Source organism: Bombina bombina, chromosome 1 (assembly GCF_027579735.1).
Source record: "Bombina bombina isolate aBomBom1 chromosome 1, aBomBom1.pri, whole genome shotgun sequence".
In the NCBI taxonomy this organism is placed as follows: Eukaryota; Metazoa; Chordata; class Amphibia; order Anura; family Bombinatoridae; genus Bombina; species Bombina bombina.
The window spans coordinates 30,974,340-31,046,428 of NC_069499.1; the positions used below are offsets into that span (position 1 = coordinate 30,974,340).

A 72,089-nucleotide genomic window follows, 5' to 3' on the forward strand; every position below is an offset into this window, starting at 1 on the left:
TGTAGTAAGACAGATAAAGCAGAGATCTGTCCCTTTAGAGAACTTGCAGATAATCCTTTCTCCAAACCTTCTTGTAGAAAGGAGAGAATCTTAGGAATTTTTATCTTACTCCATGGGAATCCTTTGGATTCACACCAACAGATATATCTTTTCCATATTTTATGGTAAATCTTTCTAGTTACCGGTTTTCTGGCCTGAACCAGAGTATCTATCACAGAATCTGAAAACCCACGCTTTGATAGAATCAATCGTTCAATCTCCAAGCCGTCAGTTGGAGGGAGACCAGATTTGGATGTTCGAATGGACCTTGAACAAGAAGGTCCTGTCTCAAAGGTAGCTTCCATGGTGGAGCCGATGACATATTCACCAGATCTGCATACCAAGTCCTGCGTGGCCACGCAGGAGCTATCAAGATCACCGAGGCCCTCTCCTGATTGATCCTGGCTACCAGCCTGGGAATGAGAGGAAACGGTGGGAATACGTAAGCTAGGTTGAAAGTCCAAGGTGCTACTAGTGCATCTACTAGAGTCGCCTTGGGATCCCTGGATCTGGACCCGTAGCAAGGAACCTTGAAGTTCTGACGAGACGCCATCAGATCCATGTCTGGAATGCCCCATAATTGAGTTATTTGGGCAAAGATTTCCGGATGGAGTTCCCACTCCCCCGGATGAAATGTCTGACGACTCAGAAAAACAGAATTTATGTTTACCTGATAAATTACTTTCTCCAACGGTGTGTCCGGTCCATGGCGTCATCCTTACTTGTGGGATATTCTCTTCCCCAACAGGAAATGGCAAAGAGCCCAGCAAAGCTGGTCACATGATCCCTCCTAGGCTCTGCCTTCCCCAGTCATTCGACCGACGTAAAGGAGGAATATTTGCATAGGAGAAATCATATGATACCGTGGTGACTGTAGTTAGAGAAAATAAATCATCAGACCTGATTAAAAAACCAGGGCGGGCCGTGGACCGGACACACCGTTGGAGAAAGTAATTTATCAGGTAAACATAAATTCTGTTTTCTCCAACATAGGTGTGTCCGGTCCACGGCGTCATCCTTACTTGTGGGAACCAATACCAAAGCTTTAGGACACGGATGATGGGAGGGAGCAAATCAGGTCACCTAGATGGAAGGCACCACGGCTTGCAAAACCTTTCTCCCAAAAATAGCCTCAGAAGAAGCAAAAGTATCAAATTTGTCAAATTTGGTAAAAGTGTGCAGTGAAGACCAAGTCGCTGCCTTACATATCTGGTCAACAGAAGCCTCGTTCTTGAAGGCCCATGTGGAAGCCACAGCCCTAGTGGAGTGAGCTGTGATTCTTTCAGGAGGCTGCCGTCCGGCAGTCTCATAAGCCAGTCTGATGATGCTTTTAAGCCAAAAAGAGAGAGAGGTAGAAGTTGCTTTTTGACCTCTCCTTTTACCAGAATAAACAACAAACAAGGAAGATGTTTGTCTGAAATCCTTTGTAGCCTCTAAATAGAACTTTAGAGCCCGAACTACATCCAAATTGTGCAACAAACGTTCCTTCTTTGAAACTGGATTCGGACACAAAGAAGGCACAACTATCTGCTGGTTAATATTTTTGTTAGAAACAACTTTCGGAAGAAAACCAGGTTTAGTACGCAAAACCACCTTATCTGCATGGAACACCAGATAAGGAGGAGAACACTGCAGAGCAGATAACTCTGAAACTCTTCTAGCAGAAGAAATTGCAACCAAAAACAAAACTTTCCAAGATAATAACTTAATATCTACGGAATGTAAGGGTTCAAACGGAACCCCTTGAAGAACTGAAAGAACTAAATTGAGACTCCAAGGAGGAGTCAAAGGTTTGTAAACAGGCTTGATTCTAACCAGAGCCTGAACAAAAGCCTGAACATCTGGCACAGCCGCCAGCTTCTTGTGAAGTAAAACAGATAAAGCAGAAATCTGTCCCTTCAAAGAACTTGCAGATAATCCTTTCTCCAAACCCTCTTGTAGAAAGGATAGAATCTTAGGAATTTTTACCCTGTTCCATGGGAATCCTTTCGATTCGCACCAACAGATATATTTTTTCCATACTTTATGGTAAATTTTTCTAGTTACAGGCTTTCTAGCCTGAATAAGAGTATCAATGACAGAATCTGAGAACCCACGCTTTGATAAAATCAAGCGTTCAATCTCCAAGCAGTCAGTTGGAGTGATGCCAGATTCGGATGTTCGAACGGACCTTGAACAAGAAGGTCCCGTCTCAAAGGTAGCTTCCATGGTGGAGCCGATGACATATTCACCAGGTCTGCATACCAAGTTCTGCGTGGCCACGCAGTAGCTATCAAGATCACCGAAGCCCTCTCTTGATTGATCCTGGCTACCAGCCTGGGAATGAGAGGAAACGGTGGGAACACATAAGCTAGGTTGAAGGTCCAGGGCGCTACTAGTTCATCTACTAGAGTCGCCTTGGGATCCCTGGATCTGGACCCGTAGCAAGGAACCTTGAAGTTCTGACGAGACGCCATCAGATCCATGTCTGGAATGCCCCATAATTGAGTTATTTGGGCAAAGATTTCCGGATGGAGTTCCCACTCCCCCGGATGAAATGTCTGACGACTCAGAAAATCCGCTTCCCAATTTTCCACTCCTGGGATGTGGATTGCAGACAAGTGGCAGGAGTGAAGCTCCGCCCATTGAATTACTTTGGTCACTTCTTCCATCGCCAGGGAACTCCTTGTTCCCCCCTGATGGTTGATATATGCAACAGTCGTCATGTTGTCTGATTGAAACCTTATGAATTTGTCCTTTGCTAGTTGAGGCAGAGCCTTGAGAGCATTGAATATCGCTCTCAGTTCCAGAATGTTTATCGGGAGAAGAGATTCTTCCCGAGACCATAGACCCTGAGCCTTCAGGTAATTCCAGACCGCGCCCCAGCCCACCAGGCTGGCGTCGGTCGTTACAATGACCCACTCTGGTCTTCTGAAGCTCATCCCTTGGGACAGGTTGTCCAGGGTGAGCCACCAACCGAGTGAATCTCTGGTCCTCTGATCTACTTGGATCGTCGGGGACAAATCTGTATAATCCCCATTCCACTGTCTGAGCATGCACAGTTGTAATGGTCTTAGATGAATTCGCGCAAAAGGAACTATGTCCATTGCCGCAACCATCAAACCTATTACTTCCATGCACTGCGCTATGGAAGGAAGAAGAACAGAATGAAGTACTTGACAAGAGCTTAGAAGTTTTGATTTTCTGGCTTCTGTCAGAAAAATCTTCATTTCCAAGGAGTCTATTATTGTTCCCAAGAAGGGAACTCTTGTTGACGGAAATAGAGAACTTTTTTCTACGTTCACTTTCCACCCGTGAGATCTGAGAAAGGCTAGGACAATGTCCGTATGAGCCTTTGCTTGTGGTAGAGACGACGCTTGAATCAATATGTCGTCCAAGTAGGGTACTACTGCAATGCCCCTTGGCCTTAGCACCGCTAGAAGGGACCCTAGTACCTTTGTGAAAATTCTTGGAGCAGTGGCTAGTCCGAATAGAAGTGCCACAAACTGGTAATGCTTGTCCAGAAAGGCGAATCTTAGGAACCGATGATGTTCCTTGTGGATAGGAATATGTAGATACGCATCCTTTAAATCCACCGTGGTCATGAATTGACCTTCCTGGATGGTAGGAAGAATTGTCCGAATGGTTTCCATCTTGAACGATGGGACCTTGAGAAATTTGTTTAGGATCTTGAGATCCAAAATTGGCCTGAATGTTCCCTCTTTTTTGGGAACTATGAACAGATTGGAGTAAAACCCCATCCCTTGTTCTCCTAATGGAACAGGATGAATCACTCCCATTTTTGACAGGTCTTCTACACAATGTAAGAATGCCTGTCTTTTTATTTGGTCTGAAGACAATTGAGACCTGTGGAACCTTCCCCTTGGGGGTAGTTCCTTGAATTCCAGGAGATAACCTTGAGAAACTATTTCTAGCGCCCAAGGATCCTGAACATCTCTTGCCCAAGCCTGAGCGAAGAGAGAGAGTCTGCCCCCCACCAGATCCGGTCCCGGATCGGGGGCCAGCATCTCATGCTGTCTTGGTAGCGGTAGCGGGCTTCTTTGCCTGCTTACCTTTGTTCCAGCCTTACATCGGTCTCCAGGCTGGCTTGGTTTGAGAAGAATTACCCTCTTGCTTAGAGGATGTAGAATTTGAGGCCGGTCCGTTTCTGCGAAAGGGACGAAAATTTGTTTTATTTTTAGCCTTAAAAGACCTATCCTGAGGAAGGGCGTGGCCCTTTCCCCCAGTGATGTCTGAAATAATCTCTTTCAAGTCAGGGCCAAACAACGTTTTCCCCTTGAAAGGGATGTTAAGCAATCTGTTCTTGGAGGACACATCCGCTGACCAAGACTTCAGCCAAAGCGCTCTGCGCGCCACAATAGCAAAACCTGAATTTTTCGCCGCTAATCTAGCTAACTGCAAAGTGGCGTCTAAGGTAAAAGAGTTAGCCAACTTAAGTGCTTGAACTCTGTCCATAACCTCCTCATAAGAAGATGCTTGATTGAGCGACTTTTCTAGTTCCTCGAACCAGAAACACGCTGCTGTAGTGACAGGAACAATGCATGAAATTGGTTGTAGAAGGTAACCTTGCTGAACAAACATCTTTTTAAGCAAACCCTCTAATTTTTTATCCATAGGATCTTTGAAAGCACAACTATCTTCTATAGGGATAGTGGTGCGTTTGTTTAGAGTAGAAACCGCCCCCTCGACCTTGGGGACTGTCTGCCATAAGTCCTTCCTGGGGTCGACCATAGGAAATAATTTCTTAAATATAGGGGGAGGGACAAAAGGTATGCCGGGCCTTTCCCATTCTTTATTTACAATGTCCGCCACCCGCTTGGGTATAGGAAAAGCTTCGGGGGGCACCGGGACCTCTAGGAACCTGTCCATCTTACATAATTTCTCTGGAATGACCAAATTGTCACAATCATCCAGAGTAGATAACACCTCCTTAAGCAGAGCGCAGAGATGTTCCAATTTAAATTTAAATGTAATAACGTCAGGTTCAGCTTGTTGAGAAATTTTTCCTGAATCTGAAATTTCTCCCTCAGACAAAACCTCCCTAGCCCCTTCAGACTGGTGTAAGGGCATGTCAGAACCATTATCATCAGCGTCCTCATGCTCTTCAGTATCTAAAACAGAGCAGTCGCGCTTTCGCTGATAAGTGGGCATTTTGGCTAAAATGTTTTTAATAGAATTATCCATTACAGCCGTTAATTGTTGCATAGTAAGGAGGATTGGCGCACTAGATGCACTAGGGGCCTCCTGAGTGGGCAAGACTGGTGTAGACATAGAAGGAGATGATGCAGTACCATGCTTACTCCCTTCACTTAAGGAATCATTTTGGGCAACATTATTATCAGTGGCATCATTGTCCCTACTTTGTTTGTCACATTCATCACATATATTTAAATGGATAGGAACCTTGGCTTCCGAACATACAGAACATAGTCTATCTGATAGTTCAGACATGTTAATAGGCATAAACTTGATAACAAGGCACAAAAAACGTTTTAAAATAAATCCGTTACTGTCTCTTTAAATTTTAAACTGAACACACTTTTTTACTGAATATACGCAAAAGTATGAAGGAAATGTTCAAAATTCACCAAAATTTCACCACAGTGTCATAAAGCCTTAAAAGTATTGCACACCAAATTTGAAAGCTTTAACTCTTAAAATAACGGAACCGGAGCCGTTTTTACATTTAACCCCTATACAGTCCCTGGTATCTGCTTTGCTGAGACCCAACCAAGCCCAGAGGGGAATACGATACCAAATGACGCCTTCAATAAGCTTTTTCAGTGGATCTGAGCTCATCACACATGCATCTGCATGCCTTGCTTCTCAAAAACAACTGCGCATTAGTGGCGCGAAAATGAGGCTCTGCCTATGACTAGAAAAGGCCCCCAGTGAAAAAGGTGTCCAATACAGTGCCTGCCGTTTTTTTAACAAAATTGCCAAGATTAAAATAACTCTCCAAAGTGATAAACCATTAAATATGCTTATATAGTAATCGTTTTGGCCCAGAAAAATGTCTACCAGTCTTTAAAGCCCTTGTGAAGCCCTTTTATTCTTATATTGAAAATTAAGAAAATGGCTTACCGGATCCCATAGGGAAAATGACAGCTTCCAGCATTACCAAGTCTTGTTAGAAATGTGTCATACCTCAAGCAGCCAAAGTCTGCTCACTGTTTCCCCCAACTGAAGTTAATTCCTCTCAACAGTCCTGTGTGGAAACAGCCATCGATTTTAGTAACGGTTGCTAAAATCATTTTCCTCTTACAAACAGAAATCTTCATCTCTTTTCTGTTTCAGAGTAAATAGTACATACCAGCACTATTTTAAAATAACAAACTCTTGATAGAAGAATAAAAACTACATTTAAACACCAAAAAACTCTGAGCCATCTCCACGGAGATGTTGCCTGTGCAACGGCAAAGAGAATGACTGGGGAAGGCGGAGCCTAGGAGGGATCATGTGACCAGCTTTGCTGGGCTCTTTGCCATTTCCTGTTGGGGAAGAGAATATCCCACAAGTAAGGATGACGCCGTGGACCGGACACACCTATGTTGGAGAAATCCGCTTCCCAATTTTCCACTCCTGGGATGTGGATCGCAGACAAGTGGCAGGAGTGATCCTCCGCCCATTGAATTATTTTGGTCACTTCTTTCATCACCAGGGAACTCTTTGTTCCCCCTTGATGATTGATATAAGCAACAGTCGTCATGTTGTCTGATTGGAACCTTATGAATTTGGCCTTTGCTAGTTGAGGCCAAGCTCTGAGAGCATTGAATATCGCTCTCAGTTCCAGAATGTTTATCGGGAGAAGAGACTCTTCCCGAGACCATAGACCCTGAGCTTTCAGGGATTCCCAGACCGCACCCCAGCCCACTAGGCTGGCGTCGGTCGTGACAATGACCCACTCTGGCCTGCGGAAGCTCATTCCCTGGGACAGATGGTCCAGGGTCAGCCACCAACGGAGTGAATCTCTGGTCTTTTGATCTACTTGAATCATTGGAGACAAGTCTGTATAATCCCCATTCCACTGTTTGAGCATGCACAGTTGTAATGGTCTTAGATGAATTCGTGCAAAAGGAACTATGTCCATGTTGCAACCATCAATCCTATTACTTCCATGCACTGCGCTATGGAAAGACGAGGAACAGAATGAAGCACTTGACAAGAGCTTAGAAGTTTTGATTTTCTGACCTCTGTCAGAAAAATCCTCATTTCTAAGGAATCTATTATTGTTCCCAAGAAGGGAACTCTTGTTGACGGGGACAGAGAACTCTTTTCTTTGTTCACCTTCCATCCGTGAGATGTGAGAAAGGCTAGAACGATGTCCGTATGAGCCTTTGCTTTTGACAGGGACGACGCTTGTATTAGAATGTCGTCCAAGTAAGGTACTACTGCAATGCCCCTTGGTCTTAGAACTGCTAGAAGGGACCCTAGCACCTTTGTGAAAATCCTTGGAGCAGTGGCTAATCCGAATGGAAGAGCCACAAACTGGTAATGTTAGTCCAGAAAAGCGAACCTTAGGAACTGATGATGTTCTTTGTGGATAGGAATATGTAGGTACGCATCCTTTAGATCCACGGTAGTCATAAATTGACTTTCCTGGATGGTGGGTAGAATCATTCGAATAGTTTCCATTTTGAACGATGGTACCCTGAGAAATTTGTTTAGGATCTTCAAATCCAAAATTGGTCTGAACGTTCCCTCTTTTTTGGGAACTACGAACAGATTGGAATAAAATCCCATTCCTTGTTCCTTTATTGGAACTGGGTGTATCACTCCCATCTTTAACAGGTCTTCTACACAATGTAAGAATGCCTGTCTCTTTATTTGGTTTGAGGATAAGTGAGACTTGTGGAACCTTCCCCTTGGGGGTAGTTCCTTGAATTCCAGGAGATAACCTTGAGAAACTATTTCTAGCGCCCAAGGATCCTGAACATCTCTTGCCCAAGCCTGAGCAAAGAGAGAGAGTCTGCCCCCCACCAGATCCGGTCCCGGATCGGGGGCTACTCCTTCATGCTGTTTTGTTAGCAGTGGCAGGCTTCTTGGCCTGCTTACCCTTGTTCCAGCCTTGCATTGGTTTCCAGGCTGGTTTGGGTTGTGAGGCATTACCCTCTTGCTTAGAGGATGCAGAATTAGAGGCTGGTCCATTTCTGCGAAAGGGACGAAAATTAGGCTTATTTTTAGCCTTAAAAGACCTATCCTGTGGAAGAGCGTGGCCCTTTCCCCCAGTGATGTCTGAAATAATCTCTTTCAAATCAGGTCCAAATAAAGTTTTACCTTTGAAAGGAATGTTAAGCAATTTTGTCTTGGATGACACATCCGCTGACCAAGACTTTAGCCAAAGCGCTCTGCGCGCCACGATAGCAAACCCTGAATTTTTCGCCGCTAATTTTGCTAATTGCAAAGCGGCATCTAAAATAAAAGAGTTAGCCAATTTAAGTGCGTGAACTCTGTCCATAACCTCCTCATATGGAGTTTCTCTACTGAGCGACTTTTCTAGCTCCTCGAACCAGAACCACGCTGCCGTAGTGACAGGAACAATGCATGAAATTGGTTGTAGAAGGTAGCCTTGCTGTACAAAAATCTTTTTAAGCAAACCTTCCAATTTTTTATCCATAGGATCTTTGAAAGCACAACTATCTTCGATAGGAATAGTAGTGCATTTGTTTAGAGTAGAAACTGCCCCCTCGACCTTGGGGACTGTCTGCCATAAGTCCTTTCTGGGGTCGACCATAGGAAATAATTTCTTAAATATAGGGGGAGGAACAAAAGGTATGCCGGGCTTTTCCCACTCTTTATTTACTATATCCGCCACCCGCTTGGGTATAGGAAAAGCGTCGGGGGGCACCGGAACCTCTAGGAACCTGTCCATCTTGCATAATATCTCTGGAATAACCAAATTGTCACAATCATCCAGAGTAGATAACACCTCCTTAAGCAGTGCGCGGAGATGTTCTAATTTAAATTTAAATGTCACAACATCAGGTTCAGCTTGATGAGAAATTTTTCCTGAATCTGAAATTTCTCCCTCAGACAAAACCTCCCTCATGGCCCTTTCAGATTGGTGTGAGGGTATGACAGAACAATTATCATCAGCGTCCTCTTGCTCTTCAGTGTTTAAAACAGAGCAATCGCGCTTTCTCTGATAAGTAGGCATTTTGGATAAAAGATTTGCTATGGAGTTATCCATTACAGCCGTTAATTGTTGCATGGTAATAAGTATTGGCGCACTAGATGTACTAGGGGCCTCCTGCATGGGCAAAACTGGTGTAGACTCAGTAGGAGATGATGTAGTATCATGTTTACTCCCCTCATTTGAGGAATCATCTTGGGCAATATCATTATCTGTGGCAGTACTGTCCTTACTTTGTTTGGACGCTATGGCACAATTATCACATAAATTTAAATGGGGAGACACATTGGCTTTCATACATATAGAACATAGCTTATCTGAAGGTACAGACATGTTAAACAGGCTTAAAGCCTTAAAAATATTGCACACCAAATTTCAGAGCTTTAACCCTTAAAATAACGGAACCGGAGCCGTTTTTCAATTTAACCCCTATACAGTCCCAGATATAGTCTTTGCTAAGACCCAACCAAGCCCTGAGGGGAATACGATACCAAATGACGCCTTCTAAAAGCTTTTTCAGAGATTCTTAGATCCTCACACATGCATCTGCATGCCCTGCTCTCAAAAAACAACTGCGCATTAATGGCGCGAAAATGAGGCTCAGTCTATGACTAGAAAGGCCCCCTGACTGAAAAAGGTGTCCAATACAGTGCCTGCCGTTTTATAAGCGTTCCCCAAGATTATAAATGCCAATTGTTAGCCTAAATCTGAATAATATGCACAAATAAAGCAATCGATTTAGCCCATAAAAATGTCTACCAGTTTTTTAGCCCATAATAAGCCCTTTATTCTGTTTGTTTGACTAAGAAAATGGCTTACCGGTCCCCATGAGGGGAAATGACAGCCTTCCAGCATTACACAGTCTTGTTAGAAATATGGCTAGTCATACCTTAAGCAGAAAAGTCTGCTAACTGTTTCCCCCAACTGAAGTTACTTCATCTCAACAGTCCTATGTGGAAACAGCAATCGATTTTAGTTACGGTCTGCTAAAATCATCTTCCTCTTACAAACAGAAATCTTCATCCTTTTCTGTTTCAGAGTAAATAGTACATACCAGCACTATTTTAAAATAACAAACACTTGATAGAAGAATAAAAACTACATTTAAACACCAAAAAACTCTTAACCATCTCCGTGGAGATGTTGCCTGTGCAACGGCAAAGAGAATGACTGAGGTGGGCGGAGCCTAGGAGGGATCATGTGACCAGCTTTGCTGGGACTCTTTGCCATTTCCTGTTGGGGAAGAGAATATCCCACAAGTAAGGATGACGCCGTGGACCGGACACACCAATGTTGGAGAAATAGTTTTTCTCTTAATGTGTTTACAATTGCTTTTTTTACCAACTGCAGAGTAAAAAATGTATGAAAATTAGCTTTTTAAAGTTTATTTCTGTATATTAAAGCTCTGATTTTGTGTTTTGAAGCCACAGCCTTATAAAATAGGTTGAGCTTGTAGGTATAATCAGATCTCATTACTGTATCACATTGTGCACATATACCTGCTTCTTTATCTTATATCTGTAGGTATAATCAGATCTCATTACATTACCACATTGTGTACATATACATGTGTCTTTATCTTATATCTGTAGGTATAATCAGATCTCATTACTGTATCACATTGTGTACGTATACATGTGTCTGTATCTTATATCTGTAGGTATAATCAGATCTCATTACTGTATCACATTGTGTACATATACATGTGTCTGTATCTTATATCTGTAGGTATAATCAGATCTCATTACATTACCACATTGTGTACATATACATGTGTCTGTATCTTATATCTGTAGGTATAATCTGATCTCATTACTGTATCACATTGTGTACATATACATGTGTCTGTATCTTATATCTGTAGGTATAATCAGATCTCATTACTGTATCACATTGTGTACATATACATGTGTCTTTATCTTATATCTGTAGGTATAATCAGATCTCATTACTTTATCACATTGTGTACATATACCTGTGTCTTTATCTTATATCTGTAGGTATAATCAGATCTCATTACTGTATCACATTGTGTACATATACATGTGTCTGTATCTTATATCTGTAGGTATAATCAGATCTCATTACTGTATCACATTGTGTACATATACATGTGTCTTTATCTTATATCTGTAGGTATAATCAGATCTCTTTACTGTATCACATTGTGTACATATACATGTGTCTTTATCTTATATCTGTAGGTATAATCAGATCTCATTACTGTATCACATTGTGTACATATACATGTGTCTTTATCTTATATCTGTAGGTATAATCAGATCTCATTACTGTATCACACTGTGTACATATACATGTGTCTTTATCTTATATCTGTAGGTATACTCAGATCTCATTACTGTATCACATTGTGTACATATACATGTGTCTTTATCTTATATCTGTAGGTATAATAAGATCTCATTACTATATCACATTGTGTATATATACATGTGTCTTTATCTTATATCTTTAGGTATAATCAGATCTCATTACTGAATCACACTGTGTACATATAAATGTGTCTTTATCTTATATCTGTAGGTATAATCAGATCTCATTACTTTATCACACTGTGTACATATACATGTGTCTGTATCTTATATCTGTAGGTATAATCAGATCTCATTACTGTATCACATTGTGTACATATACATGTGTCTTTATCTTATATCTGTAGGTATAATCAGATCTCATTACTGTATCACATTGTGTACATATACATGTGTCTTTATCTTATATCTGTAGGCATAATCAGATCTCATTACTGTATCACACTGTATACATATACATGTGTCTTTATCTTATATCTGTAGGTATAATCAGATCTCATTACTTTATCACACTGTGTACATATACATGTGACTTTATCTTATATCTGTAGGTATAATCAGATCTCATTACTGTATCACACTGTATACATATACATGTGTCTTTATCTTATATCTGTAGGTATAATCAGATCTCATTACTTAATCACACTGTGTACAGGAATCAGATCTCATTACTGTATCACACTCTGTACATATTCATGTGTCTGTATCTTATATCTGTAGGTATAATCAGATCTCATTACTGTATCACATTGTGCACATATACCTGCTTCTTTATCTTATATCTGTCCTTAAAACAATCACCAATACTTTGAGAGAACAATCTATAGCTTGGTACGCGCGGCCACAAACTTTCAGAATAGGTGGGGATACCACATGCTAAATTAACAATTTCAAATGCCAATATAAGGGTAAAGGAGCTACTTGTAAACAATTTAATACACTCCAGCAGGTAAAGTGGATCATTGGGAACAAATTAAAGGGGAGAAATTTTTTGAGTAAACTGTCCCTTTAACAGCAAGAGCTGAGTTCATGATTCACTAACCTGGGTAGCCAAAGAAAACAGTATTATACATGAGCTATGTGCATGTAAAACTGGTGGAAGGCTTTGGTTTAATTTACAAAAGTGCTTTAATATAGGCTTTTTATTTTTTTATACAATTACATCATCCCTCTGTCCTGCTTTAGACGTCTCCCAGAAAAATGCAGCTATATGGGTATATTTAGTTCTTCTGCATTATTTATTACATAATTAGGATTGTGTCTTAGAATTTGTCTGCAGGATATTTCTAAAATAAAATTTGAACAATTTGCCAAAATCGTATTTATTTGAGTGACCAACAACTGAAACATTCCAGTAAATAACAAAAAAAATCAACACAGACAAAAAGAGGAAATGTATAAATATATACAAATTATATACAGTAAGAAGTCTGCACCAAGTGTTTTGAAAGATGTAGTTTGTTCATCACGTGATCCATCTGTTTGCTTTGTTTATGACCCGTCTGTCTGCACGTGGTGTGTCCTGCTCATTGCCCCTCTCCTATCTTGTCCTCTTCCTCTTGCTGATGGGTATCTCTGTAAGCAAGAGTTTAATGTTTCATTTCTCTTCAACAATCCCAACTCTGATTGGGACAAATGTGATCTCATAGCAGTGACAAATCACAAAATATTGTTTTCATGTTGTTTAAGGGCCATATTGACTATTGAACCTGTACTACTATCTCTTTAACCCCCGAAAAGGGCTTAAAGACACAGTCAAAGTACTGCTCGGGACATGCAGAGCACTGCTAGTCCTGAGTGGAAACCGCAGCTGATCCAATCAGCAGCTCTTAGATGTCACACAACTTAGATGTGTAACTAGCACTTCTGATTGGATAAGTAGTGGTTTCCACTCGGACCAGCAAATTTGTTGATGTGTGTGAGGCTGCATACAGTATTTAGCTAATTTAAGATATATATACAGTATATATATATATATATATATATATATATATATATATACACACAGTATATATATATATATATATATATATACATACATACATACACACACAAACAAACACATGTTCATTTGGATTCGGACGAATGTAAAAAATAATCAATATTTTATGTATTCTTTGCTTTTGTTTGAAAATGAAAAACAACCGTCTCCTTTACAAACAAACAAACAACTAATAATCGTGCAGCAAAAAAAAAACTCAGTCATGCTCTTAAAACTGTTACTCTAAAGCTGAGAAAGTTGAAATGTTCACATTTACACTATTCAGGTGGGAAAGAAATTCAGTAACTATATCCAGCAATATCATTGTCAGTTAATTAATTCCTGGGTCATCCAACAAGTACATAAGCTTCAGTTTTGTTCTTGGCCAATCCTGACCATAAAACACAAATACAATAAATAAATAAAAAGATCTATTTCATGCTTCTGCTAGCTTGTTGTAGTAGCACTAGCTACAGCTTTATTTAAAGGTTAAACTTCCATCCTCTTGCTCTTCTGCTGCTCCGTTAAAAAAAGACTTATGTTATCAAAATTCAGCCAAACCAAATGATCCAAATCTTGGATAAAACAAAATATTTTTTTATGACAATTTTTTGTTTTGTATACGCAATCTGAAGGGAAAATGCAAACAAAAAATATTAGAACCAAATTTTACAGAGCAGGTCCACGATTGTCTCAGTCAGATATGTAAATGTCCTAAATCTGACACTACAGCCTCCCTATAAAGCACTCACATTGACATTACTAGGATGAGGAGTCATTGAACATGGGAGGACCTTCAACACCAGTTAGTCCCCAGCCATTTGATTTGCATGCAAAGAAATCAGAATTCTATCCCATGGTCATTTACTGCTGTTAAACAGATCTGTATAATAAACATTTGACGGTATCTGTATAATAAACATTTGATGGTATCTGTATAATAAACATTTGATGGTATCTGTATAATAAACATTTGATGGTAACTGTATATAACATCTGATGGTATCTGTATAATAAACATCTGATGGTATCTGTATAATAAACATCTGATGGTATCTGTATAATAAACATCTGATGGTATCTGTATAATAAACATCTGATGGTATCTGTATATAACATCTGATGGTATCTGTATAATAAACATCTGATGGTATCTGTATAATAAACATTTGATGGTATCTGTATAATAAACATTTGATGGTAACTGTATAATAAACATTTGATGGTATCTGTATAATAAACATTTGATGGTATCTGTATAATAAACATCTGATGGTATCTGTATAATAAACATCTGATGGTATCTGTATAATACACATCTGATGGTATCTGTATAATAAACATCTGATGGTATCTGTATAATAAACATTTGATGGTATCTGTATATAACATCTGATGGTATCTGTATAATAAACATCTGATGGTATCTGTATAATAAACATCTGATGGTATCTGTATAATAAACATCTGATGGTATCTGTATAATAAACATCTGATGGTATCTGTATAATAAACATTTGATGGTAGTCTCTCCATTTGCTGACAATCAACCATGTTGTTTCAGTAATGAGCTGCATCAGCCACAAAATAAAGAATCCCACCCTGAAGCAGGAGCAGAAAGAACTTTACCTTCCTCACTGGAAGTGCAGTCTTCTTCAGGAATAACAGGCATACTCAGACTTCTAGACGAGGACGTTTCTTCTCTATCTATAGTTTGGAGTTCAATTGGGAATAACGTAAAAATCACATAAGACAGATATAAATAGCTGTAAGCACCAGATGTTTGTGTTGTCTTGCAAGAAATGAACATACAGGCAGAGTGAGAAAGCTTTCTAAGTAAAATAACACCTTGTTTGCTGCAAGTGTTTTCCAAAGGCTAAATGCCCCCCACCAGCTGATTTGGAGGAATGCATTTAGACTTGTTACTGGCATTTTGCTGGTAAAAGTTACATTGTTTTACAGTATATTATCTAATCTGCTCTGATGAGGCCAATCAGGGACAGATATGTAGATAGGCTTGTGTGAAGTGTGCACTTACAGTCCTCAGCTTATCACTGCTGTAGCAACAGACGGTAATTAACCCCTTGACTTAGTATGGATCCAATTTTCCAAATTCTCTTTAGAAGGAAAAACAGCACACAGTTCTGCTCCCACTAACTACAACTTGTAATTAAACTGTACTTACGAGTGAAGAAACCAACTGACTTTCCATTGCAGAGCTACTACTATGCTCCGCACATTTCAGCTAATACAAAGCCTCAAGAGCAGTTTTTGTCCCGGGAACCATGTCAAGCACACTGTAAGCCTTAAAGTGGAAGATAGATGATGCTAAACGCTGGGTGGAGTTTGTCTATTGAAAAACAATCGCAGTAAACAAGATGTTATTTTGTTTTAAACAAGTTTAGATTTGGCTGATATGTTATTTTTTAGCAACAGAACTGTCTTGTAATTACAAGGTGCTTACTGTCCCTTTAATGGACTCACTCACCCTTAGATTGTGTTGAGTGTGCCCTGCCAGTGGGCTTCTTTCTGGGCCTTTTTTTTCTTGCCCTTTTCCTATTCCCATGATCTGATCCTGATTCTGACGACTCTAAATGAACCTGCCGGTGTCTCCGAGATTTGGGGGCCTAGAGAAAGAGGGATCATTAAGAAATATTATATAGTTTTAAAATAAACATTAATAATGTATTTATTAATAGCAAACAAAAACTTTATTATTCAGATCCTAAAAACATTTGTTAAATGTCTAAATATTGATGTGTATGAGGAAACAAATTTAGCTAATCTAATCTATTTATTGCAATTAATATTTGGGAAGGTGAAATAAAAATATTAACTATAAACCAAGTCTACTCACCTATCACCACACCTGCACCATGATCAGACACAACCTAAATGCTTGGCACATTAGACCTCTTTTGTGGTGTGGAAGAAACCTTAGGGCAAGGCTTGACAAACCCAGGCACCAAGGGGGCCACTGGCACCTTAATATTAAGCCCTGGTACCAGGGGCGTAACTAGAAACCACAGGGCCCAGGTGCAAGAATCTAAGAAGCCCCCCCCCCCCTCCACCCCCCAAAAAAAAATGTGAAATTGATACATAATAATGTCAAAATTAAACTTTCATGTTTTATATAGAGCATGCAATTTTAAACAAATTTCTAATTTACATATATTATCTAAATTGATTTGTTCTCTTGGTATCCTTTATTGAAAAGGCTCAGAAGCAGCAGCAGTGCACTGCTGGAACCTATGTGCTGATTGGCGGCTGTGCATAAATGCCTCTTGTCATTGGCTCACCCAATGTGTTCATCCAGCTCACAGTAGTGCATTGCTGCTCCTTAAACAAAGGAAACAAAGAAAAAGAAGCAAATTGTATAATATAAGTATAGTTGTTTAAAATTGTATGCATCTGCACTCTCACTTCCACAGAGTCAGCAACCATTGTGCCAAATCCAAATATATATATATATATCTTTATATACACACACACACACATACTATATATATATATCTTTATATACACACACACACACACATACTATATATATCTTTATATAAATGTATGCAAAGAGGACCAAGTCGCCGCTTTGCAAATCTGATCAACTGAAGCTTCATTCTTAAAAGCCCACGAAGAGGAGACTGATCTAGTAGAATGAGCTGTAATTCTCTGAGGCGGGGCCTGACCCGACTCCAAATAAGCTTGATGAATCAAAAGTTTCAACCAAGAAGCCAAGGAAATAGCAGAAGCCTTCTGACCTTTCCTAGGACCAGAAAATAAAACAAATAGACTGGAAGTCTTCCTGAAATCTTTAGTAGCTTCTACATAATATTTCAAAGCTCTTACCACATCCAAAGAATGTAAGGATTTCTCCAAAGAATTCTTAGGATTAGGACACAAGGAAGGGACAACAATTTCCCTACTAATGTTGTTAGAATTCACAACCTTAGGTAAAAATTGAAAAGAAGTCCGCAAAACTGCCTTATCCTGATTAAAAATCAGAAAAGGAGACTCACAAGAAAGAGCAGATAGCTCAGAAACTCTTCTAGCAGAAGAGATAGCCAAAAGGAACAACACTTTCCAAGAAAGGAGTCTGTAAAGCCTTCAGAACCAAATTAAGACTCCAAGGAGGAGAAATTGATTTAATGACAGGCTTAATACGAACTAAAGTCTGTACAAAACAGTGAATATCAGGAAGTATAGAAATATTTCTGTGAAATAAAACAGAAAGAGCGGAGATTTGTCCTTTCAAGGAACTTGCAGACAAACCCTTATCCAAACCATCCTGAGGGAACTGTAAAATTCGAGGAATTCTAAAAGAATGCCAGGAGAATTTATGAGAAGAACACCATGAAATGTAAGTCTTCCAAACTCTATAATAAATCTTTCTAGAGACAGATTTACGAGCTTGTAACATAGTATTAATCACTGAGTCAGAGAAACCTCTATGACTTAGAACTAAGCGTTCAATTTCCATACATTCAAATTTAATTATTTGAGATCCTGATGGAAAAACGGACCTTGAGATAGTAGGTCCGGCCGTAACGGAAGTGGCCAAGGCGGGCAACTGGACATCCGAACCAGATCCGCATACCAAAACCTGTGTGGCCATGCTGGAGCCACCAGCAACACAAAAGACTGTTCCATGATGATTTTGGAAATCACTCTTGAAAGGAGAACTAGAGGCAGGAAGATGTAAGCAGGTTGATAACACCAAGGAAGTGTCAGAGCATACACTGCTTCCGCCTGAACATCCCTGGACCTGGACATGTATCTGGGAAGTTTCTTGTTTAGATGAGAGGCCATGAGATCTATCTCTGGAAGCCCCCACATCTGAACAATCTGAGAAAACACATCTGGATGGAGAGACCACTCCCCTGGATGTAAAGTCTGGCGGCTGAGATAATCCGCCTCCCAATTGTCTACACCTGGGATATGCACCGCAGAGATTAGACAGGAGCTAGATTCCGCCCAGGCAAGTATCCAAGATACTTCTTTCATAGCTTGGGGACTGTGAGTCCCACCCTGATGATTGACATAAGCCACAGTTGTGATATTGTCTGTCTGAAAACAAATGAACGGTTCTCTCTTTAGAAGAGGCCAGAACTGAATATTTATATAAAATATTTATTGGTAATCTCGCCTCTTGAGATTTCCAAACCCCTTGTGCTATCAGAGATCCCCAAACAGCTCCCCAACCTGAAAGACTCGCATCTGTTGTGATCACAGTCCAGGTTGGGCGAACAAAAGAAGCCCCTTGAACCAAACGATGGTGATCTATCCACCATGTTAGAGAGTGTCGTACATTGGGATTCAAGGATATTAATTGTGATATCTTTGTATAATCCCTGCACCATTGATTCAGCATACAAAGCTGTAGAGGTCTCATGTGAAAACGAGCAAAGGGGATCGCGTCCGATGCTGCAGTCATGAGACCTAAAACTTCCATGCACATAGCCACTGAAGGGAACGACTGAGACTGAAGGAGCCGGCATGCTGCGACCAATTTTAAATGTCTCTTGTCTGTTAGAGACAGAGTCATGGACACTGAATCTATCTGGAAGCCTAAAAAGGTGACCCTTGTCTGAGGAATCAAGAAACTTTTTGGTAAATTGATCCTCCAACCATGTTTCCGAAGAAACAACACTAGTTGATTCGTGTGAGATTCTGCAGTATGTAAAGACTAAGCTAGTACCAAGATATCATCCAAATAAGGAAACACCAAAATACCCTGTTCTCTGATTACATATAGTAGGGCACCCAGAACCTTTGAAAAGATTCTTGGAGCTGTTGCTAGGCCAAATGGAAGAGCAACAAATTGGTAATGCTTGTCTAGAAAAGAGAATCTCAGAAACTGAAAGTGTTCTGGATGAATCGGAATATGAAGGTATGCATCCTGCAAGTCTATTGTGGACATATAATGTCCTCGCTGAACAAAAGGCAGAATAGTCCTTATAGTCACCATCTTGAAAGTTGGTACTCTTACATAACTATTCAAAATTTTTATATCCAGAACTGGTCTGAATAAATTTTCTTTCTTTGGTACAATGAATAGGTTTGAATAAAACTCCAAACCTTGTTCCTGAGGAGGAACTGGCATGATTACCCCTGAATACTCCAGGTCTGAAACACACTTCAGAAAAGCCTGAGCTTTTACTGGATTTACAGGGATGCGTGAGAGAAAAAATCTTCTCACAGGAGGTCTTATTTTGAATCCTATTCGATACCCTTGAGAGACAATGCTCTGAATCCAATGATTTTGGACAGATTTTATCCAAAAATCCTTGAAAAACCTTAATTTGCCCCCTACCAGCTGAGCTGGCATGAGGGCCGCACCTTCATGCGGATTTAGGGGCTGACTTTGGATTCCTAAATGGCTTGGATTTATTCCAATTTGAGGAAGGCTTCCAATTGGAAGCAGATTCCTTGGCGGAAGGATTGAGTTTTTGCTCCTTATTCTGACGAAAGGAACGAAAATGATTAGAAGCCTTAGATTTACCCTTAGGTTTTTTATCCTGAGGCAAAAAAACTCCTTTTTCCCCAGTGATAGTTGAAATAATAGAATCCAACTGAGAACCAAATAAATTATTACCTTGGAAAGAAAGAGATAGTAAGCTAGATTTAGATGTCATATCAGCATTCCAGGATTTAAGCCACAAAGCTCTTCTAGCTAAAACAGCTAAAGACATGGATCTAACATCAATTTTGATAATATCAAAAATGGCATCACAAATAAAATGATTAGCATGTTGCAGTAAGCGAACAACGCTAGATATGTCAGAATCCAATTTGTGCTGCGCTAAATTCTCCAACCACAAAGTTGATGCAGCCGCAACATCAGCCAAAGAAATAGCAGGTCTGAGAAGATGACCTGAATATAAATAGGCCTTCCTTAGATAAGATTCAAGCTTCCTATCTAAAGGATCCTTAAAGGAAGTGCTATCTTCCATAGGAATAGTGGTACGTTTAGCAAGAGTAGAAATAGCCCCATCAACTTTGGGGATTTTTTCCCAAAACTCTATAGATTTTGCTGGTAAAGGATACAATTTTTTAAACCTTGAAGAAGGAATAAAAGAAGTACCTGGCTTATTCCATTCCCTAGAAATCATATCAGGAATGGGAAAAACCCCTGGGGAAACCACAGGAGGTTTAAAAACAGCATTTAAACGTTTATTAGACTGAACGTCAATAGGAATGGTTACCTCAATATCCAAAGTAATTAACACTTCTTTTAATAAAGAACGCATATACTCTATTTTAAATAAATAAGTAGATTTGTCAGTGTCAATGTCTGAGGAAGGATCTTCTGTTTCAGATAGATCCTCATCAGAAGAGGATGAATTATTATGCTGTTGGTCATTTGAAATTTCATCAGCTAAATGAGAAGTTTTAAAAGACCTTTTATGTTTATTAGAAGGTGGAAATGCAGACAAAGCCTTCATTTCTAGAAACAGAAACAAATTCTTTAAAATTTACAGGTATATCATGCACATTAGAAGTTGAAGGAACTGCAACTGGCAATGTACTATTACTGATGGAAACACTATCTGCATGTAAAAGTTTATCATGACAACTATTACAAATGACATTCGGTGGAATAATTTCTACAATTTTACAACAAATGCACTTAGCTTTGGTAGAACCGATGTCAGGCAGCAATGTTCCAGGAGAAACTTCTGAGACAGGATCAGAATGGGACATCTTGCCACAATGTAAGAGAAAAAACAACACATAAAGCAAAATTATCTATTTCCTTATATGACAGTTTCAGGAATGGGAAAAAATGCAATAGCATAGGCCTCTGAAAGCAAAAAGCAAGAGGCAAACAAACAAGGAGTATTGAAATAATGAAAAAAGTTTGGCGCCAAGTATGACGCACAACGTAACGTAAACTCTTTTTTGGCGCCAAAAATGAACGGCAATGACACACTTGCGTCACTAATGACGCCGCTGTGTGAAAGGTCTCGGCGTCAGATATGACGCCGGAAATGACGAAGTTGCGTCATAAACGTACTTTTTCACGCCAAAAAAAATTTCGCGCCAAGAATGACGCAATAAAGTTTAGCATTTGACGGACCCGCGGGCCTAATACCCACAATTGCAAGACGTAGTCAATTGAAAAAAGACTAAACCCCAGGTAAGAAATACATTTCTTAAAAATGTTTACATTCCCAAATATGAAACTGACAGTCTGCAGAAGGAAATACATGAACTTGATATGGCAAATATAAGTATAATACATATATTTAGAACTTTATATAAATGCATAAAGTGCCAAACCATAGCTGAGAGTGTCTTAAGTAATGAAAACATACTTACCAAAAGACACCCATCCACATATAGCAGATAGCCAAACCAGTACTAAAACAGTTATTAGTAGAGGTAATGGTAAATTGAGAGTATATCGTCGATCTGAAAAGGGAGGTAGGAGATGAATCTCTACGACCGATAACAGAGAACCTATGAAATAGACCCCCGTTAGGGAAATCATCGTATTCAAATAAGTGATACTCCCTTCACGTCCCTCTGACATTCGCTGTACTCTGAGAGGAATCGGGCTTCAACAATGCTGAGAAGCGCATATCAATGTAGAAATCTTAGCACAAACTTACTTCACCACCTCCATAGGAGGCAAAGTTTGTAAAACTGAATTGTGGGTGTGGTGAGGGGTGTATTTATAGGCATTTTGAGGTTTGGGAAACTTTGCCCCTCCTGGTAGGATTGTATATCCCATATGTCACTAGCTCATGGACTCTTGCCAATTACATGAAAGAAATATATATATATATATATATATATAGTATCATATCAGTCTTCTGTAACTATTCTAGAGACTAGAGCTGAAAATAATAATTTGTTGCATCCGTCTAGGTTTTTTTTTACATTGAACTCAGTCTAACCTTAGTGCTATTGACTGGGCATCCATGCAGGAGTACTAGATGGCTGCCTCCACGCTGACAATGTGAGTGACTCTCTGAATTGAAACTCTGGTTGCCCGGCATGCAACTAGATGCATCATGGTCCCAATCACAGAGGACCCCCCCCCCCCGGGTAGCTGCCCATATTTCCAGTGGCGCGCCTGAAAAGAGACCTGCCTCTCTGTAAAGCCTGTGATCACTGTACTGCGTCTCCGCCAGGCTTTTAGAATTTAAAATAAATACTAATATATTATGATGTGTACAGCGACGGGGGCGGGGCAGGCACGTCAGCAGAACAGCAGCATCAGCAGCCACCAGCTCGGCAAGTAAAATGTACTCGCAAGCAACCCACTACTTGTCTAGCTGCTGCAACTGACTGCTGAAAGTTCTTCATGTCTGCTGCTGTGCGATGCCTGTGACTTCTGGGGATGGGTCCCCCTGTGTGAACGGCACGGATGATCTTCGCGCAGTATTGTGCTATAGCCTGGCTGTGTGCGACAAGGCCTGTGCTGGAAGATCAGAGTCGCACACAGTCAGGCTATAGTGCGAGGCCGAGTGCGCTGCACCCACTGAGAGTCAGCCCTGCCCAGTGCCCACACTCGCACCCCTCATCCAGGTGGCAGCCTTACAAGGTAGAACTGGGGATCATGATGTAGCCATGTAAATGTGCCTGCAGCAGAGAAGCATCCCATGAAGAAAAGAAAAAAAAGTTGAATTTATTTTTTGTGCTGAAGCTGTTGCATCCCTGGTAGTTCCGCCCCTGCCTGGTACCCTGGATTAGAGTCCCAAGACACCCATGGATTCCGCCCACTTCCCCTGCTTGCTGCTACCAACCACACCTAAAATTTATCTTGATGAGGCTGGATCCTTTCTAGGCTATGCAGCTATGACATACAAATCCAGGTTTTTCTGGATTATATAAGGTATGTGTAGATAGATAAATAGATATAGACAGATAGATATAGATAGATGATAGATACATGTGTATATACATATTTGTCTATAAATGTACATATATATTTCTTGTTTTATATTAGGATGTTATTCTAGGGATGGCCAAAAGTTTCTGGCTCCTAAATGTATGGAATGGCACCTAGTCTTTGAACACATTTGTCAAGCCCTGCCTTAGGGTAAAAAAACTAAATTTATGCTTACCTGATAAATTTATTTCTCTTGTGGTGTATCCAGTCCACGGATCATCCATTACTTGTGGGATATTCTCCTTCCCAACAGGAAGCTGCAAGAGGATCACCCACAGCAGAGCTGTCTATATACAGGGAGTGCAGAATTTTTAGGCAAGTTGTATTTTTGAGGATTAATTTTATTATTGAACAACAACCATGTTCTCAATGAACCCAAAAAACTCATTAATATCAAAGCTGAATAGTTTTGGAAGTAGTTTTTAGTTTGTTTTTAGTTATAGCTATTTTAGGGGGATATCTGTGTGTGCAGGTGACTATTACTGTGCATAATTATTAGGCAACTTAACAAAAAACAAATATATACCCATTTCAATTATTTATTTTTACCAGTGAAACCAATATAACATCTCAACATTCACAAATATACATTTCTGACATTCAAAAACAAAACAAAAACAAATCAGTGACCAATATAGCCACCTTTCTTTGCAAGGACACTCAAAAGCCTGCCATCCATGGATTCTGTCAGTGTTTTGATCTGTTCACCATCAACATTGCGTGCAGCAGCAACCACAGCCTCCCAGACACTGTTCAGAGAGGTGTACTGTTTTCCCTCCTTGTAAATCTCACATTTGATGATGGACCACAGGTTCTCAATGGGGTTCAGATCAGGTGAACAAGGAGGCCATGTCATTAGATTTTCTTCTTTTATACCCTTTCTTGCCAGCCACGCTGTGGAGTACTTGGACGCATGTGATGGAGCATTGTCCTGCATGAAAATCATCTTTTTCTTGAAGGATGCAGACTTCTTCCTGTACCACTGCTTGAAGAAGGTGTCTTCCAGAAACTGGCAGTAGGACTGGGAGTTGAGCTTGACTCCATCCTCAACCCGAAAAGGCCCCACAAGCTCATCTTTGATGATACCAGCCCAAACCAGTACTCCACCTCCACCTTGCTGGCGTCTGAGTCGGACTGGAGCTCTCTGCCCTTTACCAATCCAGCCACGGGCCCATCCATCTTGCCCATCAAGACTCACTCTCATTTCATCAGTCCATAAAACCTTAGAAAAATCAGTCTTGAGATATTTCTTGGCCCAGTCTTGACGTTTCAGCTTGTGTGTCTTGTTCAGTGGTGGTCGTCTTTCAGCCTTTCTTACCTTGGCCATGTCTCTGAGTATTGCACACCTTGTGCTTTTGGGCACTCCAGTGATGTTGCAGCTCTGAAATATGGCCAAACTGGTGGCAAGTGGCATCTTGGCAGCTGCACGCTTGACTTTTCTCAGTTCATGGGCAGTTATTTTGCGCCTTGGTTTTTCCACACGCTTCTTGCGACCCTGTTGACTATTTTGAATGAAACGCTTGATTGTTCGATGATCACGCTTCAGAAGCTTTGCAATTTTAAGAGTGCTGTATCCCTCTGCAAGATATCTCACTATTTTTTACTTTTCTGAGCCTGTCAAGTCCTTCTTTTGACCCATTTTGCCAAAGGAAAGGAAGTTGCCTAATAATTATGCACACCTGATATAGGGTGTTGATGTCATTAGACCACACCCCTTCTCATTACAGAGATGCACATCACCTAATATGCTTAATTGGTAGTAGGCTTTCGAGCCTATACAGCTTGGAGTAAGACAACATGCATAAAGAGGATGATGTGGTCAAAATACTCATTTGCCTAATAATTCTGCACACAGTGTAGCTCCTCCTCTAACTGCCACTACCAGTCATTCGACCGAAGACAAGCAAGAGAAAGGAGAAACCATAGGGTGCAGTGGTGACTGAAGTTTAAAAATAAAACACACCTGCCTTAAAATTACATTGCGGGCCGTGGACTGGATACACCACAAGAGAAATAAATTTATCAGGTAAGCATAAATTTTGTTTTCTCTTGTAAGGTGTATCCAGTCCACGGGTCATCCATTACTTGTGGGATACCAATAGCAAAGCTATAGGACACGGATGAAGGGAGGGACAAGGCAGGTGCTTAAACGGAAGGCACCACTGCCTGCAAAACCTTTCTCCCAAAAATAGCCTCCGAAGAAGCAAAAGTATAAAATTTATAGAATTTTGAAAAAGTATGAAGCGAAGACCAAGTCGCCGCCTTACAAATCTGTTCAACAGAAGCCTCATTCTTAAAAGCCCATGTGGAAGCTACCGCTCTAGTAGAATGACCTGTAATCCTTTCAGGAGGCTGCTGGCCAGCAGTCTCATAAGCTAAGCGTATTATACTCCTTAGCCAAAAAGAAAGAGAAGTTGCCGAAGCCTTTTGGCCTCTCCTCTGTCCAGAGTAGACAACAAACAATGCAGATGTTTGACGAAAATCTTTAGTAGCTTGTAAATAAAACTTTAAAGCACGTACCACGTCAAGATTGTGTAAAAGACGTTTCTTCTTTGAAGAAGGATTAGGACACAGTGACGGTACAACAATCTCCTGATTGATATTTTTATTAGATACCACCTTAGGTAGAAAACCAGGTTTGGTACGTAACACTACCTTATCGGAATGAAAAATGAGATAAGGAGAATCACATTGTAAAGCAGATAACTCCGAAACTCTTCGAGCCGAGGAGATAGCTACTAAAAACAAAACTTTCCAAGATAAGAGCTTAATATCTATGGAATGCAAAGGTTCAAACGGAACCCCTTGAAGAACCTTAAGAACTAAATTTAAACTCCAAGGCGGAGCAACAGGTTTAAAAACAGGCTTAATTCTGACTAAAGTGAATCGGATATATAGAGGCGCTGATCTTGAATCTCGTGTATATGGACGTACACACTGAAGAAAGAAAAACTTGGCTTGTGATTTGCAGAAGTTAACAACAAATTAATGTGCAGTATACTCACTCCGAAAAATTCAGAGTTCAGCTTCTTCGAAAGGTTTTTCTGTCTCAACTTTCCCAATTTCCACACTGTATTTGTGTCTGTGGATAATGAAAATTGCACTGCAGGTAATTGAATCTTTTGCTTGATAAAAAGTGCAATATACTCACTCCGATAAATTTCGGAATCCGGCTCCTCAGAACGTATTGTGTAGTTTGAAATTACTTCCAAAAAGGCAGCAAAAATACTTGTTGTGGTAAAAAACAAATATTTATTAAAACATAATAAAATGCTCTTATTTATCTTGGCTCTACGCGTTTCAACGACAGTGTCGTCTTTTTCAAGAGCAGTAAAAACAATTGGAAGTGCTGCCTTTGGAGTGTTTACAGGTGTATTTATACAGGTAATCATTGTTCCTGTTCCGGTGGTAAACACCGGAATAGGACTCACAAAAAAACATTTTAATTTGTATTTATTCCAATCCGATTGTGTTTTGAGAATGATATTTATTTATTTTGTATTTAAGCTTTTGGCGCTTAAATTCTCAATAATTTATCAAATCGGATTGGTATAAATGAAAAAAAGCTTTTTGGCCAATCAGAGAGGAGAAAAATAAAGTTCCCTTTCAAGTCCTGGTTTTAAGTAGTTTCTTTTCAGGTCCGCCAGATGATGCGTGGTCATATGTTCTCATCAATCAGATAGAGAGCGTTGTTTTCAATGCTTAGTATGTAAAGGCCTGGCTCCGGTTTGTCCAATAAGTTCCGTGTCACATGTCTCGGATTGACCAATCTCTCTGTGAGCGACATTTTACTATGTTCCATTGATAGCCAGTGTTTTGGATTCTCTAGGGAGTATGTAATGAAAAGTGCAAGTCACTTTGAATCATATATATTACAGACATAGACAACTTCGTGATGATATTTCACAAAAATCTTGGGTTACAATTTTTTCAATTTCTTATGAATATTAATTAGTGCAACATGCACTCTAATATCGATGTTGCCATCAAATGTATAAACTTTGCCATCAAATATAAATTTTAAATATAAATTTCGCCATCAAGTATAAACTTTGCCATCAAATATAAATTTTGCCATCAAATATAAATTTATCTTCACATATAATTTCTGAACAGAATCACAGTAATATTGTATATGTAATTGGGATAAAATATTAGACTATTTGAAATATACTGAAACCTAAACAGAATAAAATGATATATTAAATATATTAAATATAAAATAAAATAAAATAAAATGAAAATAAAATAATCTTAAATTATATAAATGCTGCCACTCTAATATCTTTATTTAAACCATAATGTCCATATGTTTTTAATGTGTGTATCCACCATAGTTCTCTTCTATTGAGTTCTTTTTCTATCTCTCCCCCTCTCCAGTGTAATGAAACCTTCTCTATACCTATCCATGTTAGATGTTTTTTATCGTATAGAGGACAATTATTATAGTGTAAAGGGACACCATGATCTTCTTTTTCTTTTTCAATTTTATTAAGGTGTTCTAATATACGAGTTTTAGCAAATCTTGAAGTTTGTCCTAAATATTGAATCTGACAATTACACTGAAGTAAATATATTATATTTTTGGTTTTGCAAGTGATGAAATCTTTTATTGTGTATGATTTATTTGTTACTGAAGAAGTGAATGTCTTATGTGTCTTTTTAGTATAATTGCATGCTTTACAATGTCCACATGTATAAAATCCTGTTAAATTGGCAATTTGGATAGGTTTAGGTGGCTTCATCCCCTTGATGAGGGAAGGTGCCAATTTTTGTTTGAAGTTTGTTCCCTTCCTGAAAGTTATCAAAGGTTTATTTGGAATGATATTATTTAAGTATTCATCATTTTTTAGAACATTCCAATGTTGATTTATAATGTGTTTGATCTGTTTATGTCCACTATTGTATGTGGTAATGAATCTTGGAAAATTTGGATTATTGGTACTTTTTTTGTCAGTGTTCAGTATTAAAGAATCTCGATTCCTGTTTCCCACTTCAACTCTATCTTGTTCTAATGTGTTGCTGTCATAGCCTTTTTGCTCAAATCTTTCTTTAATTATTATAAAATTGAAAAAGAAAAAGAAGATCATGGTGTCCCTTTACACTATAATAATTGTCCTCTATACGATAAAAAACATCTAACATGGATAGGTATAGAGAAGGTTTCATTACACTGGAGAGGGGGAGAGATAGAAAAAGAACTCAATAGAAGAGAACTATGGTGGATACACACATTAAAAACATATGGACATTATGGTTTAAATAAAGATATTAGAGTGGCAGCATTTATATAATTTAAGATTATTTTATTTTCATTTTATTTTATTTTATTTTATATTTAATATATTTAATATATCATTTTATTCTGTTTAGGTTTCAGTATATTTCAAATAGTCTAATATTTTATCCCAATTACATATACAATATTACTGTGATTCTGTTCAGAAATTATATGTGAAGATAAATTTATATTTGATGGCAAAATTTATATTTGATGGCAAAGTTTATACTTGATGGCGAAATTTATATTTAAAATTTATATTTGATGGCAAAGTTTATACATTTGATGGCAACATCGATATTAGAGTGCATGTTGCACTAATTAATATTCATAAGAAATTGAAAAGGTTGTAACCCAAGATTTTTGTGAAATATCATCACGAAGTTGTCTATGTCTGTAATATATATGATTCAAAGTGACTTGCACTTTTCATTACATACTCCCTAGAGAATCCAAAACACTGGCTATCAATGGAACATAGTAAAATGTCGCTCACAGAGAGATTGGTCAATCCGAGACATGTGACACGGAACTTATTGGACAAACCGGAGCCAGGCCTTTACATACTAAGCATTGAAAACAACGCTCTCTATCTGATTGATGAGAACATATGACCACGCATCATCTGGCGGACCTGAAAAGAAACTACTTAAAACCAGGACTTGAAAGGGAACTTTATTTTTCTCCTCTCTGATTGGCCAAAAAGCTTTTTTTCATTTATACCAATCCGATTTGATAAATTATTGAGAATTTAAGCGCCAAAAGCTTAAATACAAAATAAATAAATATCATTCTCAAAACACAATCGGATTGGAATAAATACAAATTAAAATGTTTTTTTGTGAGTCCTATTCCGGTGTTTACCACCGGAACAGGAACAATGATTACCTGTATAAATACACCTGTAAACACTCCAAAGGCAGCACTTCCAATTGTTTTTACTGCTCTTGAAAAAGACGACACTGTCGTTGAAACGCGTAGAGCCAAGATAAATAAGAGCATTTTATTATGTTTTAATAAATATTTGTTTTTTACCACAAGTATTTTTGCTGCCTTTTTGGAAGTAATTTCAAACTACACAATACGTTCTGAGGAGCCGGATTCCGAAATTTATCGGAGTGAGTATATTGCACTTTTTATCAAGCAAAAGATTCAATTACCTGCAGTGCAATTTTCATTATCCACAGACACAAATACAGTGTGGAAATTGGGAAAGTTGAGACAGAAAAACCTTTCGAAGAAGCTGAACTCTGAATTTTTCGGAGTGAGTATACTGCACATTAATTTGTTGTTAACTTCTGCAAATCACAAGCCAAGTTTTTCTTTCTTCAGTGTGTACGTCCATATACACGAGATTCAAGATCAGCGCCTCTATATATCCGATTCACTTTCTACTCACAGTCCGGTTGGGAGAGACTGTTAGAGAGCAGCGGTCATTTAAGAGGGGAGTATTGTACTCTATTCTAGTCACCCTGTACATTGTGTTGTTTAACATCTGACATATTTGTATAGTTTTAGATTATTATTTTAATTCTGACTAAAGCCTGACAAAACGCCTGCACGTTTGGAACCTCAGCCAGACGTTTGTGCAAAAGAATAGACAGAGCAGAAATCTGTCCCTTTAAGGAACTTGCTGACAAACCCTTCTCCAATCCATCTTGGAGAAAAGATCCTGACCTTACTCCATGAGTAACCCTCGGATTCACACCAATGAAGATATTTACACCATATCTTATGATAGATTTTCCTGGTGATAGGCTTTTGCGCCTGTATTAAGGTATCAATGACCGACTCGGAGAAACCACGCTTTGATAAAATCAAGTGTTCAATCTCCAAGCAGTCAGCCGCAGAGAAATTAGATTTGGATGGTTGAAAGGACCCTGAAGTAGAAGGTCCTGCCTCAGAGACAGAGTCCATGGTGGAAAGGATGACATGTCCACCAGATCTGCATACGAAGTCCTGCGTGGCCATGCAGGTGCTATCAAAATCACAGATGCTCTCTCCTGCTTGACCTTGGCAATCAGACGAGGGAGCAGAGGAAACGGTGGAAACACATAAGCCAGGTTGAAGGACCAAGGCACTGCTAGAGCATCTATCAGCGCTGCCTTGGGATCCCTGGACCTGGATCCGTAACAAGGAAGCTTGGCGTTCTGGCGAGACGCCATGAGATCCAGTTCTGGTTTGCCCCAACGTTGAATCAACTGTGCAAACACCTCCGGATGGAGCTCCCACTCCCCCGGATGAAAAGTCTGTCGACTTAGAAAATCCGCCTCCCAGTTCTCTACTCCTGGGATATGGATAGCTGATAGGTGGCAAGAGTGAATCTCTGCCCAACGAATTATCTTTGAAACCTCCAACATCGCTAGGGAACTCCTTGTTCCCCCTTGATGGTTGATGTAAGCTACAGTCGTGATGTTGTCCGACTGAAATCAGATGAACCTCACTGCCGCTAGCTGAGGCCAAGCCTGAAGAGCATTGAATATCGCTCTTAGTTCCAGAATGTTTATCGGAAGGAGAGCCTCCTCCTGAGTCCATGACCCCTGAGCCTTCAGACTCTTGATCAGGCTGGCTTCTGTTGTTACTATTGTCCAATCTGACCTGCGGAAGGTCATACCTTTGGACAGATGGACTCGAGATAGCCACCAGAGAAGAGAATCCCTGGTCTCTTGATCCAGATTTAGTAGAGGGGACAAATCTGTGTAATCCCCATTCCACTGACTGAGCATGCAGAGTTGCAGCGGTCTGAGATGAAGGCGGGCAAACGGCACTATGTCCATTGCCGCTACCATTCGATACACTGAGCCACCGAAGGGCGAGAAGTAGAATAAAGAACACGGCAGGAATTTAGAAGTTTTGACAACCTGGCCTCTGTCAGGTAAATCCTCATTTCTACAGAATCTATCAGAGTTCCCAGGAAGGAAACTCTTGTGAGAGGGGATAGAGAACTCTTCTTTTCGTTCACTTTCCACCCATGAGACCTCAGGAATGCCAGAACAATGTCTGTATGGGACTTGGCAATTTGGAAATTCGACGCCTGTATCAGAATGTCGTCTAAGTAAGGGGCTACTGCTATGCCCCGCAGACTTAGGACCGCCAGAAGTGACCCCAGAACCTTCGTAAAGATTCTTGGTGCTGTAGCTAACCCAAAGGGAAGAGCCACAAACTGGTAATGCCTGTCTAGGAAGGCGAACCTGAGAAACCGATGATGATCTTTGTGTATCGGAATGTGAAGATAAGCATCCTTTAAGTCCACGGTAGTCATGTATTGACCCTCCTGGATCATAGGTAGGATGGTTCGAATAGTCTCCATCTTGAAAGATGGGACCCTGAGAAATTTGTTTAGGATCTTGAGATCTAAGATTGGTCTGAAGGTTCCCTCTTTCTTGGGAACCACAAATAGATTTGAATAGAATCCTTGCCCCTGTTCCTCCTTTGGAACTGGCTGGATCACTCCCATAACTAGGAGGTCTTAAACACAACGTAAGAATGCCTCTCTCTTTATCTGGTCTGCAGATAATTGTGAAAGGTGAAATCTTCCTTTTGGGGAAGAAGCTTTGAAGTCCAGAAGATATCCCTGGGACACAATTTCCAACGCCCAGGGATCCTGAACGTCTCTTGCCCAAGCCTGGGCGAAGAGAGAAAGTCTGCCCCCTACTAGATCCTTTACCGGATCGGGGGCCAATCATTCATGCTGTCTTAGAGGCAGCAGCAGGCTTCTTGGCCTGTTTACCTTTGTTCCAAGCCTGGTTAGGTCTCCAGACCGGCTTGGACTGGGCAAAATTTCCCTCTTGGTTTGTATTAGAGGAAGATGATGCCGCGCTCGTCTTAAAGTTTCGAAAGGCACGAAAATTAGTTTGTTTGGTCCTTAATTTGTTAGACCTATCCTGAGGAAGGGCATGATCTTTTCCTCCAGTAATATCAAAAATGATCTCCTTCAGCCCAAGCCCGAATAGGGTCTGCCCCTTGAAGGGAATATTGAGACTTTGAAGTAACGTCAGCTGACCAGGATTTAAGCCATAGCGCCCTACGCGCCTGAATAGCAAAACCTGAGTTCTTAGCCGTTAGTTTAGTTAAATGAACAACGGCGTCAGAAACAAATGAATTGGCTAGCTTAAGCGCTTTAAGCTTGTCAAGTATATCATCCAATGGAGTTTCTACCTGTAAGGCCTCTTCCAGAGACTCAAACCAGAAGGCCGCAGCAGCAGTGACTGGGGCAATGCATGCAAGAGGCTGGAGAATAAAACCTTGTTGAATGAACATTTTCTTAAGGTAACCCTCTAACTTTTTATCCATTGGATCTAGGAAAGCACAACTGTCCTCAACGGGGATAGTTGTACGCTTAGCTAGGGTAGAAACTACTCCCTCCACCTTAGGGACCATTTGCCATAAGTCCCGTGTAGGGGCATCTATTGGAAACATTTTCTTAAAAATAGGAGGGGGAGAGAATGGTACACCTGGTCTATCCCATTCCTTAGTAATAATTTCTGAAAACCTTTTAGGTATTGGAAAAACATCAGTGGAAACAGGCACTGCATAGTATTTATCCAATCTACACAATTTCTCTGGCATTATAATGGTGTCACAGTCATCCAGAGTAACTAAAACCTCCCTGAGCAACACGCGGAGGTGTTCAAGCTTAAATTTAAATGTTGACATATCAGAATCAGGTTGAAGCATCTTCCCTGAGTCAGAAAAATCACCCACAGAAAGAAGCTCTCCTGCCTCAGCTTCTGCATATTGTGAGGGGATATCAGACATAGCTACTACTAAAGAGTGCTCTGTATTTTTTCTAGCCCCAGAGCTGTCTCGCTTTCCTTGTAACCCTGGTAGTTTGGACAATACCGCTGTAAGGGTATGATCCATAACTGCCGCCATGTCTTGTAAAGTAAATGCCATGGGCGCGCTAGATGTACTTGGCGCCTCTTGAGCGGGAGTCCCTTGAGCGGGAGTCAAAGGTTCTGACACGTGGGGCGAGTTAGTCGGCATAACTTCCCCCTTGTCAGTTTCCTCTGGTGATAAATCTTTTAAAGACAGAATATGATCTTTATAACAAAGTAAAATCAGTACATTTGGTACACATTCTAAGAGGGGGTTCCACAATGGCTTCTAAACATAATGAACAAGGAGTTTCCTCTATGTCAGACATGTTTAAACAGACTAGCAATGAGACCAGCAAGCTTGGAAAACACTTTAATAAATGTAAACAAGCAAAAAATAAAAACGGTACTGTGCCTTTAAAGGGCCACTGTAAGTAAATATTTTCTATGCCTGTTACTAACTAACTACCCCAAATACGCTTTTTTATCAATAGCATTTCATTAACATATCTCTACCGTATAGCAGAAATCTTGTCTGCAAATTTAATTGTTTTCCAAACCCACTCCGTGGGTATCCTTTGCTCGGTACCAATCCAATTACAATACCTAGGTTTCAAAAATGGCGCTTTAAACACAAAGTTATTGGTTTAAGTATTTTGAACATGCAGTGCTGAAAATAGTGGGCAGGATAACGTGACATCATCGGCGAATAAAAGATATAACTTTTAGAACGTTATAAAACTTTGTTTTGGAGAAAATATAAGTCAGTAGGTTTTAATTAATGTTTATTAACTTTAATATGTTAGTTGTTTAGCTTAAAAATTATAAAAGAAAGTAATCCTTTAAGAGAAACAAATTTTGTCAGAAATTGAAAAACAGTGATAAAAAGCAGTAAATCTTACGAAATTTTTACAGTGTGTATATATAATAAGCTAACAGAGCATTGCACCCACTTGCAAATGGATGATTAACCCCTTAGTTTCAAAACCGGATCAAAAAAACGATATAAACGTTTTTCAACAGTCACAACAAACTGCCACAGCTCTGCTGTGGCCCTACCTGCCCATATAACGACTTTGAAAGGCACAAAAACCCTTTAGAGAGGTCCTAAGTGTTCAGGGGACTCCTTCAGGGAAACTGGATGTCTCAAGCTGTAAATCTAATGTGCATTTAGGCGTGAAAATAGGCCCCTCCCAACCTGTATTCACAGTGAGAGGGCCTAACAAAACTATCCCTAGGCAAAATCTAGCCAGCCATGTGGAAAAAACTGGGCCCCAATAAAGGTTTATCACCAATATGTATAAAAAAACGTTTAAACACTTCCAGCAAACGTTTTATTTTTCAGTAATGTGAGAAAGTAATAAGAATATTACCCTTTACAGCAAGCATGATACAAGTCGTTAAATCACTGTAATCAGGCTTACCTTAAATAAATCCGGTATTAACAGCATTTTCTAGCATATTCATTTCTCTAGAAAAATTTAAACTGCACATACCTCATAGCAGGAGACCCTGCACGCCATTCCCCCAGCTGAAGTTATCTCTTTCTTCAGTTATGTGTGAGAACAGCAATGGATCTTAGTTACAACCTGCTAAGATCATCAAAGACCACAGGCAGACTCTTCTTCTACTTTCTGCGTGAGGCTAAAATAGTACAACTCCGGTACCATTTGAAAATAACAAACTTTTGATTGAAGATAAACTAAATAAAAACACCACATCTCTCTAGCTACTTCCTTTCTTGTCGAGAGCTGCAAGAGAATGACTGGTAGTGGCAGTTAGAGGAGGAGCTATATAGACAGCTCTTCTGTGGGTGATCCTCTTGCAGCTTCCTGTTGGGAAGGAGAATATCCCACAAGTAATGGATGATCCGTGGACTGGATACACCTTACAAGAGAAATATGTTTCCTCATATTCTTTATGTCACACTTAAATCATATACAGCGGACATACAACAACCTATAGCTTCATTTATTTAGAATAAGATAGAACTATTTTGGAAATCACTAATTTATGCAGTCAGGTAGAAGCAATTGTTAACCTACAAGGAATGTCATACACAAAATGGCACTAAAGCAACACAACCAAGAAGTGTAACTGATAAACTTACTGATGCTAAACAATCTCTATAAACATTTATAGGTTGATACGGACTTAATTTGATTGAGGGGGGATTTACCACTGCAAAAAAATAAATAAAAATCCATTCACACAAAGTTTTTGAAAATCTCTTTTCATTTTCCAAACTCAGACCGTTAGGTCAAGAGAGTAAATATGTTCCTTAACCATCAATGCTCCCAGATATCCAGAAATGTTATAAATAGCAAACAAACCACCTCCCTGCACATGGTTAACTGGTGTCTTATTTTTGTAAAAACAAATAAAAACATTTCTACTAGGCCTTGTCATCTGGAGGCTTCTTAAGCACCTGAATGAAGAAGGCGGCCGCTCACGCCATTCAGATCTTTTTGGAGACGGATTTCTTCTTGTGAAAGTGCAACTCGCTAAGACCTGTGACAATCCAGGTCTTAGTTGCACTTTCATAAGAATAAATCCTGTTAGCCGCCACCTTCTTCTGCATTCAGGTGCTAACGAACGCCTAATTTCTATTCACAAGCTTATGAGACAAAGAGATTCCTATGGCTTCGGTATCCAGGACTGAAGAAGTCAGGGTAAGTGAACACTATTCATAACAAATGGACAGAGAAATTAATTTAAAAAGTTACCTGAAAAACTGTAGAGTAAGATTTGGATTTTATTCTAGCCAGTGCTTTTGCTCTTTCTGAACCCTAAAAAGAAAAAAAGAAATATAATAAGTCATCTGTAAAGAAACGAAGCCTTGGGTGTAATACGAAAATACAAAAGGAACAAGATTAGGATAGGAAAATGACATTTAAAAACACTTAACTAGGAAACTACAGCACAACTAAAAGCTCCCAGTGTCTAATGCCAGGAGCCTGACAGCTACCAACTGCTTGATGATGTTTAAATGACCTAAGCAAGTCGCACACACACGTGCTGCTGGTAAGTTGTATCTGGCAAGCCACACACATTGTATCTGCAACCAAACATAAACTGCAGCATTAATTAAGGGTACAATAAACTCGGAATTAAAACCTCCACAAAATGTTTAAGTAAGCATAGCTAAATGATGTATGCATGCTTTTCCTGTAATTTAACTCTGAAAACTGTAGTTTTTTTCACTGCCCTAGATAGACTGAAGCAAAGGCCTCAAAATTGTTAGCCGGCAACATTATGCATTTAAAGGCACATTAAATATTTTATAATTATATTTTACTGCTGTCCGCCAATAGATTAACACATCACATATATATTTATAATCATCATGCTCTGTCTGCTCCTCTACAATGATTAACAATGTAACCTGCTCAAAGATGTGAAATCTCCTGACACTTTGTAATTAAAAAATAAACTCAGCAAATAGTTAGAAGAAGCAACACCCACTTCTGATTCTTGAGAAGCTTGAGAAGATAATTCTTCATCATGTTTTGTCCTCGGCTTCTGAAAAGAAAAAAAATTAAAAGGTTTGTGCAGATTAGAACTCTTATATTATATATACGCAGACAGATTGGTATAGCATACCTAACTAAAATAAGAGTTTAAATACATCTTTGAGACTGCTGCCAAGAAGAACAAATAATTACACAAAACAGGGGCATTGGCGCACATCCACTTACCGATAAACAAAACATTTTAAAAGACGTACAAATCCCCAAAGCTTTCGTATTAAAATTGGGATCTGAGTCACACAATATGACCATATTCTGCTTAGCCAGTCACCAAAATACAATGTGTCCCAATGTTGACTGGTCCAAACACTACAGTACTTTGTCTTTATGGGTTAAAGCACCTCGTCAAAGAACAGGTGTACTCATGACAGTGTATTGGAGTTGTATATAAAGCCAGGGAGTCTCATTCTATAATACAGAGAGAAGCAGGAATGTTATATACACACTGCTCATGTCTGCCCCCTAGTAGCAGTGTTAGATAATGACAGCTCTTTTCAGCATATCAGACACAAACCACGAGTTGCTACTGGGGATGTTGCAAACTTTCATGTTTAGTAAAGTCTTCAGTTTGTTACGTACGTTCTTTTCTTGTTTCCACTGCTGATGTTCTGTTACAACAGCCTCGAGATTTCCAACAAATTCTTCTTTTACCAAACTGAGCGCTTTAGGAGGCTGGGACTTGTCGGCAGACATCAAGCATTTGGTCCGTTGATAATGCTCATGAATATTCAGGATTTCCTAAACATAAAAGCAAAAATCAGACAGGCGCCCAATGAGTGTAAAGGAAACGATTATCACATAGCTAACGTGTTCTACTATTGTTTTAAAACAGACAGAAATAGGTGGGGAACAAATGAACCAAACTCGTTCTCCGCTCTTTGTGGGGAGCTTTTGTGCCTCTGTGTAGGGCACAAGCCTTTGTAAATGATACCTAGAGGAATACTATTCACAATTATTATTGAGCTGTTAAACGTTTTCAAAGACAAATGTGCTTTTTGTGTTTCTATTTGTTTTTTTTTGTTTTTTTGCTTCTGTCTATAGCCCATTTGTCCAAACTAATCTCCAAGGGGTAAATTTAAAGGGACACTGAACCCAATTTTTTTCTTTCATGATTCAGATAGAGCATACAATTTTAAGCAACTTTCTAATTTACTCCTATTATCAATTTTTCTTTGTTCACTTGCTATCTTTATTTGAAAAAGAAGGCATCTAAGCTAAGGAGCCAGCAAATTGTTTGTTCAGAACCATGGACAGCACTAGTATATTGGTGCAGTCCAATCAGCAAGGACAACCCAGTTTGTTCACCAAAAATGGGCCGTCATCTAAACTTACATTCTTGCTTTTCAAATAAACATACCAAGAGAATGAAGACAATTTGATAATAGGAGTAAATTAGAAAGTTGTTTAAAATTGCATGCTCTATCTGAATCACGAAAGAAAAAATTTGGGTTCAGTGTCCCTTTAACAAGAGGCGAGCGGAAATGTTTCACTGTAGAGAATCCTGTTCGACCTCGCTAAATGCCAACAGCATACGCTGATGCATTTTCTAGTGAAATGCATGTGCAATGCCACCCCTGCTTACTGGCGGCCAATGGGCCATCATTCATCCTGATCGGATCAGGATGATTTCAGTCTGCCACCTAAAAGGTGGCGCAGAAGTTAAGGAGCAGCAGTCTTATGATCGCTGCTTCTTAACTTCCGTTTCTGGACCAGAAACGACGGGGTATCGATGCAGCATCCGCTGCTTGATAAATCTTTGTCCTTACAGTCATTTAATCTGGACCCCAAAATATTCCTCTCCTATTTGCCACACCAGCGGGGCCCATCTCAGCAGCTGGTACGTTCCTGTTGCCTATGTGTGTATTCAGTGTTTATGTTTCAATTAATTCTTTATAGAATATGCAGAACTGAAACGTTTCTCTGTAAAACTGTGTTGGTAAATAAAGGATTCGGCTTCTGCATAGACTGCTTTGTAAGTGCATTTTTATTTCAGACAAATCATTTTTAATATACAGGAGGATATCAGCTTCACTAGATTATTTCCATTTGTACAAAGCCGTGGATTTACCTCTAGCGAATCAGATGTAATCAGGTCAGCCACCCTATCCCGCACATCCTTAAACTCTTCTTTACCGATATTGTATGGAATATATCGCTGCGTTCTGAAAGTCAGCTGCACAAAACAGTAAACAAAGTGTCAAATCTATAATCAAACAACTACAAAAAAATATATAAATGTACAAACAATAGAAATGATTGTGTCTAAAGACAAAATACTTCTACAATATAAATGTGCTCGTAAAAAACTATTTGATTTGAAATACATTTATAAATAATTAATTTAGCGCTGCTAATCAGCTGTACATTTAAATCAGTGATTATTTATGAATTGATGATGTAATATTTATAGACCATCTTTAGCGGGAGATAAATGTGCAAGAGCCTGCTCTAATGTATTAAAGCACTTTATTACTGTAATATCGCTTCTCCATTTAAAGGGACAGTAAAGTGCAAATTAAACCTTCATGTTTCAGATAGGGCATGTCATTTTAAACAATTTAATCATTTACTTTTATCGTCAAATTTGCTTTGTTCTTTTTAGGGCTGCAACAACTAATCGGTAAGTTTGATCATAAAAATAGTTGTCAACAAATCTCATTATCAATTTGGTGGTTATCGATTAGTTGGTCAGTTGCACAGCACCAGCTGCTTTAATCTGATGATCTACAGCAACTAAGATTGTGGAAAAAAATTGAATGTATTTATTTTTTTAATCTTTTTTCTATCCGATTAATTGGACAATAATCATCTGATTAATCGGATAGAAAATAAATAAATAAATAAAAATGTTTGCACAATACCATGTGCAGGAGTTCATCGGATTGAAGCAGCTGGTGCTGTGCAATTAACCAACTAATCGCTGACCACCTAATTGATAATGAGATTCTTTGACAACTATTTTTATGATCAACCTTACGGATTAGTTGTTGCAGCCCTGGTTCTTTTTGTATTCTTAGTTGAAAGCTAAACCTAGGTAGATTCATATGCTAATTTCTAAGCCCTTGTAGGCCGCCTCTTATCTGAATGCATTTGACAGTTTTTTCACAGCCAGAGGGCATTAGTTTGTGTGTTTCATATTAAATAACATTGTGCTCACGCATGTGGAGTTATTTAAGAGTCCGCACAGATTGACTAAAATGCAATTCTGTCAAAAGATCCGAGATAAGGTGGCAGCAGAAGCTTAGATACAACGTAATTACAGAGGTAAAAAGTATATTTCTATAACAGTGTTGGTTATGGAATACTGGGTAATGATAAATAAAGGGATTATCTTTTAAAAAAAATAATATTTTTGGTGTATACTATCCCTTTAACTATGTGTTTAACCCCTGTAAAGTGGTTAAAACATGGTTACATTAAGCTCCAATGCAGCAATGCACTCCGGGACCTAGTTAAACACATCTGTTAAGAAAATGACTAGAGACATATGTGTGTAACCCCAAATAAGCAGCTAGCTCGCTCCCGAGTTTACTTAGTTATGCTTTTCAAAAAAGGATACCAAAAGAACAAAGAAAATGGCATAATAGATGTAAATTGAAAAGTCTCTTAAAATTGTATGCTCTGTCTGAATCATGAAACTAGAGTATTAGAGTATTATTAGTATTAGAGTATTATTAGTATTAGAGCATTATTAGTATTAGACTATTATTAGTATTAGAGCATTTTTAGTATAAGAGTATTATTAGTATTGGAGCATTATTAGTATTAGAGTATTATTAGTATAAGAGTATTATTAGTATTAGAGCATTTTTAGTATAAGAGTATTATTAGTATTGGAGCATTATTAGTATTGGAGCATTATTAGTATTAGAGCATTTTTAGTATAAGAGTATTATTAGTATTGGAGCATTATTAGTATTAGAGTATTATTAGTATAAGAGTATTATTAGTATTAGAGCATTATTAGTATTAGAGTATTATTAGTATAAGAGTATTATTAGTATTAGAGCATTTTTAGTATAAGAGTATTATTAGTATTGGAGCATTATTAGTATAAGAGTATTATTAGAATTAAAGCATTATTAGTATTAGTGCATTATTAGTATTAGAGTATTATAAGTATAAGAGTATTATTAGTATAAGAGTATTATTAGTATTGAAGCATTATTAGTATTAGAGTATTATTAGTATTAGAGTATTATTAGTATAAGAGTATTATTAGTATAAGAGTATTATTAGAATTGGAGCATTATTAGTATTAGAGTATTATTAGTATTAGTGCATTATTAGTATTAGAGTATTATTAGTATTAGAGTATTATTAGTATAAGAGTATTATTAGTATAAGAGTATTATTAGTATTAGAGCATTATTAGTATTAGAGTATTATTAGTATAAGACTATTATTAGTATTAGAGCATTATTAGTATTAGAGCATTATTAGTATTAGAGCATTATTAGTATAAGAGTATTATTAGTATTAGTGCATTATTAGTATTAGAGTATTATTAGTATTAGAGTATTATTAGTATAAGAGTATTATTAGTATAAGAGTATTATTAGTATTGGAGCATTATTAGTATTAGAGTATTATTAGTATTAGAGTATTATTAGTATAAGAGTATTATTAGTATAAGAGTATTATTAGAATTGGAGTATTATTAGTATAAGAGTATTATTAGTATTAGAGCATTATTAGTATTAGAGTATTATTAGTATAAGAGTATTATTAGTATTAGAGCATTTTTAGTATAAGAGTATTATTAGTATTGGAGCATTATTAGTATTAGAGTATTATTAGTATAAGAGTATTATTAGTATAAGAGTATTATTAGTATAAGAGTATTATTAGAACTGGAGCATTATTAGTATTAGAGTATTATTAGTATTAGTGCATTATTAGTATTAGAGTATTATTAGTATTAGTGCATTATTAGTATAAGAGTATTATTAGAATTAAAGCATTATTAGTATTAGTGCATTATTAGTATTAGAGTATTATTAGTATAAGAGTATTATTAGTATAAGAGTATTATTAGTATTGGAGCATTATTAGTATTAGAGTATTATTAGTATTAGAGTATTAGTAGTATAAGAGTATTATTAGTATGAGTATTATTAGAATTGGAGCATTATTAGTATTAGTGCATTATTAGTATTAGAGTATTATTAGTATTAGAGTATTATTAGTATAAGAGTATTATTAGTATTAGAGCATTATTAGTATTAGAGCATTATTAGTATTAGAGTATTATTAGTATAAGACTATTATTAGTATTAGAGCATTATTAGTATTAGAGCATTATTAGTATTAGAGTATTATTAGTATTAGAGCATTATTAGTATAAGAGTATTATTAGTATTAGAGCATTATTAGTATTAGAGCATTATTAGTATAAGAGTATTATTAGTATTAGATCATTATTAGTATTAGAGTATTATTAGTATTAGAGTATTAGAGCATTATTAGTATTAGAGCATTATTAGTATTAGAGTATTATTAGTATTAGAGCATTATTAGTATAAGAGTATTATTAGTATTAGAGCATTATTAGTATTAGAGCATTATTAGTATTAGAGTATTATTAGTATAAGAGTATTATTAGTATTAGAGCATTATTAGTATTAGAGCATTATTAGTATTAGAGTATTATTAGTATTAGAGCATTATTACTATAAGAGTATTATTAGTATTAGAGCATTATTAGTATTAGAGCATTATTAGTATAAGAGTATTATTAGTATTAGAGCATTATTAGTATTAGAGCATTATTAGTATTAGAGTATTATTAGTATTAGAGCATTATTAGTATAAGAGTATTATTAGTATTAGAGCATTATTAGTATTAGAGCATTATTAGTATTAGAGTATTATTAGTATAAGAGTATTATTAGTATAAGAGTATTATTAGTATTGAAGCATTATTAGTATTAGAGTATTATTAGTATTAGAGTATTATTAGTATAAGAGTATTATTAGTATTAGATCATTATTAGTATTAGAGTATTATTAGTATTAGAGTATTAGAGCATTATTAGTATTAGAGCATTATTAGTATTAGAGCATTATTAGTATTAGAGTATTATTAGTATTAGAGCATTATTAGTATAAGAGTATTATTAGTATTAGAGCATTATTAGTATTAGAGCATTATTAGTATTAGAGTATTATTAGTATAAGAGTATTATTAGTATTAGAGCATTATTAGTATTAGAGCATTATTAGTATTAGAGTATTATTAGTATTAGAGCATTATTACTATAAGAGTATTATTAGTATTGAAGCATTATTAGTATTAGAGCATTATTAGTATTAGAGCATTATTAGTATTAGAGCATTATTAGTATTAGAGTATTATTAGTATAAGAGTATTATTAGTATTAGAGCATTTTTAGTATAAGAGTATTATTAGTATTGGAGCATTATTAGTATAAGAGTATTATTAGAATTAAAGCATTATTAGTATTAGTGCATTATTAGTATTAGAGTATTATTAGTATAAGAGTATTATTAGTATAAGAGTATTATTAGTATTGAAGCATTATTAGTATTAGAGTATTATTAGTATTAGAGTATTATTAGTATAAGAGTATTATTAGTATAAGAGTATTATTAGAATTGGAGCATTATTAGTATTAGAGTATTATTAGTATTAGTGCATTATTAGTATTAGAGTATTATTAGTATTAGAGTATTATTAGTATAAGAGTATTATTAGTATAAGAGTATTATTAGTATTAGAGCATTATTAGTATTAGAGTATTATTAGTATAAGACTATTATTAGTATTAGAGCATTATTAGTATTAGAGCATTATTAGTATTAGAGCATTATTAGTATAAGAGTATTATTAGTATTAGTGCATTATTAGTATTAGAGTATTATTAGTATTAGAGTATTATTAGTATAAGAGTATTATTAGTATAAGAGTATTATTAGTATTGGAGCATTATTAGTATTAGAGTATTATTAGTATTAGAGTATTATTAGTATAAGAGTATTATTAGTATAAGAGTATTATTAGAATTGGAGTATTATTAGTATAAGAGTATTATTAGTATTAGAGCATTATTAGTATTAGAGTATTATTAGTATAAGAGTATTATTAGTATTAGAGCATTTTTAGTATAAGAGTATTATTAGTATTGGAGCATTATTAGTATAAGAGTATTATTAGTATAAGAGTATTATTAGTATAAGAGTATTATTAGAACTGGAGCATTATTAGTATTAGAGTATTATTAGTATTAGTGCATTATTAGTATTAGAGTATTATTAGTATTAGTGCATTATTAGTATAAGAGTATTATTAGAATTAAAGCATTATTAGTATTAGTGCATTATTAGTATTAGAGTATTATTAGTATAAGATTATTATTAGTATAAGAGTATTATTAGTATTGGAGCATTATTAGTATTAGAGTATTATTAGTATTAGAGTATTAGTAGTATAAGAGTATTATTAGTATGAGTATTATTAGAATTGGAGCATTATTAGTATTAGTGCATTATTAGTATTAGAGTATTATTAGTATAAGAGTATTATTAGTATAAGAGTATTATTAGTATTAGAGCATTATTAGTATTAGAGCATTATTAGTATTAGAGTATTATTAGTATAAGACTATTATTAGTATTAGAGCATTATTAGTATTAGAGCATTATTAGTATTAGAGTATTATTAGTATTAGAGCATTATTAGTATAAGAGTATTATTAGTATTAGAGCATTATTAGTATTAGAGCATTATTAGTATAAGAGTATTATTAGTATTAGATCATTATTAGTATTAGAGTATTATTAGTATTAGAGTATTAGAGCATTATTAGTATTAGAGCATTATTAGTATTAGAGTATTATTAGTATTAGAGCATTATTAGTATAAGAGTATTATTAGTATTAGAGCATTATTAGTATTAGAGCATTATTAGTATTAGAGTATTATTAGTATAAGAGTATTATTAGTATTAGAGCATTATTAGTATTAGAGCATTATTAGTATTAGAGTATTATTAGTATTAGAGCATTATTACTATAAGAGTATTATTAGTATTGAAGCATTATTAGTATTAGAGCATTATTAGTATTAGAGCATTATTAGTATTAGAGCATTATTAGTATAAGAGTATTATTAGTATTAGAGCATTATTAGTATTAGAGCATTATTAGTATTAGAGTATTATTAGTATTAGAGCATTATTAGTATAAGAGTATTATTAGTATTAGATCATTATTAGTATTAGAGCATTATTAGTATTAGAGTATTATTAGTATTAGAGCATTATTAGTATAAGAGTATTATTAGTATTGAAGCATTATTAGTATTGAAGCATTATTAGTATTAGAGCATTATTAGTATTAGAGCATTATTAGTATTAGAGCATTATTAGTATTAGAGTATTATGTTTTGAAATAAATGTCCTTCTTTCACTAAGAATTTAATGCCTTGAAAACAATTAGACGTAATGGAAGTGGCACTTATGGAACCACCTCCTTTCTATAGCCAGTGGAGTATATGTAAGTTTCCCTGTTTCTGATTTGCTCACAAGCGCATCGTCATCTGGAGTGGCACGTGAACACAGGACGGTGTATTTAACTCCTTTAGCAAATGTGAGAAATTAGATTAAACATTTAAACAGATAAATCACCAGAGGAGAGTCTGGCTTCTTTAAGAGGTAAGTAAAGCACATAAATAGTATTACAGAGGTAACACTAGACAGGGCTAGAGTCTAATAATACTTCTATATTACTTTCAGGGTAAGACGTAATATAAACGCACGTGCACAGGCATTGCGGTGAAGTGGAAAGCCCGGCACAGGCGCATCTGGCGGAATATATATGCTGCATCAAAATGCTGAGCGCTGAGTAGATCCCGATGAAATGCTTCTACTTCAGTCCAATCCTTTAATGCAATTCGTATCTGTGAGATGCAGACATAGAGGTTACAACAATACATGGAAATACTCACTACCATTATATATAATTCTGTGACATAGCAGCTGGTCGTAGACCTTCAGATAACTGTAGGGAGAGTCTGGGGAAGCCCAGTAAGAGTATTGCTCATTGTTGTAGCGGCACAGCTGAGCAGTAACGCAGTACACAACAGATGCCTTATTGTGTGATCAAAATTCACATTGTTTTTTAGTCCAGAGACATAGCCTGCCAATAAGGGACATATATAAATGTGCTCAGGCACATATGATGCAATTACTGCTATATAGAGCAAGACATTTTAAATAACCTTCTAGTTTACTTCCATTATCTAATTAGTTTTGTTCTCTTTGTACCTAGGTAGGCTCAGAAGCTGCTGGTTGGTGCTTGCACTCATATGCCTCTTGCTATTGGCTTTCAGCTAGCTTCTCAGTAGCGAGGAGTTCTTTTAACTGACTTGTATTTTAGCCCATCAGTGCTGACTGATTGTGTGAGCACAATGTTATCTATATGGCACACATGAACTAACGCCCTCTAGCTGTGCACAACTTTAAATATATTCAGATAAGAGGCAGCCTTCAAGGGCTTAGAAATTAGCATATGAGCCTCCCTAGGTTTAGCTTTCAACTAAGAATACCAAGAGAACAAAGCAAATGTGATGAAAAAAAGTAAATTGGAAAGTTGTTTAAATTACATACCCTATCTGAATCATGAAAGTTTAATTTTGACTAGACTGTCTGTTTAAGTTATTGTATGGTTGATAAGAAACAAAAAAAAAAGAACAAAGTTCCTACTGATACTGTACCTTTTGTTTGGGTTGGCAAAGCTGTGTACTGTACAGTCCATAAAGGAGGTAAAGAGCACCCACACGAATCTGAAAGGTATATGGCGGCAAGAAGTAAAAGCAGGCGACGCTCAGAGCTTCTCGGGTGAACCGGTTCATCTCCACACTTCTCATCCCGCCGCTAAGAAGCAAACACAGTATTATTGTGCGCAACAAACAAGAAGAGGTTTATGACCCTAGATTCCTTCTTCTCTCCATTTATATAAAATGACATCTTCTCTATCACGTAGCAATGATGCAGTAGTGGGTGAAAGGGGAAAAAGATTTTGTTCTGAACAATATTAGTAAATATTTTAACTTTCAATAATTGCCTATTAACCACCCTTTAATGTTAAGGATGTCATTATAGCGCAATGCAGTTTCTATAGTTCAACTTACCATGCAATACCCTGTACAGTGATTGTTTAGACTAACGCAGGAGCTAATTTATATCTGGTCCTAATAAAGGTAATATTCAAAACATTTTAAAGAGGTTTTTCCCTGATGGCAATACCCTGCAAATCTTACTAACAGAAAGCACCATTTTTAAAACATTTTTAGAATGTTGAGATTTTACAATAATTAATAGTTGACTATACATATACATACAGTATATATATATATATATATATATATATATATATATATATATATATATATATAACTTTTTTATATATATATATATAACTTTTTTATATATATATATAACTTTTTTATTGTGCAATACATAAAGTATAGTACAATGACAACAACACTTACATGGTACATAGAAACAGCATGCATTATACTACTTTTGTTTCATATTACCATAAGCTTCCCATGGTGGATTCTATAGGTGCTTAGGGCTCCCTTTCATGTCTATCGCCTTCCGTGTGTGGCTAGACTGGCTTAAAAACTGGAAATTTAGTAATGCAGTGGGGTTGTATAAGTGAGTATGTGGATCTTATGCAGGTATTTGGGGTAGCCTAGTCAGCTAAGTGGAGACCGTGTGATGTGTGCTATTATGCTCGACTCATTTGCGTTCCCAAACAATATCACATCTAGTATGAAGTCCTGGTTACCTTAGTAGCTGTAATACATTTTCTCTAGTTTGAGTACCTGTCTATTTCTTTTAGCCATTGAGAGAAGGTCGGTGCTTGTTGCTTTTTCCAGAATCTGGGTATGAGTCTTTTAGCGCATGTTATTATGCATAAAAAATCTTTTTTCAGTATGCACAGCAGATTTTAGGGATATGATTTAGGAGGAGGATGGAGGGATCAAGAGTTATCCTAGTTTCCATCTTATTAACTATACCCTCTGTAATCTGCTCCCAGAACATTTTAATTTTGGGGAACGACCACCAGATGTGTGACATGGTTCCTGTTTCGCCGCATTGTCTCCAGTAGAGTGGTGAGGCTCTTGGGTAAATCTTGTGGAGTCTAGATGGAGTTAGATAACACTTGGATAGGATCTTATAGTTTAGCTCAACCAGGTTATGTGATAGTGAGGACTTTTTTGTTGTGGTAAAGGATATTTTCCAATGTGGGTCTGTTAGTTGGAGGTCTTGCTCCCACTGTTTCATGTATGTAGGTTTATGATTGGGAACTAATGTTCCTAGTATTTTATATATGAGCGATATATGAGATTTAGATATGCTTGGTGTGGAGCATAATTTCTCGAAAGGTGTGAGAGGTCTGGTAATATCTTTTTTATCTCTGTTAGTAGAGATGTCTGACTTGGAAATAGAAATACCAGTTTTAAAAATATAACTTTTTTTTAAGACACTGCAACTCAATTCCAACTACAGATGTATAAGTGTCCTTAAACTTACTAAAAAATGGTTGAAAATTTCATATCCCTCCATATTTCTGAGAAATCTTCGAAGCGCACACTATCTACTTCCTGGAAACGGCCCAGAAGTGTTTCAATATCAACTTTCAAGACAGGAAAACTCAAAGACTCCTGTTGGTTCGGCATCAGAAATGATGGCAAGCTGAAATAAAAACATAAATAAATACTGATGGCAAGCTGAAATAAAAACATAAATAAATACTGATGGCAAGCTGAAATAAAAACATAAATAAATACTGATGGCAAGCTGAAATAAAAACATAAATAAATACTGATGGCAAGCTGAAATAAAAACATAAATAAATACTGATGGCAAGCTGAAATAAAAACATAAATAAATATTTCAATGTCACTTCTTTTAAGGCAAGTTACAAGAACTAATATTAACCCTGTAAATGTTTCATAGACACCAGACAAAATATCTGTACCAATAAAGCCCTTAAAATGAAACCTAGCATATTTCATTCTTGATTCAGCGTATACTTTTAACCTGTCTGATGAGCAAGCTGATCGGAAGCTGTTTTCCCCCCGATACAGGCCAGGATTAATGGTGGCCAAGTGGGTGGCACACCCAAGTCTTCAATGGAAGTGCCAGTGACATCACTACAAATGTGGTGATGTCACAAAGAGTCAGGGATAGTGTAACTGTAATGGAGCAGGAACGGGGGGAGATTCAAACCCCTCGATCTCCGCTCCATTAGCAGCTACAGAAGATCAAAACCCCTAATTTGAAACAGAATAACCAAACCCCCAAAAAGTGAAAAAAATTTATATATTAAAAAAACTCAGAATATGGGTTTTTTATGGAGAGTGAACCATTAGTGACAGACCCATAATAAAGTTAGCTGCCAAATGCATCCTGGATTGATTCTTCTGAAAGATCATCACACATCATCAAAAGTCCACAAATGCCCGCCTACTTCCGCATTTGGCAGCTAATGAAGTTGCAGAATGCCCATGCCTACTACCTAGGTATGCTTTTCACCAAAGAATATTGAGAGAAGGAAGCAAATTAGATAGCATATGTAAATTGGAAAGTTGTTTAAAATAGCATGATATGTCTGAATCATGAAAGAAAAATGTGGGGTTTCACGTCCCTTTAAGGGCTTTACAGGTACTACATTCTATGTACATATTTGGGTATAAAAAGTGTCCTATTATTATAGAGGATAAATGGGACAGAATAGGTAAAATAAGATTGTTAGATTAACCTACTCACTAACGCTCTATACCTTACAGCTCAGGGTTAGGTGGGTGTCAACCTCTCACAAAGAAAATGTGGCGTATGTCCGACTCCCATACATCATCATGAATAGACATTTAGGCTATAAAATACAGTTACACAATCCCTTAAAATAGTACAATTACAGCTTTTAGATATTTATTGCCTTGGTTCCTATAGAAAACAAGCTTTTACTGAGTGAGATTGCGAGCTAAATATTAAAATGTTTTGTTATTGCGCATACATATATAACAGCTATAATTGATATTTTTTTTATATATTATAACATTTTCATAGTACACTGTCCCTTTAATTCCCAAAAGGCAGAAAAGACGGTAGTGCATTATGTTGTAGCCACCTCAGGATGCCAAGGAATTAAAGAAATGTGATGTGCCCCTGAACTGTCACAACAACCTTACTGTGTACTGTAATATCCCATCCACTGTGTTGTGAGCAAAGATCTTGTATATTACCAAATGTCACCCTACACGTCACTGCAGCAATGACATTGTCGTACACTGTGTTAGATGCCCCATGTGTAAAGATCTTGTATATTACCAAATGTCACCCTACATGTCACTGCAGCAATGACATTGTCGTACACTGTGTTAGATGCCCCATGTGTAAAGATCTTGTATATTACCAAATGTCACCCTACATGTCACTGCAGCAATGACATTGTCGTACACTGTGTTAGATGCCCCATGTGTAAAGATCTTGTATATTACCAAATGTCACCCTACACGTCACTGCAGCAATGACATTGTCGTACACTGTGTTAGATGCGGAACATTCTTTGTGACACTGGGGCAACTATAATAAGCCATTTGGGCAAAAACAATGTAGTGAACCAGGAACCATATGCAAACACTTCTGTCCCCATTGAACCAATATGTAGTAAATATTTAGTAGTCTGCAGGTTAAGGTGACCGGACACAAATGGTCTGACAACTTGTAGCAGGAGGGACAACTTGTTTTAAGGGACAGGCGAAGTAGAATTACAGATAAATGAGACCCGGAAATGACCTGACTGGATTCCGGGACCCAACATGTGATATTGCTTGTTAAAGGGATAAAAAGGGCAAAACTGAAATGTGCATGGGAGAAATAGAAGAATTTTTGCAATCTACTTCCATTAAATGCTTCTAAGGAAAAGTTACTACTGTTTTTCAGAGGCATACACACGTATGCTGTGAGTGCCTGTGCACCATTATTCACTACACCTTCCCAGAGAGTCATCAGTGGCTTCTATGACACAAATTAAAGTGAATGTAAATTTTGGTGCTAAAGTGCCCGGTTTTTAAAAATTCGATTAAAAACAGGGGCTCTTTAATTCATCAAAATTTACATTTCACTCCTGTTGTGAAAAATAACTTACCTTTTAATCTTCACAGCCGCTCCAGCTTCCTCCGGTCGTCGCAAGCCATTTCTGATGTCAGAAATGATGGAAAGGTCATCCTCCAATCACGGCTTTCCCCCCCCCCTCCGGGGGAATCAGTGTCTGATTCAACACTGTGATTGGAGGAAGCCGGATTCTTCATTTTAGACCCAGGAAGAGGCTTTGTGACGGGCGAAGGAAGCTGGAGCGGCTGTCAAGATTAAAAGGTAAGTTTTTTTCGCAACAGGAGTGAAATGTAAATTTTGATGAATTAAAGTGCCCCTGTTTTTAATCAAATTTTTAAAATCCGGGCTCTTTTGCATCAAAATTTACATTCACTTTAAAGGACCAGTCAACACTGTACAGAACAATAACTTAGCATTTTTATTTCATTTTTTCTCCTCAAATTATTGTTTTACATTTCTGGCCCCTTTCCCTGTCCTCTTTATCACGTGTGTATCATTTGCGAATGAAAAATGCATATACGTATATGCATTTTTCATTCACTGCGCAGCCGCAACCGGAAGTGGTGCACATCGGCATCGCGCTTCTTTGGTGGAGCAGTGCACATAAAAGGATGTGCACTGTCCACAGAAGCGCGCCTGCGTGTAGAAGCGGAAGATCGCCTGACAGTCAGAGCTGCCTGCGTGTAGAAGCGGAAGAGCGCGTCTGACACAGAGCTGCCTGATTTCCAGCCTGCTTGTCAGTAAAGCGCTATGACTATGGGGTTGAGAAACTATCTTGTAATAGTCAGTTTTTTCTGCAGCAAAGAACATGATATTGCAGAGTGTCAGCTTATGTCTGTGTAGCTCCTTCCTATTGCTTGATTTTGTGTAGATCATTTTATAGGTTAAAAAAACAGCCAGCACATGTGCAGTAGATTCTCGCTCCCACAGGGAGCTCTGCTTACAACCAGCGCTGGAAACAGATCCCTCCCTCCCCACTGGCGATGAGCTCAGCCTCAGTACCGTCTCCTACTCAGCACACATAAGAATAAAGAGAGGACACAAGTAAAGTTAGTAGGGGTTTAGTTTTGTTGCTCTTTATTGTGTTAGTGTGAGCAGAAGATAAATGCTGGAGAGCTTGGAAGCGCAACTGTGCCTGTAGCAGGCTGCAGCCTATGCTGACATCTGTAAAAACTCACAGGCACAACACACACCACTACCATCTCTCTGAGATTGCATACTGGTGCATGGGCACTCACAGGATACGCGCATGTGCCACTGAGAAACAACTGTTACTAGATGCATTTGTGCTAATGGAAGTATATTGCAAATACACTCACACACGTTTCAGTTTTGACCTTTCTATCCCTTTAAAGGGACAGTCTATTACGACAAGGAAGTTGCTTTCTTATTCAAGCTGTTTCTTATTCATGAAATTCTGTTTCTTATTCATGGAAGTTGGTTTCTTATTCAAATTTTTTTGTAAGACTGCTTTAAATGGACTTTTAAATAAAAATATAGGTTTTATTTAAATAACAATCGGCTAGATTACGAGTTTTGCGGTAAGGTGCTTCAAGACATCCGGCGCTGAGCATCCTCTGATGAATTCTATCAGCCAATCGGAATTAAAGGTGGAAAAATCCTATTGGCTGTTCCAATCAGCCAATAGAATGCAAGCTTAATCCTATTGGCTGATAGGATTTTTTCGCCTTTAATTCCGATTGGCTGATAGAATTCTATCAGCCAATCGGAATTCAAGGGGCGCCATCTTGGATGACGTCCCGTAAAGGAACCTTCATTCTTCAGTCGCCGTCGGAAGAAGAGGATGCTCCGCGCCGGATGTCTTGAAGATGGAGCCGCTCCCCACCGGATGGATGAAGATAGAAGATGCCGTCTGGATGAAGACTTCTGCCCGTCTGGAGGACCACTTCTTGCCGCTTGGATGAAGACTTCTCCCAGCTTCGTTGAGGACTTCTGCCCGCTTGGATGAAGACTTCTGCCGCTTCGTTGAGGATGGATATCGGGTCTTCAAACACTGTAAGTGGATCTTCGGGGGTTAGTGTTAGGTTTTTTTAAGGATTTATTGGGTGGGTTTTATTTTTAGCTTAGGGACTTTGGGCGGAAAAAGAGCTAAATGCCCTTTTAGGGGCAATGCCCATACAAATGCCATTTTCAGGGCAATGGGGAGCTTAGGTTTTTTAGATAGGTTTTTATTGGGGGGGGGTTAATTGTGTGGGTGGTGGGTTTTACTGTTGGAAGGGTGTTTGTATTTTTTTTTACAGGTAAAAGAGCGGATTTCTTTGGGGCAATGCCCCGCAAAAGGCCCTTTTAAGGGCTATTGGTAGTTTATTGTAGGCTAGGGTTTTTTTTTTATTTTGGGGGGGCTTTTTTATTTTCATAGGGCTATTAGATTAGGTGTAATTAGTTTAAATATTTGATCATTTCTTTTTTATTTTGTGTAATTTAGTGTTTGTTTGTTTTTTTGTAATTTTGTTAATTGTATTTAGTTAATGTAAGTTATTTAATTGTAGTGTAAGGTTAGGTGTTAGTGTAAGACAGGTTAGGTTTTATTTTACAGGTAAGTTTGTATTTATTTTAGCTAGGTAGCTAGTAAATAGTTAATAACTATTTACTAACTAGTCTACCTAGTTAAAATAAATACAAACTTGCCTGTGGAATAAAAATAAAATCTAAGCTAGATACAATATAACTATTAGTTATATTGTAGCTAGCTTAGGTTTTATTTCACAGGTATTTAGTTTTAAATAGGAATTATTAAGGTATTAATTGTAATATTTATTTAGATTTATTTTAATTATATTAAAGTTAGGGGTGTTAGGGTTAGACTTAGGGTTAGGTTTAGGGGTTAATAACTTTAGTATAGTGGCGGCGATTTGGGGGGCAGCAGATTAGGGGTTAATAACAGTAATGTAGGTTGCGGCGATGTTAGGGACAGCAGATTAGGGGTTAATAATATTTAACTAGTGTTTACGATGCAGGAGTGCGGCGCTTTAGGGGTTAGTATGTTTATTATAGTGGTGGCAATGTCGGAAACAGCAGATTAGGGGTTAATAATTTAATTTTAGTGTTTGCGATGCCGAAGGGCCTCAGTTTAGGGGTTAATAGTTAATGGGTGTTAGTGTACTTTTTAGCACTTTAGTTATGACTTTTATGTTACGGCGTTATAGCATAAAACCCATAACTACTGACTTTCAGTTTACGGTATGGATCTTGTAGTTTTAGGCTGTACCGCTCACTTTTTGGCCTCCCAGGCAGACTCCTAATACCGGTGCAAAGGAAGTCCCATTAAAAAAATAACTTTTTGAAAGCTGCGGTAGTTACGTTGCGTTACGGCCAAAAAAAGTGTGCGGTACAGATATATCTGCAAGACTCGTAATACCAGCGGTAGCGAAAAAGAGCCATAACGCTGCTTTTTCACTCATACCGCAAAACTCGTAATCTAGCCACACAGAAGTGAATTCCCTTTATACAACAATTGGATATACAAACTGGAAAGAAAAAAAAAAAGATGCTTACCTGATAAATGTATTTCTTTCCGGATATGGTGAATACACGACTTGAGTAATTACTGTTGGGAATATCACTCCTGGCCAGCAGGAGGAGGCAAAGAGCACCACAGTTAAACTACTAAGTATCACTCCCTTATCCACAACCCCAGTCCGAAAGCGGAGCAGGTAAGTGCTTTTTCTTCCAGTTGGGGAGACCATGCACTTAACAAATTAAAAGACACTGCTTTTTTATTGGGACCTAGATAATCCTGTTGTATGGGTTACACTGTAGCATGTGTGCGACAAACATTTAAACTCTTAAAAAGAAAGGGTAAAATGTTTTTATTAGGCTTTATTTTCTGACACATATTTACTTGATAAAACAATACAAGTTTAAACAGAAAGTAAGGCTGAATTTTCTATTTCAGCAGCTTATTCATTTCCCCTTTGCTTTAAAATAAAACGATGCAACATAAAGGGCATACATTGGCACCAATACAAATATTACCATTTTGAATAAGTCACTGATATTTTCAAAGGGTTAATGACCATTTGGCCACTGATTTCACTATGAATATATACAGGGTAGATCCCCTTCTATGACATGCAATTGTTTTTAGCCCTGCCCAATTGAGTTTTGGGCACAGAAATTGATGCCAACCCTGGTAAAGTGCTGTAATTCCCATTTTTTTAATAAGTAACTGATATTTTCAAAGGGTTAATAACCATTGGGCCACTGATTTCACTATGGATATGCAAACAGTAGATCTTCCTCCATGAGAGTAAATTGGTTTTAGCGTGGCCTAAAGGAGTTTTGGGCACATAAATTGATGCCAACACTGACATAGGTGCTGTAATTAGTGAATAAGTAACTGATATTTCCAAAGGGTAAATGACCATTGGGCCACTGATTTCACTATGAATATATACAGAGTAGATCCCCATCCATGACATGCAGTTGATTTTAGCCTGGCCCAATGGTGTTTTGGGCACAGAAATGAATGCCAACCCTGGCTTAGGTGCTGCAATTCCCATTTTTTAATAAGTAACTGATATCTTCAAAGGGTTAATGACCATAGGTGCTGTAATAAAAAATATTAATTACTTATTCAAAAATGGGAATTGTAGCACCTATGCCATGGTTAGAATAAATTTCTGTGCCCAAAACTTCATTGGGCCAGGCTAAAAACAACAATTGCATGTCATGGAGGGGGATCAACCCTACATATATTAACAGTAAAATCCATGGCCCAATGGTCATTAACCCTTTGAAAATATCAGTTACTTATTCAAAATTGTAATATGTGTATTGGTGCCAATGTATGCCCCTTTTTCCAGTTTTTTTTTTTAATCCAATTGTTGTATAAAGGGAATTCACCTCTGTGTAACTACATTATATGAATCATATTGTTATTTAAATAAAACCTATATTTTTATTTTAAAGTCAATTTAAAAGCAGTCTGATAAAAAAAAATCTGAATAAGAAACCAACTTCCATGAATAAGAAACAGAATTTCACGAATAAGAAAAACAGCTTGAATAAGAAAGCAACTTCCTTGTCGTCAGTCTACTCCAGCATAGTTATTGTTTAAAAAGATAGATAATCCCTTTATTACCCATTCCCCAATTTTGCATAACCAACAGTTATATTAATATACTTTTTACCTCTGTAATCACCCTGTATCTAAGCCTCTGCAGACTGCCCCTTATCTCAGTTATATTAATATACTTTTTACCTCTGTAATCACCCTGTATCTAAGCCTCTGCAGACTGCCCCTTATCTCAGTTATATTAATATACTTTTTACCGCTGTGATCCCCATTATCTCAGTTATATTAATATACTTTTTACCGCTGTGATAACCTTGTATATAAGCCTCGGCAGACTGCCCCTTATCTCAGTTATATTAATATACTTTTTACCGCTGTGATCCCCATTATCTCAGTTATATTAATATACTTTTTACCGCTGTGATCACCTTGTATCTAAGCCTCTGTAGACTGCCCCTTATCTCAGTTATATTAATATACTTTTTACCGCTGTGATCACCTTGTATATAAGCCTCGGCAGACTGCCCCTTATCTCAGTTATATTAATATACTTTTTACCGCTGTGATTACCCTGTATCTAAGCCTCTGCAGACTGCCCCTTATCTCAGTTATATTAATATACTTTTTACCTCTGTAATCACCCTGTATCTAAGCCTCTGCAGACTGCCCCTTATCTCAGTTATATTAATATACTTTTTACTGCTGTGATCCCCCTTATCTCAGTTATATTAATATACTTTTTACCGCTGTGATCACCTTGTATATAAGCCTCGGCAGACTGCCCCCTTATTTCAGTTCTTTTTGCAGACTTGCATTTTAATATGTGCCCTCTCATAAATAACTCCACAGAAGTGAGCACAAAGTTATCTAGATTGCACAGATGAACTAGCACTGTCTAGCTGTAAAACAACAAAATGCACTGAGATAAGAGGTGGCCTTCAAGGGCTTTGAAATTAGCATGAGCAATCCTAGGTTTAGCTTTCAACAAAGAATCCCAATAGAACAAAGCGAATTTGATGATAAAAGTACATTGGAAAGTTGACTAAAATGAAACGCTCTAACTGAATCATGACAGTTTCATTTTGACTTGACTGTCCCTTTAACAAGAAATAGAGATTGCAGTTACTGTTACCCGCTACTTTAATGAGATCCAAACCCCATTAGATGAACAAGGAATACAGGAAAGTAAAATAATGATCAGCATTTGTAACAACCTCAAGATATAAACACAACAGTGGCCCTTATACAAAAAAGCTGTTACATAAAGCCGCCAGGCGGGGGCGCTATAAAGTGTAAGTACCAATATCAGCCGTGTATGATAACACTACAGAGGAACCGTGTGAACAAACAATAATTAGCGCTGTCACGCGCAGGCCCGTCTGGCCTGCACGGTAACGCGGCTCAGTCACAGTCACACAATACCTGCCCAACTTCCCGCTGTCACTTTATACGGAATTTAAGCATCGGTCCCCCAGATGAGCATGCGCAGATCACATTGTCAGTCACCCATCACACATCTCCGGAAGAGGCCTGCAGGGCAGAACGCATGCGCAACCTTGTAGCCAGGGACGCTCCTGTTTGCAATTGCATTGCGCATGTGCGAGAGGTTGCTCTTCAGCACACAGTCGTGTCCTGTATACTATAGCTTGTATTATTAGCAATATAGCACTGGAATATAGTATTTGTGTACTGAAATACAATACATCTGCGTACAATATACATTAACTCTGCTACAGTAAAGACATTAATTACAGCATTTTGTAACGGTTAAGTATAGAGCAATAAACAAGTCCCACTCCACAATGATCTTTTTTTTTACCTGTGGGAGTGTATGAAAATATTTGCAAACAGTTCCTTTACCTTTACTTTGGTTATGTAAAAATGCTTCTTTTGCCCTTTGAAACCATCACCTATACTGAAAATATAAATATTACACTATTGTCTATAGAAAAGCCAACAAGAGGCAAGAAAAGCTTGTTCCTAATGCACATTTAGGTTTATTCTAGCAACAACTGAAAAATAAGTGTTCAGTACCTACATTTAGGACTTTGTGTATTATTGAGAGATAAGATAATGAAGCATTTATATAGAAAAAGATAGGGCAAATCTATTTTCCCTGTAGACTCCGCCCATTTGAATGGGCATGTTCTTTAGCAGAATGGGTTGAGGGTTCAATGAACAAAACCAACCTTTTCAAATGCAAAAAAATAATATGTAGAAGAAATTTCCATACATTTAATACTCTGCAGCTGGTATAAGAAGTCATGTTAAACCCATTTACAATACAGTGTCCCTTTAACACAGTCTGTGATTAATTAAAAGTGATTTGTCACCTGTGAATCATTACAGTGGACAGTAGCACACGAATAAATCAGCAATAGAAGCAGCTCTGGGTACTGTAAAGGGCCAAAAGGCTACTATAAAAGGGTCAAAAACCACAATCCAGGGGGGCGGAGCCAACGCTGACACGGAGCAGTCGCATGCTAGCATACCTCTAGCAACTTTTCATCTTTAAATATGCTATAAATTGCTCAAATCAGCCTAACTGCTAAAACATCATATAGCCAGAGAATCAGAGATCCTACATATGAAATCTGGGAACTAGAGAGCGCCTACAAATAGCGGAATTCCGCTTCATAAATGAGACTGGCCTGCGTATGCTGAGTGGAGCAGCTATTTTTAAGATCCTGCAGGGGAAACAACGGAATACCAACGCAATGGCGCTTTTCCACTATACCTTTCTTGATGCGCTACAATGCCTACTTAACAAACATTTTCTACGCCTGGAGGGGTGCTTGGAGGAAATGTTTGAAAACATTGTAAGTGCCGATACACACCGCACCGCCCCGGCAACTCCGGGTGTCACCTCAATATTGCAACCTGTGGCCAGGCAGAAGACTTGGGAGGCGGCTGAATCAACTAACCCTGAGTCACAGCAGTCAGCGAAGACCACACAGAATATTGCCAGTGAACCTTACCAACAGCGACAGATGAAGACAGTAGACTGGCGGCAAGGTAACGTAAGAGAAGATGGGAGGGCCACAACGAGCCATGATTACCCCGATCATCTAACAGTAAAGGCTCTCAGCACGGACCCCTCAATACAGACGCCTGCAATAGCGAGAGCAGCAACGGCAGACCTCCCGGCTCGACATATGATACTCCATCCGAAGGCAGTGAAGCAGAATGGGAGTAGCGTGTCCCTTCAGATTAGACAACATTGTGAGTTCACCCCAGAACCATCTATGCAGAGGACTATGGATGAGTACAGTGCTACACAGAGCAAACTACGCGACAGGATTTCCACACGAAGCAGGCTAAAGCCTCTCCTGATTTATTACCTTGGAGTTTCTATCCTGAGGACCGGAGTAGGTTAAATTTGAAAAGTGCTCCTTTCAGCCCTTGTTCCACCACGTAAGACTGTGATATAAGTAGTTTTGTTTGTTTCTCAGAACTTCTACAACATTGCTTGTAATGGATCTGCCACTGTTATTTTGTACTATTCTCACAAAGTTTTATACTGTTGTAAGCCATCCTAAGTTACTCTCACAGATTCTTTGTCATTAATTGTGAATTTGTTAAAGCAGAGCATGCTACCATGAGTTCATATTTAGTGTTGGATTTAGACAAGGCTCATCACACTTATTAAAGCTAAGCTAAACTACCACTTGCTAGGGGTTTCCCAGTTTAAAAGAGGGTTACTGACCTTTGCGCATATCCCTAGAGCATTAGCACAATTGTGAGATGACTAGGTTAATTATGTTTGCTATATAGTTAGCTCAATTGTATTGTATTGGGATGCATGTATAAATGTCCTTAGCAATGGTTAGTTTTCTCCTGTTTGAGAATCTAGCCTCTCACTAACATGATGGGTTATGTATATTTTTCTTTTTTATGCTCATATAAGTTTCAATTGTTCTGACATGTTGAGAAACTGGTAGCTACCTATCTACTGTAAATTTGGGATGGGGGTAATTCACTTTGACACAATGGCCTGTTGTTGGATATAGGGCCCATATCCAACTAGCATGGTTACTAAGACATATTATTGCCATAAAGGCTGACTTATACCCCTACCCCGTACTCCCATAGGAGCAATGTTGCTACAATCGCATTTTTATATTAAGCTGGCGAAAAAACTATAAGTATGCAGCTATATCTCCCCAATACCAAGCACTGTCCTGGTATGTCAGAATGATTCACACATCCTTCCCCTTCCTCACTAAGCTTAACTTATCATTTTGTACCTTATAAGGCTAACTCCTAGAACAAAAAAAAAAAAAAAAAAATTCTTCTGCGTGTTTTAATCATGCTGCACAAGGGCAATAACTCTGATCCCCCCAAAGCTTAATGACGTTTATATTTAGTTTGCATAGACCAACCAATAGTCAATTGCACAACATCCCTAGTAAAACCTTTTTTACCCTAGTTGCAAAAGCATATCCACAACTTATTTACTCTCTTACTATCTACTCTCAATACCAAGGTTCTGACTTTACCTACTTTATTTAGATCAGCTGGACTGATCGATAATATTAGCTAGCTGAGTCTATAACCTCTAGTCATACCCTGTCTTCCTCACAGTTTCACTTGCTTTCCTCCTCGACACAGTAACATTATATACCTGGCACCCTACGCCCTGAAAGTCTCCCTTGGCATGTGTTCCATTCACTGTATCTATCATACCACCTCCCCCCCCCCACCCCTACTATTCCATAATATGTCTCCTAGCTTTAGGAGAATTAAAAAAGCGGTTTCTCTTGCTTATACCGCACCTTCCATCACCCCCTTGGTATCCATTTCTGTTTCATATTGCACCATAATACAGAACCTATCCAATTTAATCAAACTAATAGGTCTGCTTGACTTGTACCTGCTAAGTTTTTCTTCCTTCAACATATACCAGGGGCCTTTCTGAGACCAGATATATAGCAGTTAATACCTTGATGTGTGGGTCGGTAGGCCCTAATATGGTTCATGGTTCCTGCTTGTTATTATTAAGGGGGTTTTGGTCTTGGTCTTGATCTTGATTTTGTTACAGCATATTTAATATATTACATCTTACAATTTAAATGTTATAAAACCGAGGTATATGATGAGATCCAAAGATGGTCTTTTTGGCCTATATTTGCCTTCCTCTATCTTAATGCTTCTAGAAGGTCTCTTAATGTTGGACATCCCCTATATACAATGTCTACATGGTATTTAAACTGTTTTTTTTTTTGTTTTTTTTTCTGTTTTTTTTTCATTTCTTATGTGTCTATTTTGCTACTCCAGGAAAATTGAAGCCTTTATTGTATGTAACATGTAGCGCAAATAGTTATTTACATAACGGATGTATGCCTCTCATTGTACCTCAATAAAAATATTTAAAATAAAAACCACAATCCATAGAGAGGATGAGATTGAGATAGAAAACCAAAGAAAGTGCTTATATCTAGGTGTACAATGTCCTAAACATACATGTTACTGTGAATATGTATAGTGAATAACTTAAATGGCAGTAACAAGTGACAACAGTCTAGCACCAAGTGGTAGAAGAGGCCCCATTGTAGGATATGGTGAAATCTAACCCCTTCAATGTCACAGTCTGCATCAGGAAAGGAATAAGGTTTGTCCTGCTGATACACACACACCTGCTCTCCTCTGATACTTCTACAGGAGGCCGAGCTCTGACAGCCTCATCAGTGGCAGAAAAGTCACATGTCCCCTTCCGTTACACAGTAAAGGATTGTCACACTCAATGTATTAATAAGGATTTAAGTATAACTGTGTATCCTAGGTTTGTGCATATATATATTCCACCTAAACTATATTCTTATTCAAAACCTAAATACAGTACAAAGGTGTTTAAAGTCTGTCACTTGAATTTTCTCCTTTAATTATATATCTGTGAATTACTAATATAAACTAAAAAAAGGGAAGCAGGGATGATCCAGGAAGCTATAGACCAGTTAGTCTGACATCAATAGTGGGGAAGATATTTGAAGGGATTATAAGGGATTATATTGATGAGCATATTCGTGTAAACAAGATTATGAGTTCTAATCAGCATGGCTTTAGGAGAAATAGATCATGTCAAACTAATCTAATTAGATTCTACGAGGAAGTAAGTAAAAATATAGATAAAGGGGAATCAGTTGATGTGATATACTTAGATTTTGCAAAGGCATTTGATACAGTGCCACATGAGAGATTAATGCACAAAATTAAGGGACTGGGAATAGCTGAAAATGTTAGCTCATGGATAAATAACTGGATAAAAGATAGGGAGCAACGAAAATGGATCATACTCAGATTGGACAAAAGTAATCAGTGGCGTCCCCCAGGGATCAGTACTGGGCCCTGTTCTTTTTAATATTTTTATAAATGACTTGGAGCAAGGATTAAATAGCGACATCTCTATTTTTGCAGATGATACTAAGTTAAGTAAGGTCATTAGGTCAGAGCAGGATGAACTCTCTTTGCAAAGGGATTTGCTAAAATTAGAACTATGGGCAAGTGAATGGAAAATGAGATTTAATACGGAAAAATGTAAGGTTCTACATTTTGGAAGTAAAAATAAGCAGGCTATGTATTTTTTAAATGGGACAAGACTTAGCCAAACACAGGAGGAAAGGGATTTGGGAGTAGTAATAGATAACAAGCTAAAGATGAGTGCACAATGCAGGGCAGCGGCTTCAAAGGCTAATAAGATACTAGCATGTATTAAAAGAGGCATTGATTCAAGGGAGGAAAGCATAATTCTGTCATTATATAAAGCCCTGGTAAGACCTCACCTTGAGTTTGGAGTGCAGTTCTGGGGACCGATTGCTAAAAAAGATATTGCAGAACTAGAAAAAGTTCAGAGAAGGGCCACAAAGCTAATAAGGGGATTGGAGAAATTAACCTATGAGGAGAGGCTAGCCAAACTGGGTCTGTTCTCTTTAGAAAAAAGGCGCTTGAGAGGTGACATGATTACTTTATATAAATATATTCAAGGCCCATATACAGAGATGGCAGAAGCTCTTTTTATTCCAAGAAAATTGGTTCTGACAAGAGGTCATAATTTAAGGTTGGAGGAAAGGAGATTTAATCTCCTGCAACGGAAACGTTTTTTCACTGTAAGAGCAATAAAATTGTGGAACTCATTACCAAAGGAGGTAGTGAATGCCAATACCATAGATACATTTAAAAATAGTCTGGATAAATTTCTGTATATAAACAAAATTCATGGATATGATTGCTAGTATTAAATGGGTCACATTTTAATGGGGTTATTTAAGCTTAACTGGAGCTTTTTGTAAGTATTTTAGATTTGTATAGGTTGAACTCGATGGACTTCAGTCTTTTTTCAACCTTACCTACTATGTTACTATGTTATGTAAAAGGACAGAATGGAAAAATAAAACAATCCAGTTTGCATACTGGAAAGGCAGAACAGACTGTGGCCTGTGCTTAAAGTGAATGTAAAGTTTCATCAAGTAGTGCCCGGTTTTTAAAAATACTATTAAAAACAGGGGCACTTTCATTGATGAAACTTTACATTGCACCATATTTGTAGTAATACTTACCTCTTCGTCTTGAAAGCCACTCCAGCACTTCGCCAGCCCGTCGTAAGCCTCTTCCTATGTGAGCAATGACGATTCCGGCATCCTCCAATCACGGCTCCCCCCCCCCCCCCGGGAAAGCAACGCTGTGATTGGAGGAAGGCCGGAATCATCATTTCTGACGTAGGAAGAAGCTTGCAACGGGCTGGTGAAGCGCTGGAGCATCTTTCAAGACGAAGAGGTAAGTATTTCTACAAATATGGTGCAATGTAAAGTTTCATCAATGAAAGTGCCCCTGTTTTTAATAGTATTTTTAAAAACCGGGCACTACTTAATGAAACTTGGTGTCTCCAAGGAACTCTCATGAATGCATACCTCCCAACATTTGAACCTTTTCTCCTTTGCTAATAGATCTCCACAACCCCCCCCCCCCACACACACACACACATATATATATATATATACACAGACATACACAACACAGTCCTTCCGCTTTGATCTTGTTTTCACACCTTACTGTATGTACTGTTATGCATGTATTTTTTTTATCTTTGTGTCAGTACATGTTACTGTGTGTGTCAGTGTTTGTGTTACTAGGAATATGTGTATCTCTGTGTCAGTGTGTTACTGTGTGTGTCAGTGTTTGTGTTACTAGGAATATGTGTATCTTTGTGTCAGTACGTGTTACTGTGTGTGTCAGTGTTTGTGTTACTAGGAATATGTGTATCTCTGTGTCAGCATGTGTTACTGTGTGTGTCAGTGTTTGTGTTACTCGGAATATGTGTATCATCTCTGTGTCAGTGTGTTACTGTGTGTGTCAGTGTTTGTGTTACTAGGAATGTGTATCATCTCTGTGTCAGTATGTGTTACTGTGTGTGTCAGTGTTTGTGTTACTAGGAATGTGTATCATCTCTGTGTCAGTACGTGTTACTGTGTGTGTCAGTGTTTGTGTTACTAGGAATATGTGTATCTCTGTGTCAGTACGTGTTACTGTGTGTCAGTGTTTGTGTTACTAGGAATATGTGTATCTCTGTGTCAGTACGTGTTACTGTGTGTCAGTGTTTGTGTTACTAGGAATATGTGTATCTCTGTGTCAGTACGTGTTACTGTGTGTGTCAGTGTTTGTGTTACTAGGAATATGTGTATCTCTGTGTCAGTACGTGTTACTGTGTGTGTCAGTGTTTGTGTTACTAGGAATATGTGTATCTCTGTGGCAGTGTGTTACTGTGTGTGTCAGTGTTTGTGTTACTAGGAATATGTGTATCTCTGTGGCAGTGTGTTACTGTGTGTGTCAGTGTTTGTGTTACTAGGAATATGTGTATCTCTGTGGCAGTGTGTTACTGTGTGTGTCAGTGTTTGTGTTACTAGGAATATGTGTATCTCTGTGTCAGTATGTGTTACTGTGTGTGTGTGTTAAACTGTGTAAGTTACTAAGAATACGTGTATCTCTGTGTCAATGTGTACTGTGTGTGTCAGTGTGTGCTACTAGGAGTGTTTATCTCTGTGTTAGTGTGTTACTGTGTGTGTCAGTGTTTGTGTTACTAGGAATATGTGTATCTCTGTGTCAGTGTGTACTGTGTGTGTCAGTGTTTGTGTTACTAGGAATATGTGTATCTTTGTGTCAGTGTGTACTCTGTGTGTCAGTGTGTGCTACTAGGAATGTTTATCTCTGTGATAGTGTGTTACTGTGTGTGTCAGTGTTTGTGTTACTAGGAATATGTGTATCTTTGTGTCAGTGTGTACTGTGTGTGTCAGTGTGTGCTACTAGGAGTGTTTATCTCTGTGTTAGTGTGTTACTGTGTGTGTCAGTGTTTGTGTTACTAGGAATGTTTATCTCTGTGATAGTGTGTACTGTGTGTGTCAGTGTTTGTGTTACTAGGAATATGTGTATCTTTGTGTCAGTGTGTACTCTGTGTGTCAGTGTGTGCTACTAGGAATGTTTATCTCTGTGATAGTGTGTTACTGTGTGGGTTAGTGTGTGTTACTATGCATTTAAAGTGACTGCAAACTAATGGAAAAAAAACTTTATACACTATAAGTGTGTGTCAGCAATCCAAGAAATCACTATTAACACAATCTCTATATTATAAATATTCCAGAATTGATTAATTTTGTTTTAATTTGAATATTAGAAAAACATTTTCATCATCAGTTTGAAAAACATATTCAGAACATAAAAAAGGGTTATTTGTAACTTATTCTAAAAGTTTTTGTAACTACATCACCATCTGAATGTTTTTGCAAATTATCGGCTAGATTGTGAGTTGTGCGTTAGGGTAAAAAAGCAGCGTTAAGAGGTCCTAACGCTGCTTTTTTACGCCCGCTGGTATTACGAGTCTTGAAGGTTTAGGGTCACCGTACACTTCTTTGGCCTTACCACAAAACGACTTACGTAAACTTTGTAAAGTCTTTTTTCTATGGGACTTCCATAGCGCTGGTATTATGAGTCTGTCCTGGGAGACCAAAAAGTGAGCTGTACACCCTACCCTGTCAAGAGTCCTAACGCATTTAAAAGTCAGTAGTTAAGAGTTTTATGGTACAACGCCGTAACATAAAACTCATAACTAAAGTGCTAAAAAGAACACTAACACCCATAAACTACCTATTAACCCCTAAACCGAGGCCCTCCCGCATTGCAAACACTATAATAAAATTATTAACCCCTAGTCTGCCGCTCCGGACACCGTCGCCACCTACATTATATTTATGAACCCCTAATCTGCTGCCCCCAACATTGCCGACACCTACATTATATTTATTAACCCCTAATCTGCCGCACCAAATGTTGCCGCCACCTACCTACAATTATTAACCCCTAATCTGCCGCCTCCAACGTCGCTGCCACTATAATAAACATATTAACCCCTAAACCGCCGCACACCCGCCTTGCAAATATTAGTTAAATATTATTAACCCCTAATCTGCCGTCCCTAACATCGCCGCCACCTACCTACACTTATTAACCCCTAATCTGCCGCCCCAACTATACTAAATTTATTAACCCCTAAACCTAAGTCTAACCCTAACACCCCCTAACTTAAATATAATTACAATAAATATAAATAAAATTACTATCATTAACTAAATTATTCCTATTTAAAACTAAATACTTACCTATAAAATAAACCCTAAGCTAGCTACAATATAACTAATAGTTACATTGTAGTTAGCTTAGGGTTTATTTTTATTTTACAGGCAAGTTTGTATTTATTTTAACTAGGTACAATAGTTATGTAATAACTACCTAGCTAAAATAAATACAAAAGTACCTGTAAAATAAAACCTAACCTAATCCTATTGGCTGATTGGATCAGCCAATAGGATTGAAGTTCACTGTCAGCAAAAACCGGGACAGTTGGGGGGTATGTGCACGTGTCGGGGCACTATATAGCAGTAGTTTTGTAACATAGAAACATAGAAACATAGATATTGACGGCAGATAAGAGCCATAGGCCCAGCAAGTCTGCCCGACCTTACCTAACAGTATAAACTTATCTAGTTCGTAGGATAGCCCTATGCTTGTCCCATGCATTTTTAAAGTCCCCCACAGTGTTTGTTGCTACTACCTCTTGAGGAAGTTTATTCCATAAATCAATCACTCTTTCTGTAAAGAAGTGCTTCCTCAAATTACTCCCGAATCTACTACCCTTTAGCTTGAGCTCATGACCCCTTGTTCTTGTATTTTCCATTTTATGTAAAATACCCACAGCCTCAGTTTTACTAAACCCTTTAATGTACTTGAAAGTTGCTATCATGTCACCTCTTTCCCTTCTCTCCTCTAAGCTATACATATTTAGGTCATTGAGCCTATCCTGGTAAGTTTTATTTTTTAGACCATGTACCATTTTGGTAGCCCTCCTTTGCACAGATTCAAGTTTGTTAATATCCTTCTGAAGATATGGTCTCCAGAACTGCACACAATACTCAAGATGAGGCCTAACTAATGATCTATAAAGTGGCATAAGAACCTTACTATTTCTGCTGCAAATACCTCTACCAATACATCCAAGCATTCTGCTAGCCTTACTCGCTGCATTACTACATTGTTTACTAAGTTTTAAATCATCTGAAAACATAATTTATGTAAGAACTTACCTGATAAATTCATTTCTTTCATATTAGCAAGAGTCCATGAGCTAGTGACGTATGGGATATACATTCCTACCAGGAGGGGCAAAGTTTCCCAAACCTTAAAATGCCTATAAATACACCCCTCACCACACCCACAATTCAGTTTAACGAATAGCCAAGAAGTGGGGTGATAAGAAAAAAGTGCGAAAGCATATAAAATAAGGAATTGGAATAATTGTGCTTTATACAAAAAAATCATAACCACCACAAAAAAGGGCGGGCCTCATGGACTCTTGCTAATATGAAAGAAATGAATTTATCAGGTAAGTTCTTACATAAATTATGTTTTCTTTCATGTAATTAGCAAGAGTCCATGAGCTAGTGACGTATGGGATAATGACTACCCAAGATGTGGATCTTTCCACACAAGAGTCACTAGAGAGGGAGGGATAAAATAAAGACAGCCAATTCCTGCTGAAAATAATCCACACCCAAAATAAAGTTTAATGAAAAACATAAGCAGAAGATTCAAACTGAAACCGCTGCCTGAAGTACTTTTCTACCAAAAACTGCTTCAGAAGAAGAAAATACAACAAAATGGTAGAATTTGGTAAAAGTATGCAAAGAGGACCAAATTGCCGCTTTGCAAATCTGATCAACCGAAGCTTCATTCCTAAACGCCCAGGAAGTAGAAACTGACCTAGTAGAATGAGCTGTAATCCTATGAGGCGGAGTCTTACCCGACTCAACATAGGCAAGATGAATTCAAGATTTCAACCAAGATGCCAAAGAAATGGCAGAAGTTTTCTGGCCTTTCTAAAACCAGAAAAGATAACAAATAAACTAGAAGTCTTTCGGAAAGATTTAGTAGCTTCAACATAATATTTCAAAGCTCTAATAACATCCAAAGAATGCAACGATTTCTCCTTAGAATTCTTAGGATTAGGACATAATGAAGGAACCACAATGTCTCTACTAATGTTGTTGGAATTCACAACTTAGGTAAAAATTCAAAAGAAGTTCGCAACACCGCCTTATCCTGATGAAAAATCAGAAAAGGAGACTCACAAGAAAGAGCAGATAATTCAGAAACTCTTCTGGCAGAAGAGATGGCCAAAAGGAACAAAACTTTCCAAGAAAGTAATTTAATATCCAATGAATGCATAGGTTCAAATGAAGGAGCTTGAAGAGCCCCCAGAACCAAATTCAAACTCCAAGGAGGAGAAATTGACTTAATGACAGGCTTTATACGAACCAAAGCTTGTACAAAACAATGAATATCAGGAAGAATAGCAATCTTTCTGTGAAAAAGAACAGAAAGAGCAGAGATTTGACCTTTCAAGGAACTTGCGGACAAACCCTTATCTAAACCATCCTGAAGAAACTGTAATATTCTCGGTATTCTAAAAGAATGCCAAGAAAAATGATGAGAAAGTCACCAAGAAATATAAGTCTTCCAGACTCTATAATATATCTCTCTGGATACAGATTTACGAGCCTGTAACATAGTATTAATCACAGAGTCAGAGAAACCTCTTTGACCAAGAATCAAGCGTTCAATCTCCATACCTTTAAATTTAAGGATTTCAGATCCTGATGGAAAAAAGGACCTTGAGACAAAAGGTCTGGTCTTAACGGAAGAGTCCACGGTTGGCAAGAGGCCATCCGGACAAGATCCGCATACCAAAACCTGTGAGGCCATGCCGGAGCTACCAGCAGAACAAACGAGCATTCCTTCAGAATCTTGGAGATTACTCTTGGAAGAAGAACTAGAGGCGGAAAGATATAGGCAGGATGATACTTCCAAAGAAGTGATAATGCATCCACTGCCTCCGCCTGAGGATCCCGGGATCTGGACAGATACCTGGGAAGTTTCTTGTTTAGATGAGAAGCCATCAGATCTATTTCTGGAAGTTCCCACATTTGAACAATCTGAAGAAATACCTCTGGGTGAAGAGACCATTCGCCCGGATGCAACGTTTGGTGACTGAGATAATCCGCTTTCCAATTGTCCATACCTGGGATATGAACCGCAGAGATTAGACAGGAGCTGGATTCCGCCCAAACCAAAATTCGAGATACTTCTTTCATAGCCAGAGGACTGTGAGTCCCTCCTTGATGATTGATGTATGCCACAGTTGTGACATTGTCTATCTGAAAACAAATGAACAACTCTCTCTTCAGAAGAGGCCAAGACTGAAGAGCTCTGAAAATTGCACGGAGTTCCAAAATATTGATCGGAAATCTCACCTCCTGAGATTCCCAAACCCCTTGTGCCGTCAGATACCCCCACACAGCTCCCCAACCTGTAAGACTTGCATCTGTTGAGATTATAGTCCAGGTCGGAAGAACAAAGAAGCCCCCTGAACTAAACGATGGTGATCTGTCCACCATGACAGAGAGTGTCGTAAAATCGGTTTAAAGATATTAATTGAGATATCTTTGAGTAATCCCTGCACTATTGGTTCAGCATACAGAGCTGAAGAGGTCACATGTGAAAACGAGCAAAGGAGATCGCATCTGATGCGGCAGTCCTAAGACCCAACATTTCCATGCATAAGGCTACCAAAGGGAATGATTGTGACTGAAGGTTTTGACAAGCTGATATCAATGTTAAACTTCTCTTGTCTGACAAGGACAGAGTCATAGACACTGAATTTATCTAGAAACCTAAAAAGGTTACCCTTGTCTGAGGAATCAATGAACTGATTGGTAAAATTGATCCTCCAACCATGAACTTGAAGAAACAACACAAGTCGATTCGTATGAGATTCTTCGAAAATGAGAAGACTGAGCAAGTACCAAGATATCGTCCAAATAAGGAAATATCAAAACCCTATTCTCTGATTACAGAAAGAAGGGCACCGAGAACCTTTGAAAATAATTCTTGGAACTGAGGCTAGGCCAAACGGTAGAGCCACAAAACTGGTAATGCTTGTCTAAAAAGAGAATCTCAGACACTAAAAGTGATCTGGATGAATCGGAATATGCAGATACACATCCTGTAAATCTACTGTAGACATATAATGCCCTTGCTAAACAAAAGGCAGGATAGTCCTACAGTAACCATCTTGAATGTTGGTATCCTAACATAACGATTCAATAATGATAGATCCGGAACTGGTCTGAAGGAATTGACCTTCTTTGGTACAATGAAGAGATAAAATAAAACCCCAGCCCCTGTTCCAGAACTGGAACTGGCATAAATACTCCAGCCAACTCTAGATCTGAAACACATTTCAGAAATGCTGAGCCTTTGCTGTGTTAACTGGGACACGGGAAAGAAAAGAATCTCTTAGCAGGAGGCCTTAACTTGAAGCCAATTCTGTACCTTTCTGAAACAATGTTTCTGAAACCAGAGATTAAGAACGGAATTGATCCAAATTTCTTTGAAGAAAACACAATCTGCCCCATACCAGCTGAGCTGGAATAAGGGCCGCACCTTCATAGGTACTTAGGAGCTGGCTATAGGTTTCTATAAGGCTTGGATATATTCCAAACTGGAAATAGTTTCCAAACTGATACCGCTCCTGAGGATGAAGGATCAGGCTTTTGTTCCTTGTTGTGAGGAAAGGAACGAAAATGATTATTTACCCTGGAAAGAAAGGGAAAGCAAAGTTGACTTAGAAGACATGTCAGCATTCCAAGTTTAATCCATAAAGCTTTTCTAGCTAAAATAGCTAGAGACATATACCTGACATCAACTCTAATGATATCAAAAGATGGTATCACCAATAAAATTATTAGCATGTTATAGAATAATAATAATGCTATAAAATTATGATCTGTTACTTGTTGCGCTAAAGCTTCTAACCAAAAAGTTGAAGCTGCAGCAACATCCGCTAAAAATATAGCAGGTCTAAGAAGATTACCTGAACATAAGTAAGCTTTTCTTAGAAAGGATTCAATTTTCCTATCTAAAGGATCCTTAAATGAAGTACTATCTGCCGTAGGAATAGTAGTACATTAGCAGGAGTAGAGACAGCCCCATAACCTTAGGGATTTTTGTCCCAAAAAACTCTAATCTGTCAGATGGCACAGGATATAACTTGCTTAAACGTCTAGAAGGAGTAAATAAATTACCCAAATTATTCCATTCCCTGGAAATTACTTCAGAAATAGCATCAGGGAGATAAAACACTTCTGGAATAACTACAGGAGATTTAAAAACCTTATTTAAACGTTTACATTTAGTATCAAGAGGACCAGAATCCTCTATTTCTAATGCAAATAACACTTCTTTAAGAAAAGAACGAATAAATTCCATCTTGAACAAATACAAAGAT

General features: G+C 37.8%; 1 protein-coding gene across 1 annotated transcript; it reads right to left on the minus strand.

Moving 5' to 3' along the window:
- Positions 1-12,814: 12,814 nt before the first annotated feature.
- Positions 12,815-57,718, minus strand: SNAPC1 (small nuclear RNA activating complex polypeptide 1). Its single transcript, XM_053689105.1, has 11 exons — positions 57,626-57,718; positions 48,580-48,741; positions 46,752-46,911; positions 45,795-45,935; positions 39,084-39,188; positions 37,595-37,753; positions 36,951-37,007; positions 36,212-36,274; positions 15,978-16,116; positions 15,119-15,196; positions 12,815-13,083 (listed from the first exon to the last, which is right to left on the minus strand). The coding sequence occupies exons 2-11, from the start codon at positions 48,723-48,725 to the stop codon at positions 13,049-13,051; spliced, it is 1,083 nt and encodes a 360-aa protein (XP_053545080.1). The 5' UTR covers positions 48,726-48,741; positions 57,626-57,718; the 3' UTR covers positions 12,815-13,048.
- Between the last annotated feature and the right edge of the window lie 14,371 nt (positions 57,719-72,089).

Coding starts and splice junctions, on each gene's coding strand:
- SNAPC1 (XM_053689105.1), bottom strand. CDS start 48,725: ATGCCGAACCAACAGGAGTCTTTGAGTTTTCCTGTCTTGAAAGTTGAT. Junction 45,936..46,751: donor TTTGCCAACCCAAACAAAAG/GTACAGTATCAG, acceptor TGCATCTCACAG/ATACGAATTGCATTAAAGGA. Junction 13,084..15,118: donor CTGCACTTCCAGTGAGGAAG/GTAAAGTTCTTT, acceptor TCTTGCTTACAG/AGATACCCATCAGCAAGAGG.